Source organism: Peromyscus eremicus, chromosome 1, assembly GCF_949786415.1.
Source record: "Peromyscus eremicus chromosome 1, PerEre_H2_v1, whole genome shotgun sequence".
Classification (NCBI taxonomy): Eukaryota; Metazoa; Chordata; class Mammalia; order Rodentia; family Cricetidae; genus Peromyscus; species Peromyscus eremicus.
This window is the reverse complement of record NC_081416.1, coordinates 80,149,878-80,210,825: the sequence shown is the minus strand read 5'-3', so window position 1 is coordinate 80,210,825 and position 60,948 is coordinate 80,149,878. Positions and strand designations below refer to the sequence as shown.

At 48.2% G+C, this 60,948-nt stretch overlaps 3 protein-coding genes across 3 annotated transcripts; 2 read left to right on the top strand and 1 right to left on the bottom strand.

Annotated features, from left to right (window-relative positions):
* Positions 1-1,230: 1,230 nt before the first annotated feature.
* Positions 1,231-11,999, top strand: Plk1 (polo like kinase 1). Its single transcript, XM_059267365.1, has 10 exons — positions 1,231-1,784; positions 2,657-2,825; positions 3,634-3,778; positions 4,447-4,540; positions 5,924-6,143; positions 9,659-9,814; positions 10,606-10,683; positions 10,933-11,087; positions 11,185-11,367; positions 11,507-11,999. Exons 1-10 carry the CDS (start codon positions 1,377-1,379, stop codon positions 11,711-11,713), a joined length of 1,815 nt encoding a protein of 604 aa, XP_059123348.1. The 5' UTR covers positions 1,231-1,376; the 3' UTR covers positions 11,714-11,999.
* A 126-nt stretch (positions 12,000-12,125) lies between these two features.
* Ern2 (endoplasmic reticulum to nucleus signaling 2) lies at positions 12,126-29,842 on the bottom strand. The gene is made up of 22 exons (XM_059258786.1): positions 29,753-29,842; positions 27,496-27,601; positions 26,760-26,793; positions 26,441-26,513; positions 25,311-25,383; positions 25,055-25,162; positions 24,721-24,822; positions 23,148-23,412; positions 20,774-20,852; positions 20,532-20,679; positions 20,284-20,402; positions 19,306-19,461; positions 18,950-19,091; positions 16,179-16,263; positions 15,830-16,019; positions 15,648-15,747; positions 15,372-15,568; positions 13,763-13,910; positions 13,547-13,674; positions 12,604-12,727; positions 12,458-12,525; positions 12,126-12,374 (listed from the first exon to the last, which is right to left on the bottom strand). Exons 1-22 carry the CDS (start codon positions 29,840-29,842, stop codon positions 12,126-12,128), a joined length of 2,784 nt encoding a protein of 927 aa, XP_059114769.1.
* Positions 29,843-57,645: 27,803 nt separating this feature from the next.
* On the top strand, positions 57,646-60,548 carry Chp2 (calcineurin like EF-hand protein 2). Its single transcript, XM_059251247.1, has 7 exons — positions 57,646-57,958; positions 58,633-58,705; positions 58,811-58,900; positions 59,010-59,131; positions 59,281-59,342; positions 60,094-60,216; positions 60,395-60,548. The coding sequence occupies exons 1-7, from the start codon at positions 57,892-57,894 to the stop codon at positions 60,446-60,448; spliced, it is 591 nt and encodes a 196-aa protein (XP_059107230.1). The 5' UTR covers positions 57,646-57,891; the 3' UTR covers positions 60,449-60,548.
* Positions 60,549-60,948: the final 400 nt, after the last annotated feature.

The window sequence follows — 60,948 nt, the reverse complement described above, 5'->3', positions numbered from 1 at the left end:
AAAACATTTAATCCTTTCAACTGCCAATTAAGTAGGGATTTTCACAACCCGTTTTACAGAGGAGGAAGCTAATTATCAGAGAAGTTGAGTAAATTTGCCCAGTGCCACACACCAGAAAACTGGCTGAACAGAATGAAGGCCAGCTGTTATCTGGATGCAAAGTCCATCTTGTATGCAGTTCTTCTCATGTCCGGGGTGGCAAAAGCAGTTGGCTCAGTGCCAAGCAACTTACCGGTGTGTTCAGAGTTTCCACAGAAGCCGGAAAGGCAATTGGGCAAGGTGGGTGTCTGGGAAAAGCTGCCAGAGTTGACTTTTTTTTTTTTCTCTAAAGAAAGCCACATTCCTGCACTGTGTGGCTATTCCTTTTACATGTTGTAAATCTTTTTTTTTTTTTTTTTTTTTTTTTTTTCTCCTAATGAAGGCCAAACAATACCTCCGCTGGGCAGATTTGGCCCTGGTGATTGGCTAGCACTTTTCCAACCAGCCATCTCTCTCTCTCTCTCTCTCTGACTGTTCTCTATTTATGTGGCTCTGGGCGATGCAACTCAGAACAAGCCAGGCAAATTTCTTGCATTGCGGGTCGGGATATCTGGTGCTTCTTACATTTCACCGTGCATAGGAATCACCTGAAGGTCTTGTTTGACCTGCAGGTCGGGCCTGGGAATTTTCTTTCCCTTGGGGGTAGGGGGTTGGTCTCAGGTAGCTGAGGTTGGCCTAACTTGTAATCTTGAAGTCTTGCCCCTCCTAAGGAGTTCCCGGGTGTTGCATATACTGCTGGCCCGAGTTTTTCTGGAGAACGCTTGAGCTACATACAATTCGCTGGGGCAGCGATTGTCACAGAGAGGGCGGGTCTGCTGCGCTCTGAAGGTGTTTCTGCTTGCCAGGCGTTCTGGGTTTGTTCAAGTTTGGGTTTATTTGGTCTAGCCGGCGGGAGGGCAGTCGAGGGCGAAGGTGGTACAAGGCCAAGCTACCTTTAGGGTCCTAACAGGAGAAACCCCTAGAGGAGACGCAGGTGAACCAGATGAGCACTCTCCGGCCGAGGGGCAGAAAGCAGGACCGAATCCTGTCCCCACTGGGGATTTCCGCGTATCCCATTCGTTCCTGTTTTCCCAGGCTATCCCACGTGCATTCCATCCTCAAGTCCCTGCCCCTCAAGTTTCTCGCTTGCAAGATCGGAGGTTTAAAAGCGGCTGCGCCGTAGAGCACTCCCATGGTGCCGCGCGCTGGGCGGGTTTGTATTTTAAATCCCCGCGGCCAATCAGCAACGCGCAGGCCCTTGTAACGTTCCCAGCGCTGCGTTTGAATTCGGGGAGGAGCTGAGCAGGGCAAGATCCTCTGCACCGGCCGGGCCAGGTCCGCGGAGCAAATTTAGGAGTATGAGTGCAGCGGCCAAAGCTGGAAAGCTGGCTCGAGCACCAGCCGACCTCGGGAAAGCCGGGGTCCCGGGAGATGCAGCTCCCGGTGCCCCAGTGACCGCCCCGCTGTCGAAAGAGATTCCGGAGGTCTTAGTGGACCCGCGCAGCCGGCGCCAGTATGTACGGGGCCGCTTTCTGGGTAAAGGAGGCTTTGCCAAGTGCTTCGAGATCTCAGACGCAGACACAAAGGAGGTGTTCGCTGGCAAGATCGTGCCTAAGTCTTTGCTGCTTAAGCCCCACCAGAAGGAGAAGATGTCTATGGAGATCTCCATTCACCGCAGCCTCGCACACCAACATGTCGTAGGCTTCCATGGCTTTTTCGAGGACAGCGACTTTGTGTTTGTGGTTTTGGAGCTCTGTCGCAGGAGGGTGAGTGTTTCTGCTGCGGGGCTGGGGCGCCCACACCGGGAACTAGCTGACAGAGGGGCACCGACGCCTTGGAGTTTCAAGCAATTATGGAAAGGCTTCTATGGCACCCGGAGCTGCTGAGGCCAGGGTTCAGGGCAGGCGGAGCCCGGGACCTGTTGCTGTTAGGGACGGTGGCTCCTGTACGCAAGGCTGTGAGCAGGTGTAGAAAATGGGTGTTTAAAGTAGTTAACAAGGGTCCCAGGCTACGACTGCCGTGGACCTAGAACTTCCGAAGTGGGACAGGATTGGGCGGTCGGAAGGGGTGGGGGGAAGAGAGGCTGTTTGGAGTCAGACCTCAGAGCTTTCAGGAAAAGGAGAGGGTCTCCGCCCAGCGGGGGTGGCCCACGCCTTTAATCCCAGCACTTGGGAGGCAGGGACAGGTGGATCTCGGCGGGTTCGAGGCCAGCCTGGTCTACAAAGAGTTTCAGGACAGCTAAGACTGTTACACAGAGAAACCCTGTCTCTAAGGAGAGAGTCTCTTGCCGGGAGGAAGCCCCTAGATAGGGTATCGAGAGGGGTTGAGAGAAGACTCTGGGTAAGGGTACGAGTTAACAGGATAGGGTCCTGTGAATGATAATGACCAGTGTATGGGCAGAACTATCAGAATCCTGCCAAGACATAAGAAATATGGGTTAATTTAAGTGGAAGAGTTAGCTAGTAACTAACCTGAGCTGAGCATTTATAATTAATATAGCCTCAGAGTGACGATTTGGGCCTTGGTGGTCGGGACAGGAAACTTCTTCCCACACTTTACTCCCTAGGGCCTAGTCCCGGACACATCTAGCTGGCCACCCTTTTCCTTTGGCTTCAGTAACTTCTTCCCTCTTCCTCAGTCCCTCCTGGAGCTGCACAAGAGGAGGAAAGCACTGACCGAGCCTGAGGCTCGCTACTACCTGCGGCAGATCGTCCTGGGCTGCCAGTACCTGCACCTAAATCAGGTCATTCACAGGGACCTCAAACTGGGCAACCTCTTCCTGAACGAGGATCTGGAGGTGAAAATAGGTGAGATGCTGGGCCTGCGGGTGCCTGGTGGTAAGGAGGGGAAATCTGGGAGACTGGGAGCCAGAGAAATGGAAGTCAGTGGGAAATGAAGGTGCTTTCCTCCAGAAAGCCCTCTAGCCCAGCAATGGAAAGTGAGGGACCCACAAGCCAGCGTCTTGTTTTTGTTGTCTTGTGTACCTCAATACAGTAGTTTTGAAAATAAGTTTCCTTGGGGGTGCCTCCCCCCAAATACTCTCTCTCATAGCACTGAGCCAGGTCCTCAGTAGTCAGTTTCCTTTTGAAACTGGAGGTCTGGACGTATGCTGTGGAGCAAGGCGGCAGCATTCCCTCAGCAGTCTCCTTCTGAGCTGAAAAGCACCTGTCCCCTTGAGACTCCGATTTGCCTCCGTCCCTGTCACTCTTCTGAAACATGTCCATCGGCACTCAGGAAGAGTGTGTACTTGATTCCCTAGGGCGTCCAGTCCTGCCATCCTGTGTGTTTTAAATTTCCTTTGTGTGGGAGGTGGGGATAGAAGGTAACTTTGGGGAGTCATTTCTCTCCTTCTACTGTGTGGGTCCCAGGGTCAACTCCAGCCTTAGAGGCAAGCACCTTCACCTACTGAGCCCTCTTACCACGCTAGCCCTGCTATCTAAGGATTATAAAGGGCAGTGGGGGTGGAGGGCAGGGCCAGCACAGTGGGGAGGTTCAGGGAACAGAGCCTGCGGAGTCTCAAGGCACTGGTTCTCAGTGGTCAGGCCTGAGGCAGCTGTCTGCAACCACGGATGGCCCAGACCTAGCTGCTGAGCACCTGTCTTCCTTCTGTCCTAGGGGATTTTGGGCTGGCAACCAAAGTGGAATATGAAGGGGAACGAAAGAAGACCTTATGTGGCACTCCTAACTACATAGCTCCCGAGGTGCTCAGCAAGAAGGGACACAGTTTTGAGGTGGACGTGTGGTCTATCGGGTGCATCATGTAAGTTGGGGATGGACTCCGGAGCTATTGGGTCTCAGCGGGGCTTTCTGAGGCATTTCACCCAGTTGACCTTAACCCTCTGGATCCTTCTTCCTTAAACAAAGGCCATTTCAGAGTGTAGGCTGTCCACATGAATGCCCATTTTCTTATCAATCTGGTGTAGGCTGTAGGATTCCTGTAGCTTGGACTTATGGTCCAGGGAAGGGATGAGAAAGTCTCTACACTTCTTCAGTTCCTTGCTGCTTACTAAAAGTGTGCACAGACCCAAACCAACACCTGAGGGCTTGTTAGACTGTGGAATCTCACTTCTGAACCTAGGTTTAATTAATAAAGCTTTGGAATCACTGATGGGAGAGTTAGGTCAGCTGAAAGGCTGGTGGTAGGCAGAAGCCCCATCACGGTGGCCTGTGGTGGATAGCAGTGGCCTCTGGGGTCCTTGGGGAGTCCTCTGTTACTGCAGGCCAGAGCTGGGGAATCCAAGTGTTGTCGCCTGCATTTTACTGAGGGCTTGACCCAGCCATTGGTTCCTGTGGCACTGGGCAGACTTGGAGATCATCCCCATCTGTCCTGTCAGTGAATCCAGCAAGCCCCCTTCCTCTAGACAATGACTTCCGGGAGAATTTGAACTTTACTAGGAGTGTGAACAAAATCCTCCTTTGTGCTTCCAGGTATACCTTGCTAGTGGGCAAGCCACCTTTTGAGACCTCGTGCCTAAAAGAGACCTACCTCCGCATCAAGAAAAACGAATACAGTATTCCCAAGGTGATGACACCACAATGGTTTAATATTCTATGTCTCACCCAAAAGCTATTCACTGAGCCTAGCTATATCCTGGGGACAGATAAGTCAGCCCTGCCTCTAGAGTAGCCATGGAGAATGTATGTCTGAAGGCTGGCCTTGAACTCACTGCATGTTGAGTTTGAACGTCAGATTCTCCTGCCTTTACCTCCCAAGTGTTGAGATTATAGGCATGCAGCACCATGCTGGCTTTATGGTATACTGGGAGCTGAACATGGCTTTGTGCTTATAGGCAAGCACTCTGCCGACTGATCCCCATGCCCAGCTTCCTGAATGGATGTAAAGCACAGGGAGAAAAGGAGGGAATGGGGCAGACACACTTAAGCTTGGGGCATGGACCAGCTGAGCTGTCTTTAACAGGTGATGACTTGACACTTTTGAACCAGGCTTCCCATCTACAAAGTGGGAGTTTCCCAAGGGCTTCCAATGACAAAATGACATCTGTTTTCACAACCAATGGCATCAATCCATTTGAAGGGATATCCATCCCATTTCTAGGGACTAGGTCCACATCGGACATATGGCCACTTTGAAATCAGTGTCCTTGATTTGTGTATAGGGGAGCTATATCACAGAAAGTCAGCTCACTGCAGACAGCGTGGACTGGCTTGAGCCAGCTGGTATATGCCCTCGCTTTATCACCTATGCTGTGTGTATTCTCAGGCAGGGGCACCTCCTCCTGAGCCTGTTTCTTCATCTACAAGTGAGGTCTAATAGTGGAGTAGTCTTAACATTTGTAAGGCTGAGGCAGGAGGATCAAAAGTCCCAGCCTCAGCTACATAGTGAGATCCTGTTTCAGTTCAAATTATATAGAGAGGGAGGGGGAAAGAGAGAGTCCTTGGGTGTTTTGTGAGGCCAATTGAATTAATGTACAGGAATACATTCCTGGTACATAAGAAGCATAGAGTTAATGCTGTGACTGACAGGCCTGTGCTAGGTTTTATCCCATAAAGCAGGTATCCTACCTGGTGGTGTCCCAGATGTGGTACTCCTCCCCCATTCTACAGACACATGTTGGTAAGCCCAGAAAGCCCAGGCTATCTGTCATAGCTGGAATCCAACATAGGTCTGGGGACCTGAAGGCCTATGTTCTCCGATGCCCCTCTGGTGGTAAATAAATGTCCTTTGCAAGGTGGGGGGAAATCATCCCAAGTTAATATTGAGTGCCAAGTGGCAGGAAATGATCCTTCCCACAAAGTAGGGTGACACCGGTCCTTGCTAAAGCTGAGTGTGGAGGGCCTGGTGGAACTTACGGCCACTGAGCTGTGGCCTATTTGAGACAGGAGCAGCCGCATGTCAGGTGAGGTCCCTGCCTCATCTCACTTAGGCTCTGCCTCTCCCCTCCAGCACATCAATCCTGTGGCTGCCTCCCTCATCCAGAAGATGCTCCAGACAGACCCCACCGCCCGCCCCACCATTCACGAGTTGCTTGATGACGAGTTCTTCACTTCTGGCTATATCCCTGCCCGGCTGCCCATCACCTGCCTCACCATCCCACCAAGGTTTTCAATAGCTCCCAGCAGCCTGGACCCCAACAGCAGGAAGCCTCTCACAGTTCTCAATAAAGGTAAAGCTTGGTCTCAGTAGGTGGAGCCCAGAGAGCCCAGATTTTCAGGGTGCATGCGCCTTACTCTGCCCCCAGAGTTTGGCCCTATCCTTGAGGTCCGGTCCTTGGGCTCTTCTGCCCCTTGGCCTTGGCTGGAAAAACAGACTGAGTCAACCCATTGGGCCCAAGAAGGAGAAAATGGACTGAATGAACATGAAGCCCAGGAAATTCTCTTTGATTACCTTTAAAAACCCCTAACATCTCTGGGTGGTGGTGGTGCATGCCTTTAATCTCAGCACTCTGCAAGCTGAGGCAGGTGGATCTCTGAGTTTGAGGCCAGCCTGGTCTACAGAGTGAGTTCCAGGACAGTCAGGACTGTTACATAGAGAAACCTTGTCTCCTAAATCCAAAAAAGAAAAAGTTCCTAACGTCTCTTGCATGGTTTTTTGAGAATACTGGAAGTATTCTCATGGAGTATAACGTGGCATCCATCCTCAGTTCTCATTCTCAGCCACCCTGGTTCACTCTTTGTACATTTCATCCCTTTGAGTGCTTGTGTTTTGTCTGTCAGGAGAAGGTCTTTCACTGTCACCAGGCTGCTCTTGATTCAGTCCTTCTGCCTAGGGCTCTGGATTGCAAGTTTGTCAGGACACCTCACTTTTGAAATGTCACTACAGCCAACTCCAGCAGCCTGCCAGTTTACACTTAAAGTACGTTTGTGAGTTCGAGGCCAGCCTGGTCTACAGAGCTAGTTCCAGAGCTGTTAGAGAAACCCTGTCTGGAAAACAAATAGGTAGAAGAATGAACAGGAAGCCTCTGACCCTCCTTTCCCAGTCTGTTTACATTTCTTTTGAGGTTTGCATCATCAGTCCCCTAAATGTTTCTCTTTCTTGACTGTGTGAGAGGGAGCTTTCCTCTGCTGGTAATGCTTCAGTGTGTACTTCTTGAAAACAGACATGACAGACGGCAGCACAACCGTCAGGACTGTGAGCATTAATCTAACCCCATATTGTCTTAACAATTTCTAAGATTTACTATGTATATAGTGTTCTGCCTGCATTTAACACACTTTTTTTGTTTAACTATTCCTCCTTCCTTTTTGTTTTTTTGAAGCGGACTATGAAGCCAAGACTGGCCTCGGGTTTGAAATCTCCTGCCTCACCGCTCACCCTCACCCCCCATTGCTGGTCCTATAGGAGTATGCCACTGTATTTAGCATTACTTTTTTTTTCCTTGCAGTTTTAGTTTTCCTTAATATATTTCATTAAGGGTTATAGCTTGAAGGGCTTTGTTTCTCTGTGTGATATATCATCAATTTAATATAAAATTCTCAGTTCATCTGTTTCAATTAGATTTACATTTTTAGGCAAATGACTTGCAATGATTTCGTTTTGGTTTTGGTGCTTGGAGACAGGGCCTCATGTTGTTCAGGCTAGCACTGAACTCACAAATGTTGGGATTACAAATGTGTTCCTCACCCCTGATTCAATGACTTGGTTTATTTTGGAATAATTTTAGGGTATACAAAAATGTTACAAACCAAATAGAGCTGACTTCCCATGTACCCTCCCTCAGCTTCCTCCACTGTCAGCATCTCTACCATAGAATAATTACCAAAGCTACGACGTTAACCATAGATAATCCTGTCAACAAACTCTAGTCCTCACGTCAATCAGATTCCCCATTAACACCACCTTTTCCTTACCAGGATGCAAGTCAGTACCCCACATGACATTTAGTGACCTTGGCTTCTTAGTTTCCTCTAGCCTGGGACAGCGGGCTTTTTCCTTATGTCTCTGGGTTTTTCCTTAAGTCTTGCTAATGAGTATTTCCTGTTGGATTTGTTGCTTCCTCATGATTTAGAAAAGGTTCTACATTCTGAGTAAGAATGCTACAGGGGGGATATGCTCTTCTCTGTGTCAGGGAGACAAGGCTGTCTCTGCTGCAGATAATGTGTCTTTGGTAATTGATAAGTATCTTGCAAGAAGTTGTTTGAAAAGCTATTGCCCACCAATTTTAAAGATTTATTTATTATGTATACAGAAGAGGGTGCCAGATCTCATTACAGATGGTTGTAAGCCACCATGTGGGTGCTGGGAATTGAACTCAGGACCTCTGGAAGAACAGTCAGTGCTCTTAACCTTTGAGCCATCTCTCCAGCCCACCCACCAATTTTAGCACCCACCTATGGGTGTTGGTGTAGCAATTATTACTGTAATTTTTTTTTTTTTTTTAAATTTTTGAGACAGTGTCTCATGTGACCCAGGCTGCTTGGAATTCACAGTAGCCAAGGATGACCTTGAACTTCTGCTTTCCTGCCTCTATCTCCTGAGTGCTAGGATTACAGGTGTGGTGGGCCACCATGACAGTTTATAAAGAGCTGAGAATCTTAATTCAGGGCTTCACACTAGACAAGCACGCTATTAATGGAGTTATCACCGAGCCCCTTTTCTGTTATCCTTTCCTGTAGTGCTGGACTTGTGGAGTCCTATCTTATGGGGGGAGGTGTTAAAATACTGCTATTCTAAGGGGGTTTTGTTTGTTTGTTTGTTTTGTTTTTTTAATAAACTAGCATCAAAGAAAATATTCTATATTTTCCAAGCTTATCCAAAGGTAGAGAATTGTATAATGTGCTAGGTGTTCCTGGGGTGGTCCTCCTCCATTTCCAATAGTTATATTTGGACAGGCTTGATTTTACGTATTCTGCAAACACTCATTTTGTTTTTACTGTGTATGGGTGTTTTGAATGCATATATGTATGTGCACCACATGCATGCCTGGTGACCACAGACACCAGAAGATGGTGTTGGATCCCCTGGAAGTGGAGATACAGGTGGTTGTGAGCCTCCATGTGAGTGCTGAGAACCAAAGCCAGGTTCTTTGCAAGAGCAGCCAGTTCTCTTAATGACTGGGCCAGCTCTCCAGCCCCTTTTTGACTAGTTTTAAATTAGATCTTGGATATTTTATTTCACACTTAAATTCTTAGTATAGCATGGTGGGATTTTTGATGTTTTTTAATCGAAAATTTAAGAAATGTCCTGTTTCACAGGAGCACTAACACATGCTGGTTTGGGGAAATGGATTTTTCAAGCGTAAGGACAGCAAGAGTGACCAGCATGCCCCCAGCCACCACAGGCCAACTTGATGCTTCAGTGTGTATTTCATTAGACTCAGTTATCTGTAAGCACACAAAGCAAATGGCTACACTGTGCTTCAGCCATCCTTCCACCTTCCTGGAAGCACAAGGTGACCTTCATTTGTGACCTTTGCTTGAAATGGTAGCTTCAGGCTGCCTCCCTGGGTGACAGCCACAGCTGCTGTCCTGGAAGGCCAGGCTGTTAGAGCAGAGGCCTGAGCACCTGCAGCTTTGTGGCCTCTCAGTAAGCACCACATACCTGACACACAAACCTGGTACTGACTCAGTTCCCCACAGCAGTGATGCCTAATGGCTACCGTGGGAAGAATGCTAGCCGTGGCAGGCAGTGTGCTCCCTCCCCCAGTTTTGTGCCTGGCCAATGACGGTGTCACCTTCTTAGGTGTGGAGAACCCCCTGCCGGACCGTCCCCGGGAAAAGGAGGAACCAGTGGTTCGGGAGACAAACGAGGCCATCGAGTGCCATCTTAGTGACATGCTGCAGCAGCTGACCAGCGTCAATGCCTCCAAGCCCTCAGAGCGAGGGCTGGTGCGGCAAGGTGAGTCCCGCAGGGGCTGCACATCTGGAGAAGGCAGGGTGTCTCAATCGGCAGAGCGCCCATTTCCTATAGATCAAAGTCCTGATGAGTTAGCATGACACCCAAGGCCCTCCCTGGTGTGCCTTCCGCCTGTTTCTGCCCCATCTCATTTTGTAGGTGACTGATAAGTTACCTCTGCATAGCTGCATCTTTTGTCTCCTTTCTGCCCAGGGAATTAGTCCCTTGGTCCTCAAGAGCCTCAGGCCAGCTCCAGCCTCGGGGCTTCTGTGCCCGCTGTCACCTCCCTGACACCACTGCAGCACCTACCAACCTGACTTAATTCTCCATAGCATTTCTTCCCAACACGTTTGTGTCTTGGCAGTAGGGACTTGCGTAAACTGAGTTGGTTCTAGTGTTGCGGGAGTTGTCGGGTCTGCTCCATTTCTTCACCACTTTAATCTGGGGCACTAGGCTTTCCCGGCCCCGATACTAACTAATGACAGAGCAGCTTAGAGACTTTGATCACTCTTCATCCCTGTGGTTGGAACGTGGGTCCTTCCAGAAGCCTGTTTTTTGTTTTGTTTTTCCCTATCCTCACCTACCACGGTTCCTGGGACACAGTCATGGGGCCCACTTAATGAAGTGGGGCTTGGTGTCCTGGGCTGCAATTTTCCATTTGGGTATCTAGGTTTGTGCTGTCAGGCTCCTCCCCAGGCTTCATGGGGGTGCTCCCCACCCCCCAGCCCTGGGGGAGGCTGCCTAAGAAGACAGGAGAAAGGATTGGCCTAACCAGTGCTCTTTTTCTATCCCAGAGGAGGCTGAGGATCCTGCGTGCATCCCCATCTTCTGGGTCAGTAAATGGGTGGACTATTCGGACAAGTATGGACTTGGTAGGTGTCTCCAGAATTTGGGGTGGGCAGGAGATGGTGTGGCCATGGTAGCCTTTGAGTAACCGAGTGAGTGATGTCTGTAATTGTGTGTGTGTGTGTGTGTGTGTCTGTGTCTGTGTGTGTGTTTGTGTGTCTGTGTCACCAAGAATTGTTAGGGCCTTATGTATGCAAGCACTCTACTATTGAGCTGTACCCAGGCCTTTGCCCACCTCCTCCTGCCTTTCTGAGACAGCCCTCCCCCGCCATTAGGGTATCAGCTATGTGACAACAGCGTGGGGGTGCTCTTTAATGACTCAACACGCCTCATCCTCTACAATGACGGTGACAGCCTCCAGTACATAGAGCGGGATGGCACGGAGTCCTACCTCACCGTGAGCTCCCACCCTAACTCCTTGATGAAGAAGGTAAGAACTGGCTGCTGAGGGGTGGTGTGGCAGGGTATGGGGGCTGCCTCCGGGTCAGGCCCTCATTCCGGAACCCCTACCCCAACTTTCCATCCAGATCACTCTCCTCAAGTATTTCCGCAATTACATGAGTGAACACCTGCTGAAGGCAGGGGCCAACATCACACCCCGGGAAGGTGATGAGCTGGCGCGGCTGCCCTACCTGCGAACATGGTTCCGCACACGCAGCGCCATCATCCTGCACCTCAGCAATGGCACTGTACAGATTAACTTCTTCCAGGTGTGCAGGGACGGGGGCCTGTACTTGGGGTGGCTGGGTGGGGTAGGGGTGCTGCCCCTGTCACCAGTTGGGGTGTCTTCCTCCCCTTTACCTCAGCCTCCGGCACCAGCTGAACTCATCATGCACTCTCCTCTCCTAGGATCACACCAAACTTATCCTGTGCCCGCTGATGGCAGCGGTGACCTATATCGACGAGAAGAGGGACTTTCGCACATACCGCCTAAGCCTTCTGGAAGAATATGGCTGCTGCAAGGAACTGGCTAGCCGGCTACGCTATGCCCGCACCATGGTAGACAAGCTGCTGAGCTCTCGATCTGCTTGCAACCGCCTCAAGGCCTCCTCCTAGGCCTCTGTCCTTCGGACTGGTGCCCCTTCAATCTGCAAGCTCTGTCTGGGCCTGCACTGCCGGGCTCCTGGGGCTGCTGTCAGTGCCCCTGGCCCTGGGGCCTGGGTGGGAGCAGTGCCCCCCTTTGAAGGGGTTGCTATGTAAGTTATTTTTGTACATGTTTGGGAGTGGGTTTACAGCCTCTTCCCTTGCCTGCCCTCAGCCCATTGTATGGATTGTATGATATTTCTATTGAATTTGGGACTACCGTTTCTTAGCTTTATATACATTAAATATATATACATTTGGTTTTTTATCCTGTATTTCTTGAGGGTGCTCTGACCCCAGAGTATTTCTCTGCTCCAACAGCCTCAGGCTGCTAAACTGCTGCTCATCTTTTCTGACGCTCCTGAGACCAGATTGAGCCACAGGCTTAACTCCTTGGTCCACCTTTGGGGCCCAGGGTTGTCTCAGCTCTTTGTGGCATCTGGCAGGACCTCCTGACATCCAAAGCTGGAGGATAGTATGGCAAGAAGAGGCTCTCAGAAGCGCAGGTCCTCATGGCGTGGTGAGTGTGGAGCAGCAGCCTTGGGAAGCGGTGTGTGAAGTACTGGATGAAGCCAGCAGGCAGTTGTCCTAGTGCCTGGTGTACCTCAGTTGGGAGCTCTCTGTAGTGGTGCTTCTGGGGATGGGCAGGACAAAGACCCTGGCTCAGCTATGGCAGGTCATCCCTGATCCATGTCCCACCCAGGCTCTAGAACACACCTTATTCCTCATGGCACGGAGCAGGTCTCGTACTGATGTCCCCTTATATGATCGGAACCGTTTCAGATCTGTGGGCAGAGAAATGGGCTGCAGAGGTGTCCCTACTGGGTCCCTTCCCCTCAGGCCCACCCACATGTGGCCTCTACCTGTCTGCAGTGATGCCGAGATGTGATTGTGCCAGTTTTCCCGGACCACCTTGTGGCTTCCTGCCTCCAGTGCCATCACAAGGGGTCCCTGCTCGGGCTCCTTCTCCAACCAGTCGCTGACATCCTAGGATTCCACAGAGCTCCTAAGTCTTGTGGACAGTATCAGAGGCCCCAGGGCCAGGATTGTGTTATGTGGTTAATGTTGAAGTAGCAATAGCCCCTTGACTTGGGATGACAAGGGCTATTTCCTCCTGGAAAGTGTATGGCTTCCCTGTGTCCTGCCTCCATGCCACCACCCACCTTAAGGGAAGCACTGTTGCCTCTGTTCTATAGGCAGGCAGCCTGCAGCTCAAGTGTGGTCCCTTGCCCAAGGTCACAAACGGAAGGAAAATCTGCACTGATGTTGCAGCATAAATGACTGCAGATGAGAGTAAACTGCATTTCCATATAGGGGAAGCTAAAGCAAATGCAGATGCTGGGGTCCAAGGTGATAAGACTCTTTTCCCTTAGCCCCTCCGACTTCCCTTTTCTTGTTCATGACCTGTGATGGTTTGAATGAGAATGGCTTCCCTAGCTTCGTGTATTTGAATATTTGGTTCCCAGTTAGTGGAACAGTTTGGGAAGAATTAGGAGGTGTGGCCTTATTGGAAGAGGCGTGTCACTAGGGATGGGCTTTGAGGTTTCAAAAGCCCACACCAGGCCCAGGGTTCCTTTCTTGGCCTGTGGATTAGATGTGAGCTCTCAGCTACAGCTACAGCACCATGCTTGCCTGCCACCACAACACCAAGATAATGGACTAACCCTCTGAAACTGTAGGCAAGTCCCCAGTTAAATGCCTTCTTTATAAGTTGCCTTGATCATGGTGTCTCCTCACAGCAATACAACAATAAGAGAGGACCCAAACTTGGAGCTTGGAGGGCCCTTCCCAAGATCACCATCTGACCTGGAAGAACTGGAGTTGCTTGGCTCTGCTCCAAAAGAGGGGATGGGCCAGCACCCATCCTGCTGATGGGCGATCCTGGGGCAGCAGGCTCAGCATGGCTTTAACCAAATCCAATGCCACAACCTTGTCTGGAGGTCAGAAAAGGGATGGTTTATAGGCACTCAGCCTCATGCTTCCTTCCTCCCGTCTATGCTGGCCAGGCTCTCCCTTCCTCACCATGGGTCTCTTCCTCCAGATGAGCCAGACAGGGATCTCCTGAGAGGATGTTGGCCTGGCGGTAGAGACTCTCACCAAAGGGGTGGCTGCCACCAGAAAGCACGTAATAAAACACACAGCCTGCAGAGAAGATATCCACAGCGCTGGTCTGGGGGCCAGAAAGATGGGCGTGAGAAGGAGGAAGTGGGCCTTGCTAAAAAACCTTTCGGAACCTATAAAGCAGCATGCGTATGTGTGTCTGTGTGTCTGAGTGTTGAAAACAGGACTCACAGATGCTTCCTTTACCTCTGCCAAGCTTCTGGGCCTGATTTTCTCTTCCTATAGGGAGGTACAGGTAGTAGAACTGAGTGAGGCTGGCCACCCACAGACGAGATCAGAGTGAAAACTGGTGACCTAGCATGGGCCTGACCACTGGTTATCACCGGGAGACAGGCAAGATGGAAGAGCTGACTTTTTCCCCAAGTAAATTTGATAACTTAAGATTTTGTGTGTGTATGTGTGTGGAAGGGATTTCCCCAATGTTAAAATGCTGGCTGCTAATGTGAAAACTATACCGTATAGCCAGGTTCCTAACACCAGCACATCAAGTCCCTGGGCACTTAGGTCTCCAGTCCCCGATCACTTCTTTCTCTTGTCTTTAGGAATGGGTGTGGCTCTTCTGGTGAGCCTTCCACCCACTCACCATGAATCCAGATGTAGAGTCCTGGGGTCTGAAACTCAACACGGGTCAGGTGCTGCTTTGTCCTTTGTACTGCTGGGATGTTAGTTCAGTTTCCCGTGTTCTTAACCCCAGGTCTACACTGACACTGCATCTACCTAGCTCTAGGTCAGAACGGGTGAGAGCCAGCATCTCTGTGTAGCTTGAGCTCGGGATCCTCCTGCCTCAGCTTCCTCAGTGCTGCCATTGCAGGCCGCCATACCCAGCTACCATACTCGGTGAAGTATGGTGAAGGTTAAATGTCTAGGCCTGGCATGATGCCTGTAATCCCGGCACTCAGGAGGCTGAAGTGGGAAAGCTGAGAATTCAAGACTGGCCTAGGGCTGGAGAGATGGCTCAGCAGTTAAGAGCACTGGCTGCTCTTCCAGAGGACCCGGGTTCAATTCCCAGCACCCACATGGCAGGCCACAACTGTCTGTAATTCCAGTTCCAGGGGATCTGATACCATCACCAATGTACATAAAATAAAGTTAAAAAAAAAAAAAAAAAAAAAAAAGATGGGCCTAAACTAGGTAGTAAGACGCCATGTCAACAAAGTCATTTTCTGAGTCATGTTTTCTCAACCTGGGTGGCACTGATTCAAAAGAGAAAACTGTCAGGGTGGGTGGTGCCCTGTGTACTATGGCATGTTACACTGTGGCATGTTCAGCAGCATCCTTGGCCTCACAGGAAGACAGAGGCACTTTTTTTTTTCCCAAGGCAAGCCAGCCAAAACGCCTCCAGACATTGCCTAATGTCCTCTGAGCTGCAGAATAGTCCCTGATGGAGATTGCCTTGGGGAAGAGGGAGTGGATTATCCCCTGGGAATAGATGAGCAGGCTTGGAGGGGCCTCTTTCAGAGAAGAGCTGGGGCGTGGAGGAAGGAGCCCTGTGGCTGGTGGGCAGACTCACGGGGCTGTCTGGGGGCAGCTGCAGGAGCTCTGGGGCCATCCAACCTTCTGTGCCAGGAATGCCTGAATGGAGACTGAAGCTACAACGGCCCGCAGGTAGCTTCTTGCAGAGGCCAAAGTCGGAGATGACCACTCTGCCTTGGCCCTGGCTGTCAGGTCCAGCCATGAGAATGTTGCCTGGCTTCAAGTCACGGTGTACTGCCGGAAGGAAGTGGAGAGTGAATGATTGCCGATGGGGAGGAGCAGGGGGCTAAGGCCTGGAAACAAGACATGGTACCTATGTGTAAGGAATGTAGGTGGGCCAGGCCAGACATCATCTGCTGTAGCACCATGGTGGGCTCCAGACCCCAACGGTCTAGGTCTGGGTTCTCCACATACTAAGATGAGAGAGAGACAAAAAACGTCACTTACCAGCCCAAGGCCACCCGCCCTCCATCCCTTCCTGGGCTCCCATCTCACCTCTTGCAAGGAGGCCTGGCAGAGCTCCAAGGCAATGTAGTGGAACTGGGGGCCACGCTCGGTGCAGAAGTAGCGGAGCACATTGGGGTGCCTGTCCGACTCCTGCAGCAGCTGCACCTCACGCTGCACCAAGCTGAAGCACTCTCGGAGGAGCCTCTTCACGGCTACTGCCCGTCCCTCAAACTGTCCCCTGAGAGGTGGATCAGGGTTGGGGGTGCACAGAGCAGGTAAGGGAAAGGGTCGGGATCTCTCCCCAAGTCTGGGAGTCTGGAAAGATGCTTGCCCTTTGGTCGTTGTCAAAAGAGCTGCAAGTGATACAGCGGCAGCCTGGGCTCCCCCTGCCACTCACCGGAAAACAAAAGTGCCGCCTGCCCCACGTCCCAGCACGTCCTTGGGGTTGAAGGAGATCTTCCCCACGACAGTGGGCTGCTCTGCTACAGGGGCGAAGGTATCATTGTCCTCTTAGTGATCTGTGCTCACTGCCCACAGTCCTCCTCCCTGCCTTCCTCTGCCAGCCATAGTCCAGACCCACCCTCCACCTTGACCTTTCTCCACCCTTCTGTGCTCAGTGTGCTGCGGTAGCTGAGAGCAAGGACCCAGATGCTAGGCACATGGCTCCAGTGGCTGGTGCTGCTATTGATGTAGCTAGACAAGTGAATCAGCTGACAACGATGCCACCTGTACTGGTGAGGATCAAGTGGATATACGGGAGTGGGATAACGATGCCACCTGTACTGGTGAGGATCAAGTGGATATATGGGAGTGGGAGTGTTGGCTATGTGATTCCCTTTTGAGCACCTCCTGTCTGTCTCTTTCTCTTCTCTCTGCCTTCTTCCCACCTCTTAACACTTGTAACAGTTCTTTTCATTGAAGTTGAATTGTTTCCAACAAAAAGATGAGTTTGAGTAGACAGATGCATGATGAGAGTGAGCAGTTATAGCAAATAAGGATGATCCTGGGTATTGCAGTGCACGCCTACAGCATGGTACAGCACCCTCAGAGAGCACAGTTATAGCAAATAAAGATGGTGTTGGGTGTTGCACACCTATAGCATGGCACAGCGCCCTCAGAGCACAGTTACAGCAGATAAAGATGATGTTGGGTGTTGCAGGGCATGCCTACAGTATAGCATAGTGCCCTCACAAGTCTTGGTGTGCAGTTAAGATGGGTGAGGCTGAGACTGGGGAGATGGCTGAGTCAGTAAAGTGCCCGCCTTGCTATGGGAACCTAGGTTTGATCCCAGCACCCACTTACTGCACATAGTAGTCCATAATTGTAATTCCAGGACTGAGAGGCTGAGACAGGCTGATCCCTGAAGCTCATTGGCCAGCCAGCTTAGATGAATCAGTGAACCCCAGGTCCCTTGTCTTAAAAATCAAAGTCTAGCCAGGCATGGTGGTGTATGCTTTTAATCCCAGCACTCAGGAGGCAAAGGCAGGAGGATCTCTGTGACTTCAAGGCCAGCCTGGTTCCAGGACAGCCAGGACTACATAGAGAGATCCTATCTCAAAACACCAAAACCAACAACAATAAAGAACCCAAGGTCTATGGCTCCTGAGAAATAACACCTGAGGTTGTCCTCTGGTCTACACACACACACACACACACACACACACACACACACACACACACCTACACACATATACACACACATACAAACACACACATACACACCTACACACATACCTACACACATACACAACACACCTATACACCTATACACACACCTACACATAAACACACACACACACACACACACACACACACACACACACACACACTTCTCTATTTAAAAAAAAAAAACCCAAACCAATTATAGGGCATTGGCAAGAACAGCCCTGGGAAAATATGGAGTCTTGTCTGTAGAAAAAGAAGCAGACTCCACTCCAGAGTCAGAAGGTCCAAGGAAATGGGTTTTGGGGTGCAGTGGAATGGATATTTACTTGGATTCAGTGGAGTCAATAAATGACAAGAACTGCATCTCAGGGCTGGGGTTACCTTGCTGTGGAGCCCTTAAAAAAAAAAAAAAGTTGCCCGTGGGCTGGAGATGTAGCTCAGAGGCTATGCTTTGCTAGAACTGACTATGAAGAGGGGCTGAGGCCCAAAGAAGAGGAGGCCATGGGTGTATACCAAAGCCTCAAGTCAGGAGGCAGGCAGACACAGCTTGAGTAAGTGGACAGACAGCAGGTGGGATTTGTCACGAGGAAACAGTAGCAGTGGGGAGGTACCGGTCCCAGCTCACAAAGGTACAAAAGGTACCAGCCTGGCTCAGAGCCAAAGAGCAGAAGACTAGTGTGAGCAATAGACACACAGGCTATACCCACCAAGCACTGAATAGACACCAGTGGGCCTTTGGGAGCTTAAGCTAAGGATTAAACCAAGAAACATTGAGAAGAATGTTGAAACAAAATCAAAACCATGCCTAGGTAATTTACTGCTACCATTACCAAAAACGTTATTTTAAAACTCATTATTATTAATTATTTTATTGGTTTTTGAGACAGGGTTTCTTTGTGTAACTGCCCTAGCTGTCCTGGAACTCTTTGTAGACTCAAAGAGATCTGCCTGCCTCTGCCTCCCAAGTAAAACAATTATTAACATCACCTAAGTGTGATTTTTTTTAGATACATATTCCAGGCTGGTCCTGAACTTCTGATCCTCCTGCCTCCATTTCCTGAGCGCTGGGATTATAGGCATGCACCACCATGCCTGGTTAGTGAGTGCTGGGGATCAAACCCAAGACTTGGTGCATGCTAGGCACGCACTCTCCCAGCTGAGTTATGTCCCCAGCACGGACTTGATGATGATGGCAACTTTTCACAGTGCAGTGATGCAATGAGGTGGGTGTTAGTACCCCCCATTGGACCAGTGAGAAGATATGTGCTCAAAGGCAACTCTTCAAAAGTTAGCTGACAACAGTTTGAGCTACACACAGTTCTATCCACAACCAGAGACCCTGAAAATAACAGTAAAATTATAATAGGAGACATTTAAGGAGTCTGGGTCTTATTATCTCTCCCACAATCTGTGGTTTCTAACTATTTGACTTTGAAATTAAATTATGTTCACCTCTCTCTTTTTTCTATTTTTGACCCCTAAGTTTTGTTGACTCAAGTTCACCTTCAGGGTCATGGGATGGCCGGGCTTGCTCTGAGGGGCTTTGGAATCTCTTCTGGTTCGGCAGGGTGGCCCTTGAGGGCTGTGTCTGAGCATCTGGTGAGGCGTCATGAGGGCCTGTAGATGCTGAAGGACTCTGCTGCTGCTGTAACACATGGGTTTTAATAAGCTCAAGCCTTCCTCCTGATGGGCCCCACATCTGTGCCAGAGCTGGGTTCACAACAGAGCTTGGACTTAGTGCAGGAGCAGGAGCAGGAGCTCCTGGGAGGAAGGCAGAGGCAGCTGAAGTCAGGCAAGGGAGAAACAGAGTTCTCTCTGGAAAGACTCTAAGATGGACAAGGTCAGGATGTTGGACTTACTTGCCTCATCAGGTAGAGGACCCAGGCTCCCAGGAGGATGGCAGTGAAGCTAGCTGCCAGCAGGTCTTGGGACCCCAACCCTGGATAAGGGTTTGAAGCTTTCTCTTCAGGATGTAGTTCCGAATCCCAAGGTTCTTCCCTCCTCAGGCTCGGGAGCTAGGAATAGAGCAGCTTTCACTCTTGGTATTCCCTTCTACTGTGAAATTCCCAATTATTCTTCCTCACTGGGTTCACAGCAAGGCTTAGCTGAAGGGGTGTGTGTGTGTGGGGGGGGTCCCTGTAGGCAGGACTTGTGGCGTTGTCCACAGTTCTGAAACATCATGGTGCTCAGGAGAGGAGTTGACCAAACCTACCAGAAGACCAGCATCTCTCTGAATATCATTAAAAGTTCACATGCTCAGCTGGGGTGGTGGCACATGCCTTTAATCCCAGCACTTGGGAAGAAGAGCCATGTGGATCTCTGTGAGTTTGAGGCCAGCCTGGTCTACAAAGCAAGTTCCAGGACAGCCAGGGCAGTTACACAGAGAAACCCTGTCTCAAAAAACAAAAACAAAAAGAAAAAAAAGTCATATGCTCATGGGGATATCGCTGAAACTATGAGATTCACCTCTAGAGGTTAGGAATTTGGTGGGTCTGGAGCAAACACCCAGGGTTTGAAAACCATTGCTCCTTCTAACCTTGAGCAACTTCCTAGCACTTCTCCAATCTCTCCCAGGAGAGCATGCCTTTATGGTTTTTTTCTGTTTTCAATTTCTCACTTGATGAATATTTTACAATGTTTACACTGAAGAATAAGAAAAAAAATCTGGGAACTATGCTTTGTGATTTAGGAAGCCAATATCATTTTTAACATGCCTGGTAGTAGCCGCAACAAAATGTTTGTTTTCTGGGGACATTCATGAGATTAACTGGGGAAGAGGTACAGGGCTACAGGGCATCTCTGGGTCTACACATCGACCCTGGTATCCCAGGACTAACCTCGAAGAGAGCTGGAGCATGGAGGTCCTCTGGGGCTCTGGTCTCAGTAGACCCTTTCCCTGGGGTGGGATGAACCCTCAGCATGGTGGTGTGCAGGACTGGGGGAAGTTCATGGTATCCTAAGTGGTAGGAGTAAAAGCCAGAGATTAAGAGCCAGGGTCGAGGATACTTTCAGTGTTCCAACTCAGAAACTGGGCTTATAAGTCTTTTATCTTCATCTGCTCCAAATTAAAGTCAGGGGACCTCACCAATGAGCAGCCACTGGCTGGGGAGGGCCACACTGCCTGAGGGGTATCTGACAGCAGTGCTGGGTGAGCCCTCTCGCTCCCCTGAGACTTGAAGTGTCACCTCATCTGTTGTGGGGCCGTCCATCGGTGCCAGGGTCAGTCCACGGGGCTACGGCAGAAGATGGAGAGCCACATGTGAAAGAAACCCCTTTCCTGCTCTATCCGTCTTTGCAGATAGATCCACTCAGAGATCCCCTTCTCACCACGAGGGCCACCCCGGTGTGGACCAGTGCTTTGGAGACATAGAAACCGGCTTCTTCTTTCCCCACATATAGTGTCATCCTAAAGAGGAGGGAAACAGAGAAGGGTGCGTGATGCTGGTGGAGAGCTTCAGCATTACTCTACTTATGTCCTTTGTAGTCCCTTCCAGATTGACTCTGGGATTGACCATGTGACATTTTTTTAGCCAATGAGACAAGTGTGACATAGGCAGAGACCTGAACGGTGCTTGTGCATTGGGAGTTGCCCCTCAGTACTGTTCTCTGAAGTCCTGGGACCACCATGTAAGGAAGCCTACTCTCCCACAAGGGATGAAAGACCTTATGGTATACAAATGAACCATTCTATTCCTCAGCCAGCTGGCCCACCAACTACTAGATAGGTGAGTGACACTATCCCGGATCATTGCCTCCACCAAGTCATCAGTTGATTTTAGAGACCAGAAAAACTACCTGGATGACCCAAAAATCTTGGACAGCAGATGTCTGTTGCTTTTAAGCTCCAATTGTTGGAGTAGTTTGTTATGCAGAAAAGCTAACTGGTACAAAATCTATAGCAACATTTTCTCAATATATGTCTCATTTTTCGTTTGTTTATTTTTTGAGACAGGGTTTATCTGTGCAACAGCTCTGACTATCCTGGAACTCACTCTGTAGATCAGCCTGGTCTTGAACTCACAGGATCTGCCTGCCTCTGCCTCCTGAGTGCTGGGATTAAAGTCATGGGCTACCACCGCCTGGCTCACTTTTTTTTTAAAGATGGGGGGGCTTACTATGTAGCTCAGGCTAGCCTCAAATTCATCATGCTCCATCAGCAGCATCCTGAGTACTGGGATATTGGCATACACCACCACATCTGGCCCAGATCTCTTATAAAAACTCAGTTTTCTAAATTGGAACTTGTCAGCTCTCTTTTCACCTTTTGCTTTTTTCTCTCTTCCTCCTTTAGTGCTTTGAACTTGATAGCAGCCATGAACTTCTAGAACTTCTAGGAGCCTATAAGCCTCCTTGCTTATAAAGGCTGAACTCTACCCATCCTGATCCTCCTCATTTCCTCTCCTCCTCTCTTTTGCCCTCTACTTAGTACCTTGAGTTTTTTCTGTTCCAGCCTTCAGCATCATATTTTTTCAATGCAATACATTTTATTTTTTAAGTGTATGGGTATTTTGCCTACACGTATATCTGTACTCTACACACATGCGTAGTGCTCATAGATGCCAGAAAGAGGGCATCAGATCACCTGGAGCAGAAGTTACAGATACTTGTGAGCTGCCATGTGAGTGCTGGGAATTGAACCTGGGTTCTCTGGAAGAGCAGCCAAAGCTTTTAAGCACTGTACCATCTCTCCAGCACCCCTGTGTGGTGTGTGTGTATGTGTGTGTGTGTGTCTCTCCAAGCAGTTTTGACTGGCTTTAAACTCATAAAGATCTACCTGCTGTTACCTCCTGAGTTCTGGGATTAAAAGTATACACCACCATGCCCAGCCTCATGGTGTCATGTTTTTCCTAAACTCATTCTGAGATATTCTTCATATTGTAACCAGAATAATCTTTCTGAAATGAGAACACGAGTCAGTCACTTTCTTGCTTGGTACTCTCCAGGGACTGCTCCTTAGCCTCAGAAAAAAAAATCCCAGCCTTCTGTATGTGATCCTGGCTTTACTTACAGCCTTAGGCATGAGGCTGCTTAGACCTATGGCTCAGGCTTTGACTTTCCTTCTGTATCCCGTGTGCCATGCCTTCTCCCATTTTCTGTTGATCCTTTAGGCCTTACATGAGATGTCTCTTCCTCTAAGAAGCTTTCCATGGCTTCTTCTTGTTTCCAATCTCAGTCTGGGTTTCTTTTCATGCATTGCCATCACCACCTGTCTGTCTCTTTACCCTTATCTCACCACGTTATAGGTCCCTTCTATGTGTCTGTCCCCTCACTAGACTCTGAGCTTCCTGTAGGCAGCAACACTGACTGTTGTTTGCTGTTGGGCTCTCAGAGCCTCATAAATGACTAGTACACAATAAGTGTCCAGTTAGCATTTGTGGAGCAAATGGAATGAATGGTCAGCCCCTGACTTCTCCAGTCTGTGTCTTAGGATGGCAAAAGGGAGGGGGGACATTTGAAGTATTTAACAATCAGTTCAATACGACGTTTATGGAACAAACCAGGTGGGGACCCAGAGTCTCCTCCCAGGACAGGATTTACCCAATCACTTGTTAAATGGTGACTGTCCAGGAGTCCTGGGGACACTGTCTTGACACCTGATTCCGCTGTATTGGTGGGTCATGGCTGAATATCACTGGCTATTCAACTGGGACTGTAACACCTCCAGAAATTCCCTCCCTAGGCTCCAGATATGGACACTTACAGAAGCTGGATGTCTAAGGAAGAGAAGTGGGTAGCTGTGTCCTGGGAAGTGGAGGCAGGAAGTCGGATGTGGCCCCAGCGGAGGACAAGGAAATGTAGAGTGTCCCTAGCCAGTGTAAGGTGAGGCAGCTGGCGCAGACCATCCTGATGCCATGTGTAGATGCCCATCACGGGCACTCCCAGGTCCTGCGTCCACAGTACAGTTCCACTTCCTGGATCCACAGTGAGCAGCAGGCCCATCCCACAGGATGTCAGGTGGCTCATGTCTATCAAGAAAAGATGGCTAGGGAGATGTCAGAGAGATCTTATGGGACACACCAGAAAGCAGTTGGGGTGAGGGGTCATTCAAGTGTGCAAAGGTCATTTGAAGTCACGTGGAAGGTTACAGAGACCTAAGAAGATCAACCAGAGTTTGTTTCAAACAGGAAGGGATTGGTTGGGGCCATCTAAAGTTGACTCAGGTGTGAGTCTGGGTCATTCGATCTAAAGTGACTCAGGTATGTCTGTGAGTCTGGGTCATTTGAAAGAGTTAAGATGAGAAATCATTTGAGGGAAAGATCTTAGGATGTAGGTCATCAGGCATAGATATGGTCAGACTGATGTCTACTAAGGTCAAGTAGTGTGGCCTAGAGGCAGATAGGGCCTTTGGGAAGCACATATAGACTATGAAGGGGTCAGTTAGGAGCCTTGGTGGTGTCATTTATTTGTTAGATTTACTTGCATGGTTCCTCATGAAGAATGATGGAGTCAAGATTTGAGGAGTCACTTAGGAGTACCTGTGAGGTTCCTCAGTGTGGTGGTTTGAAATAAAATGGTCCCCAAAGGGAGTGGCACTATTAGGAGGTGTAGCCTTGTTGGGGTAAGTGTGGTCTTATTGGATGAAGTGTGTCACTGTGGAGGCAGGCTTTGAGGTCTCATATATGCTAAAGCATACCCCCACTTCCTGTTGTCTGTGAGTCAAGATATAAGCACTCTCAGCTCCCTCTCCAGCACCATATCTGCCTGCATGCCACCACACTCCCAGCCACCATGCTTCCTGCCATGACAATAATAGACTAAACCTCTGAACTGTAAGTAAGCCACTTCAATTAAATGTTTTCCTTTATATGAGTTGCCGTGGTCATGGTTTCTCTTCACAGCAACAGAAACCCTAACTAAGACACCTGGGAAGTTGGGCAGAGTGGTTATAATACCAAGGGGGTAGCAAGAGTTATATAGAGGAGTCAGTCACTCAAGGCTATATATAGAAGTCACTTACCATGTTGAGGTCAGTTAGGACTTGATGGGATTGCTCAGGGTATTGGGGAGGTTACTTGGTGTCCCTTAAGATGTAAGGCTACCTGGCTGGGGTCATTTGGGGTATGGATAAGTTCAGCTATATTGCTCAGGCTACATGATCACCAGTCTGGGTGCTGAGAGTCATCTCAGGTCATCGGTCAGGCTGTATCAATCAGCATGTGAGGGGGCATCATGTAGATGGATCAGTATGTGCTGGGACTTGGTCCTGATGTCACTCAGGGCTTCCCAGGTTGGGGACTTTGATCCAAGGTAAGGCTGAGAATGGTGACACTCACATTTCCCAGGTGAGTCATCCATGGGGGGTGCTGAGTAGCGGTGATAGGTTGTATTCCAGCGCAGGGCTGGAGCCCTTGGGTCATGCATGGAGACTGTGTACTCTGTGTGTCAGAAAAAAAGATTACCAGGAATATAGTAATACGGTGCTTCCCCAACCCGACTCCAGAGACTCTTGTAGGATTAGAGACTCGCTCCTTGATCAGTACTCAGTAGAATGTTTATTGATGATTGTCAGATTGACTGACTAGCCTGCATTCAACTTGGATAGCAACTGTCAGGCCTGGGCAAAGAAAATGAGGTGGTTTCACGGAGCGTAGGGAATGTCTGACTTACGTGTTCGGCCGATGTAGAGTCGAGGAGTAGAAAGGCCCTCTGTGGTCAGTGTCATATGAGTCTTCCCTGATTCAGGGTCTACCACAAACCAGGTATCCTGCTTCTGGCCTGTGGAGAAGGGAAGTGAGCCAACTGTCAAGACGGTGTAGGAGAGGGGGTGTGTGCCCTTTTGTTCCTGGCCTAGTTGGCCTGGCATGACCTAGGTCCCCATTCCTACTGGCTGGATATGGCCTCCACAGGCTGCAGGGATACTCACCTGTGTAGAAGACCCCATCAGAGCTGCGACAGGGAGAGGCATGAACCAGCTCCGGGATGGTGAATGGCAATTTCTGAGAGGGAAAGGGTCCAAGAAGGAGATAAGGGCAGAAACATGCCGAGCCCTTGCTGTGCCACACTCTCCAAAGGACGACCAAGAGCAACCTATTCACTGGGCACCTTCTCTTCTCCATTTCCCAGGGGAGGAAACTGGAGCTTGGAGAGGCCCAGTAACTCAGCGCATGACACTCAGGTAGGGCCAGCATCCTTAGTCACTTTGCTATAAAACCTCTTGAAGAACTGCAGACAATTCCACACTGGGTACCAAGACACCACATGAGCCACTTGATTCCACCTGGTGACATCCTCCAAAGAAATGAACATACACACATGCACATACGACACAACAGAGACACCTACACACCCACACAGACACCCGCGCCACACACACACAGCCTTTAAAACTCAGTGGCCACAAGACTCAGTGAGATTGAAGAGCTATTTGGACGCAGTGTTGGTGGTGAATGGGGGTCTGCCCTCTCACCTTCCCTGGCTCCTCGCTCTCTCTCTCTCTCTCTCTCTCTCTCTCTCTCTCTCTCTCTCTCTCTCTCTCTCTCTCATCAGGAATCAGATCCCAGTCTGTGCTATGTGAGTAAGTGCCCTGCATTCAGGTTTCTTATGGGTTTTCACAAGGGACACAGAGTGAGGTGAGCATATGTACAAACCACCAACTTGCAGAAACAGAGCCATTCAGTTGACACACATGTGTGAGCAAACTCAGGCCAGACTAGCAGAACTACCCAGCCTAATTTTGAGGTTTGGGGGGTTTTAAGTGTTTGAATTCGTGGGTGATACGTTATTTAGAAAAAGCTAACCAATACAATTTTCACCTTAATGCCCTCAGAGAACTGGAGATGCCCCCCCCCCCCAGACTCAGAGGTCTGATATTCTGCTCTGCAGACACAGCCAGCCCCTCCCCCTCACTTTAGCAGACAGCGTTCCATAGTGTTTGGAGCCCTGTCTTACAGCTTCAAAGGACATCCCACTCTGACACACTGTCCTTTCACCCATTGGCACTCTGGCTGATGGAGTCCTGCCCACACCCATCCCAGGCAGTGAGGGGAAACAGACCATCAGCCCCTGCTGTTTCTGGGTTCCCAAGATGTACAGGCTGCCATCAGCTGGGTCAGAGAGAAAGGCCGTTCTGTGGAGCAGAGAGGGACATGGGGAAGGCTAGGTGCGTAGCCCTGGTTTCATGGAGGTCTTGTCCCTCCACCTTCTCAGCTAGCAGAGCCCATCCTTGAGGGAGACACCTTGGAGCAGCAGGAATCCTTTCCACATCACGTAAGACTAATTCTCTTCCCTAAAACACTCACATGTGCCCCCAAACCCCTCACACAACTATGGTTCCCCCCGACACTCTCTCTTTCAGAGGTCCCAGTTCACTTACTCTGTGACATACATTGGTCCTTGGATGATGGGGTCTGCAGGGACAAAGACATGGAACTTGAGTCTTTTGTCACCTCTATTGAGAAGCATAGCTAAAACATACCAGCATTTACCCTGTGTCAGATGCAGAGCCCAGCAGGTGGTAAGAGCTCTATGGGTAGTCTCTGCCATGCTACTTTGCCCCAGTTTGTAGGCGAAGCCGTTGAGGCTCAGAGAGCTGAAGTGATTTTTCCCAAGTTCACACAGTTGCTAAGTGGTGAAGCTGCCTACAGACATTGGCTTGCTGGACCCTAGTGTCTGCGTGAGTATGTGCGTGTGCACATTCGTATGCAAGCGTTCGTGTGTGTGTGTGTGTGTGTGTGTGTGTGTGTGTGTGTGTGTGTGGTGTGGTATGTGTGAGGGGCAGAGGTGTCTTCTTTTCTTCGAGACAGCATCATCCCATGAACTTGAAGCTTACTAATTTGGCTAGACTGGCTGGCCAGGAAGTCCCACAGATCTTCCTGTTTGTGCCATTACAGTGCTGTGGTTGTTTTTTTGTTTTTGTTTGTTTGTCTGTCTGTTTTTTATGTGGGTGCTGGCGACCCACACTCAGGTCCTCACGCTTGTGTGGCAAGCACTTTACCAACTGAGCCGTCTCCCCAGCCCGTTAGTGCTCTGTTCTTATCTTCTACGCCAAGGTGACTGCCCACTCTGCCACTGAGAGACCTAAGGAGAGAATGGTAGTTATCCTTGCTCACCATCCTTCAGTGTCCACATCAGGTCCCCTGTCTGCTTGTTCAGTGCGTGGAGACTTCCGTCCAAGGTAGACACGAACAGAAGGCTCTCTGGCCTGAGGGTCTGGACCTGGAACGGGAAACGAAAGTCATCTCATCTGAGGGTGCCAGGACCACCTTGCCTTTGACGCAGGCAGGAGTGACTATGACTTCTCTGGCTGAGGAGACAAAGAGAAGAAAAAAGATGAACTTGACCTTATGGGGAGGTTGTGGTGACAGCGGGAGCTAGGGGAGCTGAGGGGACTTTGACTCCCATTTCCTCCCTTTCCCTTCACTTCCTTTTGTCTTCCAAAGTAGACCTAATGTGCGCATGTGTGTGTGTGTGTGTGTGTGTGTGTGTGTGTGTGTGTGTGTGTGTGTAAGGCAGAAAGAAGTCAACATCAAGTATCTTCCTTGATCACTTTCTACCTTATTTATTGAGACAGGGTCTCTCACTGAACCTGACTGGCCAGTGTGCTCCAGGGATCTGCCTGTCATCCCATCACTAATCCCAACCCCTGCCACCCAGCACTGGGGTGACACTCATGCCCATAGTCATCAGGCTTTTATATGGGTGCTGGTGACTCAAACTCAGGTCCTCGTGAGCGAGTGGCTGACAAAAGGGCTTCCCTGATCCATACAGCCTCCCTCTGGGACGGGACCTGAGTGTCCTGGCTGCACAGATCAGGGAGACCGGGGCACAGGATGGCCAGAAATGGCACAAACGGGACATAGAGTCTCCTCCAAGATGTGGATGCCTCTCCTCAGTCACAGGTGTGCCTCTTTTCAGAAGACCCTTTCTGTCTCCCCAGACTGGCTCAGCTGCTTTCGGTGCCAAGCTTTGTGGTCCCCCTTAATGGCGACAGGAGGGAGGCCTGGAGCTACCTTATATCTGGCCCCTGCTGGACTCACTTGCCAGCTCCGGGCCCTCCTTGAGCAAACAAGGTGAGGCTGAGCTCAGAGCAGGAACCCTAACATCCGGGTGGCCCAGCCGCACCCCTGCGAAGGCCACATCCTGCTTCAGGACCCTCAGGTCTGGGGTGGAGCCAGCGGTCTTTGCTGGAGAGTCAGGAGCCCACCAGCTCGACCCTCTCTTTGGGCCTCAGTCTTGCCGTCTGCAGCATGACAGAGAGAAGGGCTGTCCCAAAGAGAATTCTGTTTGCTCCTTATAGTGCTTAAAATACTGCTTTTAGTTAGCTTTCTGTCATTGTTTTGTGAGACAAGGCCCCCTCTTGTAGCTCTGGTTTTGCTGTGTAGAGCAGGCTGACTTTGAACTTTTGACAATCCTCCTTCTTCTGCCTCCAGAGTTATGGAATTAGAGGGATGTAATACCATGCCCAACATTAACAGTTTTTTTTAAACCAGAAATTAATTAATTAATTAATAAATTAATTAATTAATTGTTCTTTTGAGACAGAGTCTCTCTGTGTAGCTCTGGCTGTGCTAGAACTCATTCTGTAGACAGGCTGGCCTGGAACTCAGAAATCTGCTTGCCTTTGCCTCCTGAGTGCTGGGATTAAAAGGTGTGTACCACCACTGCCCAGCTGAAAATTTTAATTTTAAGAACCCAGATTTTTATTATCATTCTCATTTCTAGTCTTTTTTCCTAGAAATGTCAGATCTGGACATACCAGGCTCCCATTATTATTTGGCAATTGCAGACGGAGCCTGAGCTGGGAGAGGGGCCCCCAGTGTCTAATTCTACTCTGTCCCTTTAGCTGGGGGTAAGGGATGGAGAAGGGGAGAGACTGCAGGTGGGATGAACACTTGGATCCCAGGCTGGGCAGAGGGAACTGATCAGCTCCCAGCAGGAGGATTGGACCAGATCTCTCTAGACTTGAAGATAGACCATTTGTCCTGGAAGTTCTGAACCTGAGGGTAGGGAGTGGTGGTCCAGTCACACACAAAGGGAAGGGGCATCATAAAGCTCCAGAGATTGAACCATAGTTTCACATCAGAAGACCCTAAATTGATCATACTTTTCAAGAAAACTGGATTCTCTAAGGGTTTTAGAGTCTGACTTTAAAACAGTCTACTGTCTCCTCCCCACAGGTCCCTCCCCATCTCTGTTGCAGAAGAGGCTGGCTTGGCACATCTTCCCAGGCAGGTTGTAAGAGGCATCTCCAAGTTTATGAGGGGTTCACTCCCTAGTGGTCCACTTGGGCGATCTCAGCCTAAGGGAAGGAGGGAGAGGCCTCCTTACTGACCAGCTACATCCCCAGTCACCAGGCCCTACACTCACCTGTGGTCCAAGCATCCCCAGCAAAGTCACAAGCTGCAGCAGGAGCCCTGAGGGAGACCACAGTGGAGACTCCCAGGCTGGGCTTGCCATAGCCTGTGGGCAATCACAAAGTCAGCAGCTCCCTCTACTCCCTCGGTGGCTCCAGAGGACAACTGAGCTCTTTCCACAGGGAGACTCCGCCCCCGGCAGAGCCAGCTGGGGAAGCAGAGTCTTGGCTGAAACCTCACCCAGTGGTGGCCCCCGCCCTTCCCATGGCACCTACACCTCACTCAGTCCCTTCCACCTTGGCACCAAATGTTGCCAGTTTGAGCTTTCCTGGGAGGGATTTTACTGAGGCCGATGGTGGAGAATGTACCAAGGTCTGTGCTGGCTCTTTTGTATTATTATTATTATTATTATTATTATTATTATTATTATTATTATTTTGGTTTTTCAAGACAGGGTTTCTCTGTGTAGCTTTGCGCCTTTTCCTGGAACTCACTTGGTAGCCCAGGCTGGCCTCGAACTCACAGAGATCCGCCTGGCTCTGCCTCCCGAGTGCTGGGATTAAAGGCGTGCACCACCACTGCCCGGCTTTATTATTATTTTTTAAGATTTACTTATTGTATTTTATGGTTTGTTTTGCTTGCATGTGTCTCTGTGCATCATGTGCCTGGTGCCCAAGGACGTCAGAAGATGGCGTTGGATCCCCTGGAACTAGAATTATGGATGATTGTGAGGCTCTGCCTTGTAGGTGCTGGGAATCAAACCCAGGTCCTATGCAAGAACAAGTGCCCTTAACCATCTCTCCAGACACTGTGCGGATTCTTCATTCTTTCTTACCAAGGCAAGGTTCAGGCTCAGAACTGGAACTAAAATTCAGATATCTGACCTCAATGCCTGTGCTCTTTATTACTTTATTATTTCTTTATGTGGCTGGCCTCCACTGTGCAGTTACGAACTATGAATGAACTGATGGAGTCACTCATTTGTCCAACAGATCGATTAGGTTACCCCGCTGAGCAAGACAGAGAAGTTCTTTGTCTTTGTAGGGCTTATAGATTACATGGTTAAGACATCAGAGCTGGGCAAGGTCAGGAGTTCGAGGTCACCCCTGGCTACATAGTGAGTTTGAAGCCATCTTAGATGTTACACAAGACCCTAACTGAAAAACAAAGAAGGACAAACAAACAAAGACACCAGACATAAAGAGTGGAAGAGAACTGTGTATGGCTGTAACCATTTTAAAAATAAAATATTTTTGTGTTGTATGAGTATTTTGCCTCCATATGTATCAGTGGCAGAAGGATCAGGAATTCAAGGTTGCATAGTGAGTTCAAGGCCAGCCTGGGCTACAAGAGCTTCTGTTTAAAAAACAAAACAAACAAAAGGTGCCACTGGTCACCTTCTCTATTCCAGGGTGTGGAATGTCAGCCCTTTCTGCTGCTCACTTTACCACACTCCCTTGGCCAGTTCCTCCCCATCCTCCTTACCTCCTAACCCCGGAACAGTGCTACTCCAGGCCTCTATACACCATATCCCTCAAATTCCTTTGTCTCTGACCTGCAGCTAGAACCCCATACATTCTCCCCACACACTGAAATGAATGATAAATGGCGCTGGTGGCGGTGCTGGTTACCGCATTTAAAGGTCACGGTTACAACAGAACCCAGTATCAGTTTTAGAGCTTTATTAGGAGGAAGAGGGGTTGGGGAGAAGAACCAGGCCTGGGAAAGGAGCACGTGCAGTGAGAGGGAAAGATGGTGGGGGAGAGACAGAACAGAACAGAGAGAGGGAGGGTGGGGTCTGAGTCATAGCTCTTTAAGGTGCAGACTGTGTGACCATGCTGCACGAACGTGATCACCAATACACACTGATGACATAAGATGCAAGACCCTTTGCTTAACTCCTGAACTGTGCATGTGCAGTCAAGCCGCTAGAGTGAGGGCAGAATTCTAACACACACCTTTACCTTCTGTCCCCAAGTTTCAGAGAACAAGTCTCTTACTTCCAGAGGTCCCTAACACCCCCCCAACCCCCCCACCCTCCTCCACCCCCCCACCCCCCCACCCTCCACCTCCCCGCTCCCAGACAGAGTTTCTTTGTGTAACAGCTCTGGCTCCCTGGAACTCGGTCTGTAGACCAGGCTGACATTGAACTCACAGAGATTCACCTGCCTCTGCCTCCCAAATGCTGGGATTAAAGGTGTGTGCCACCATAACCAGCATCCCCTGGAACAACTTTATAAATATACACATATATGTTTTTATATAATATTTATATGTGTGATACACATATATCAATAAAAATGTAATTTTCAGGGATATGGAGATGGGTCCATTGGTAAAAGACTGCCATGCAAGCATTAGGATTTGAGTTCAGATCTCCAGCACCCATGTAGAAAATCCAGACACAGCCCAGTGCTGGGGATCCAAAGACAATGGATCCCTGGAGTACACTGTGTTTCTCCCTCTGGACCAATCACTGAGGTTGGTTGACAAGAGCATTCTTATTGGTCAGGCCTGGATCATGTGTCCAGATGCCTGTGGACGGTGTTAAGGAGAGACAAAACAATGTATTTTTCCTTTTTTCTTTCTTTCTTTTTATCCCCCCTAGTTTTTTTAGACAAGGTTTCTCATATAGCCCTGGCTGTCCTGGAACTGGCCTCAAACTCAGAGATCTGCCAGCCTGCAACTACTGAGTGCTGGGATTAAAGATGTGTGTCATTATGCCTAGCTTAGTCTCAGTGTATTTCTTCTCATGTAGCTACTTTTAGTTCCTTATGGCTAATGTCCATGGATTCTTTTTTTTTTCTTTTTTTTAAAAAAAATTTATTTGTTTTTACATTCTGACCAAAGTCCCCCCCCCCCCAGTCCCCCTTGTTAGGATTCTGCCACTCCTCCAGCTGAATGACTGCACATGCACAGTTCAGTAGCTAAGTAAGGGGTCTTACATCATCAGTGTGCTGCGTGATAGCGCAAATGCGTGCAGTGTGGTCACGCATCAGTGCATGCATAGAGTAGCTCCGTAAGCCCACCTGAGCATGTGTATGGGAATCCTTAAAAAGCCAGACATAGACTCCTCTCTTTTCTCTGTTTTCTCCTCCCCCTACTCTCTCTCTCTCTCTCTCTCTCTCTCTCTCTCTCTCTCTCTCTCTCCTCTCTGCAGGCCTAATTCTTTTGTCTCCCCCACCCCAATAAAGCTCTGATACTGGGTTTTGTCATGGCTCATGCCTCATGACCTTTCAGCACAGTAACCAGCGCCGATTATCATTTTTTAAAAGAACACCCCTCCCCACAGCCCTTACCTCCCCTCTTCCCACACCCCACCCCTATCCACTGCTCCTGCCTCTGTTTCTCCCCTGAAAAGGGCTGGCCTCCTATGGACACCAATCAGTCTTAGCATATCAAGCTGCAGTGAAACTAGGCTCCTCCTATTAAGGATGGATGAGGGAAGGGTCCCCAAAGCAGGCGACAGAGTCAGAGACAGCCCCCACAAGAAGACCAAGCTACAGATCAGTCCCACGCTTGAGCCCAGTTTAGTTGGTTCTGTGGGTTTTCTTGTGGTGCCTTTGACCCTTTAAAGCTTTTTTGTTTGTTTGTTTGTTTGTTTTGTTTTGCTTTTTCCGAGACAGAGCTTCTCTATTTAACGGCTCTGGCTGCCCTGGAGCTCGTCTTGTAGACCAGGCTGGCCTCAAATTCACAGAAATCTGCCTCCCCGAGTGCTGGGATTAAAGGCTGTGCGTCACCACCTCTGGTGTCAGTGGATTCTTCGTTCTGTGTGAGAACACAGCATCACGTGTAAGGACTACCACAGCTTCAGAGGCCTGAGGTGGAGGGAAAACCGCACCTAGGTCAAACAGATGTAAAATCACCGGTGTTCCTGCCATTCTTCTTCGTTCACTCCGTTTTAACCCTCGAGTTCACCTTTACCCTACTCTTACATACCGCTCAGATTAGAGTTACTATTGCGGTGATCAAACACCATGACCAAAAGCAGCTTGGGGAGGAAAGGGTTTATTTGATTCGCCTTCTAGCTAACAGTCCATCACTGAAGGAGTCAGGGCAGAAACTTAAGCAGGGTAGGGGCCTGGAGGAAGGAGCTGATGCAGAAGCCATGGAGGAGTGCTGCTTACTGGCTTGCTCATCATGGCTTGCTCAGCCTGCTTTCTTATAGCACCCAGGACCACCATCCCAGGGTGTCACTACCCACAATGGGCTGAGCCCTCCCCCATCAATCACTAATTAAGAAAACGCCTTACAGCTGGATCTTATGGAGGCATGTTCTCAATCGAGGTTCCTTCCTCTCAGATGACTCTAGCTTGCTTGTATGGAGTTGATGTAAAGCAGCCCGCACACCACTTGACTGACATCTGCTTGGCCTGAATTCTTGCTACAATCAGCTCATATTGCCCAGGCTCATCAGAGCCCTGGCTGGCTGGTGTCCTGCCCCAGGTCCTCCTAGGTGGACTAAGGGCTCATGGGAGTCCACTTCTTCAGAGAATTACTTGCCTTGGGTCAGTCAGGGCTGTGTTGCACAGCCCTGCACGTACGTGAATAGCACAAGAGGACGGAAGGTGTGTCCCTAGTTACAGAGTGAACCTACTCACACAGAGGTCCTCAGCTGGGATGGTGTCTCTAGGTCTTCCTCACGACCTTCTAGAGAGTTCTTCCCTGTTTGTCACTAGAACAGGAATCCCTGCCTCAGGCTCTGCTTTCTCAGGTTGAATCAAGATGCCATGTAATCACAGATAACCAGATTGCCCCACAACATAAGATCTCTTGAGAAAATGTGCACATTGAGGTTCCAGAGCCTGATAAGGTAGACTACAGATTATGACAACCTGCTACATATTTTATGAAGAACTATGAGCGGGGAGCTCCAAGTGGTGAACATGGAGAAATGAGGAAACAGATACTATGTTGGTTTAGACATACACTGCACATGTGTGTGGAAATCCTTGGCTGTGGGGCTGGAGAGAAGGCTCAGAGGTTAAGAGCTCTTGCAGAGGATCTAAGCTCCATTCCCAGCACTCATATGCTGGCTCACCATGGCCTGCAAAATCAGTTCCAGGATCCTGCACCCTCTTCTGGCCTCTGCTGGCACAGCATGCTAGTGGTGCAGGCAAAGACTCAACCTTGTTGAAAGAAAAAAACATAAAACAAACAAACAAAAAGAACTACCTTGGGTGTCGTTTGCTGCCTTGTGCTGAGCAGTGCCCATCCCCTCAATCCTCCCAGGAGTTGTAACTTCATCACAAAAGCAATCTGTCACTTTAGAAACTAAGCCAAGCTATGTGCAGCTGGACTCCGGCTTTCTATTCTCTATATTGAGAATTTGTGTTGTTCTGCTAAATGTGCTCAGATTAAAAGTATTTCTCTCCAGGTGTGGTAGTGCACACCTTTCATCCAAATACTTGGGAGGCAGAGGGCAGGTGGATCACAGTGAGTTTGAGGCCAGCCTGGTCTACGCAGTGAGACCCTGTCTCAAACAGACAAATATTGCTCATGTAGTGGATTTGATTGGCATAAAATGGGGATTACAAATGAACTGGAATAAATGATTTGCATATATATGATGATAAAGTCAAATGTATTCTAAAAATATCTTAAAATTTAGAATAAAATTAAAAACAAAACAAACAAAACCCAAATCCTCTCTTGGGTTCATGTCTTGGACACACAGTGCCTGCTTTTCCCTCGCTAGTTTTTCTCCATGCCTGTGATCTTGGCGAGACCAAAGTTGAAAGAGTAACACACTTTCAACCCCTGGGGCTTCTTTTCTTCTGTAGAGGGAAAGCCTTTCTCAAATTCAAGAGAGGCTGCTTACAGGGAAGGGATGAAAAAGTTGAAAAAGAAAATACCTGGCTTTGGAGTTATCAAAGAACTCAGTATATAAATCTAGGTTTGAGAAAAATGACTGATGAGACAAGAATTTGCTGAATACATCTACTCCCCCACCCACCCCATCTTATGGTCCTGGAGATTTATTTAACTCATGGCCTTCAGGAGCATGCTAGGCAGGAATTCTACCACTGAACTTCACTCCCAGCCTCCAAATAGACTCCTACTGTTTTGCCATTTACCGAGTGCAGTGCGGTGGTTTACATGAGAATGGCCTCCATAAGCTCACATATTTGAATGTGTGGTTCTCAGTTAACAGAACTATTTGGGAAGGGTTTAGTGTGTGCCCTTATTGAAGGAGGTATGTCAGTGGGGTTAGGCTTTGGGGTTTTAAAAGCCCACACCAGGCACTGTCCCTCTCACTCTCTGCCTGCTGCCTGTGGATCAGGATATAAAGCTCTCAGCTACTGCTCCAGCACCATGCCTGAATGCTTTCTGCCGTGATGATCATGGACTAACCCTCTAAAACTGTAAGCAAGCCCCTAAAGGCTTTCTTTTATAAGAGGGTGCTTTGGTGATTGTGCTGGATAGTTTTATGTCAACTTGACACAAGCTAAAGTCATCTGAGAAGAGGGAACCTCAATTTAGAAAATGCCTCCATAAGATCAGGCTGTGGGCCATTTTCTTTTCTTTTTTTTTTTTTTTTTTTTTGGTTTTTTCGAGACAGGGTTTCTCTGTGTAGCTTTGCGCCTTTCCTGGAACTCGCTTTGGAGACCAGGCTGGCCTCGAACTCACAGAGATCCGCCTGGCTCTGCCTCCCGAGTGCTGGGATTAAAGGCGTGCGCCACCACCGCCCGGCATGGGGCCATTTTCTTAATTAGTGATTAATGGGGGAGGACTCAGCCCATGGTGGGTGGTTCCATCACTGTGCTAGTGGTCCTCGGTTCTATAACAAAGCAATCTGAACAAGCCATGGGGAACAAGCCAGTGAGCAGCACCCCTCCATGGCCTCTGCATCAGCTCCTGACTCCAGGTTCCTGCCCTGCTTGAGTTCCTGTCCTGACTTCCTCTGATGATGAACAGCAATGTGGAAGTCTAGGCCTAATAAACCCTTTCCTCCCCAACTTACTCTTTGGGTCACAGTGTTTCATTACAGCAATAGAAACCCTAACTAAGACAGTCATGGTGTTTCTTCACAGCAATAGAGCAATAACTAAGACACCTAGTTGGTGACATTCTGTTAGAGCAGTAGTTCTCATCCTTCCTAATGCTGTGACCCTTTAATACAGTTCCTCATGTTGTCGTGGCTCTCTAACCATTATTTTTGTTGCTACTTCATAAGTAATTTAGCTACTTTTATGAATCATAGTCTAAATATTTTTTGGAGTAAGACGTTTGGCAAAGGGGTCATGACTCACAGGTTGAGAACCACTGTGTTAGAGCAACATTAAACAGATTAAGACAGAGATAGGCAGATGATAAACAATAGATAGATAACTAGAGGGACACAGAGAGGGACATGGACAGAAAAGGAGAAAGACAGAATTAGGAACAATGCAGCAGAGACATTGAGGACAAGAGATGGGACTCAATGACACCATGGTCATCTCAGGGGATTCCAGCTAGGACACACAATGTTCCTGGCACTATGTGAACTCCTGGCACTATGTGGAGCTTAAACACACCCTAGAGAAAGCCTGCAGCAAGCCAGATGGTACTGAATTTCTTCAACTTGACATAAAGGGAGCTTAAAATGAAAGTTAAACTTGTATAAAGTCTATACAAAGAAATGAGTTTAAGGGCTGGGGTGGTGCTCAGTGGTTCTTGTCTAGCGTGTATGGATGCTGGCCTGTTCTCCATCCCATCACTGCAACAAACAAGCAAACCAAAACAAATAATGTTATGCCCCTGCCCCCACCCCACACACACCTGAGTATGAGCCCTGAAGTGTTCCTAATATACACACGGCCAAATGTCTGCAGCCATAGACCCAACCAGCTGTGGAAAAGAGGGTGGTCAGATCCCCAGGAGCTGAAGACACAGGAGGTGTTAACTGCCTGACATCAGTGCTAGATACTGAACCCAGGTCCTCTAGAAGAGGAGCAAGTGCTCTTAACCACTGAGCCATTTCTCCAGATCCCTGAAAATACATCTCCACTGAGCATGCTCAGACGTTTTTTCCTGTCATTATTCCTTAAACAATACACTAAACAGGTATTCACAAAGAACTTACATTGTATTTGTATTATAAATTAGAGGTGATTTTAAGGTGTATATGTGTAGGTTATATGCAAATACTAAGTCATTTAATATTATTAACTTGAGTTCCTGTGGATGTCATTATCCCTGGCGATCTTGGAGTCAGTCTTGTGGATTCTGAGGGATGACTGAACATACATCAATAGCTTTTAAAATGGAAATAGAAATTGGAATAGTATTATAAGTGTAATAAAGAGAACATGCTTAGGAATGGATTGAGCTAGGAAGGCACAGGATTATGTAAAGAAAATTGTAAACATTTATGAAGGACTTTAACTAGGAACAAGTGGAAAGATAATTTCTCTGTGGGGAGACTTAACCTAGCTAAAACATCGATTGTCCCCAAAGTGAAGTATCAGTATAGTGAAATTAAGGTTTTAAAGGCTAAAGATGACCGGAAATAGTAATGATTAGTAATCAGTAATGATTTCTGGTTGTGGTTGTGCACATCTTTAGTCCCAGCACTTGGGAAGGAGAGGCAGGTGAGTTCCAGGCCAGACTGGTCTACATAGTGAGTTCTAGACCAGCCAGAGCTACATAGAGAGACCCTGTCTTTAAAAAAAAGGAAATGATTAAAAATAGTTAAGGAAGTGAAAATGAAGACTAGGGAGGGGGCTTGGGGGCTTGTCTTTATTAGGTATCAGAACATATGGTGAAGTCGTAATATTAACATAATTTTAGCACACACACTGTGCTGGGGAAACGTACGCTTGGGTAGAAAGTGTCCTAAAATGAGGCTCATGTGTTGAAGGATTGCCCCCCCCACTAGAGATTGGGTACTAAGGACTCTAGCCAGGCTATTATCCCATTGGTGTGTTTGTATTGTATGGTGTTACTGGAAATAGTGGAGACTGGGAGTTGGAAGGAGTTGAAAGAAGTCACTTCTGTCTTGCCTTACGGGAGGCCTCTAGTGGTAACATCTCAAACTGCAGGCTTTTCATTCTTTTTGAAGGAAAAACTTCAGGCTGCTGTAATCAAGATGACTAGTCCATCCTGGGCATGGGATGGGAAAGGAGGGAGGGACAGGGGCAGGGGGTAGAGACCCCGAGACACCAGGGAGGCTGTGGCAGGCCTTATTATGTTGTATTTCTTGATGCTGATGCATGGGAATTTTTTCTGTGTGTATTTCTATGGTGTGGTAGATCCTGTACCTGAGAGCCAGTTACCACATATTTAGACATTTTATGAGTGGTTGGTTAATCACGGCTATTGGGGCATGGAGGCACATGCCTACAGTCCCAGTGCTTGGGTTCAGGCTCAGGCATTGGAGCTGGAAGCCAGCCTGGGTTCCTTAATAAGACCTTGCTCCAAAACAAACAAACAAACAAACAAATAAATAAATAATAAATAAACAAAGAAAGAAAGAAAGAAAGAAAGAAAGAAAGAAAGAAAGAATAAATAAATAAAATAAATGATGACCAGCTGGACGTGATGGTCCAGGCTCAGCACTGGGGAGATAGAAGCAGGCAGATCTCTGAGTTCTAGGCCAGCCAAGTCTGGCTAGATGACAAAACTGAGTTCCAGAGATACTAATAAGTTCACACATTATTTGGAAGCAAAACTATAGAGCCAGGCTGGGACCTTAGTGTACCCCATTCCAAACCCCTTCTCCCCTCTTTTTTTTTTTTTTTTTGAAACAAGGTTTCACTATGTAGGTCAGGCTGTCTTCAAACTTGTACCTTCTGTCTCAGTCCCTGAGTGCTGGGGTTAACTGTGAGCTTCCATACCTTGCTCTGAAGTTCTTCTCTATGAGAAGACTCTATGGATATGTTCTATTCTCTCTCTCTCTCTCTCTCTCTCTCTCTCTCTCTCTCTCTCTCTGACTAAATAACATTGCAATGAGTTTTATATGTGGAAGCAGGAAATGGATTATGGTGGGGGTATGGTTTATAAAGTGTTGGCTTATTTATGGTCATTATGGGCTTGTTCTTACTTGTAGATGAATTTCTAAACGGTCTTATATAAGAAACACAGAGCCAAATACAGAGTTAAAAGCCCAAGAGATCAGAGCACTAGCGAAGAGCCAAGACTACCTTTAGCTTACCATTAGCTGCCATCACTTCCCCCTCAGAGAGAGTTTCTTCCTGTCTGACTTGTCTTTTTATTGCCTTTTTGTTCTGCCTTCTCATTGGATCTAAACCCAACCACATGACTTCCTCGTCACTGCCTGTCTATACAGACCTCCAGGTCTCTATGATTGGTACTGGGATTAAAGGTTCGTGTCATCACGCTTGGCTGTGTCCTTGACCACACAGAGACTCTGCCTGCCATGTGATCGGATTAAGGGCGTGTGCTACCAACACCTGACTTCTGTTTATGGCTCGCTATGACCTCTGATCTCCAGGCAAACTTTATTTATTAACATACAAATAAAAATCACATTTCAGCACAAATAAAATATCACCATACTTACTTAGGCTCTGGGGTTGTTCTGGGCCTATCCCTGTAGGCTGTGTCCCTGTCTCTGACTGGTCACCATCACAGAGCAGTATTTGACGTGTGTGACTTCTCAGCTGTGTGTCCTAGAGTACCCTAAACAGAACTAATGAGCTGACTCATCAGTGTGTGGACACTACAGCCAACAGACAAGGTCTAAAAGTCTGCCTGTGGGCATCTTAGACCCGGTGCTTCAGGGCCCTTCGGCCTGCAGCATGGGTAGTTCTCACAGCAAACTCTCCTTACAAAGCTGGCTGACACAGGCTGCACTTCAAGTTCTGGGTTGCCAGGAAGAAGGTGGTGGCATGTTGGGTTCCAGGAAACCACTTTCTATTTGTGAACTCTTGGGCCAGACCTTCCTGGTGCCTGGGGTTCAAGTTCACAGTTGGGCCTATTGGTTTCACTTTTTCCCCCCCTTAAAGGTTTGTTTTATTTTATGTGTATGAAAATCTTGCCTGCACAGAGGCATCAGATACCTTGGCACTGTACGAGTTATAGATGGTTGTGAGCCTCTATGTGAGTCCTGGGGATTGAACAAAGGTCCTCTGCAGGAGCAATAACAGCTGCACCATCTCCTTAGTGCCTCATTTTTGTTTTTTATTTCACAGCTTTGAATGGTTTTGTCTCCCTTGAAGCTGGTGTGCTAGAAAGATCTAGAGCTACCCTTTTACCCTTGGATCATGGGATCTGCCACCTCCCCCCTCCCTGTCCCCCGCAGAGAGGTTCTAAGTAGTTCCTTAGGCCTTGGGATTCATCTTTTCTGATTTACAACTTTGTGTGTACTCTGGAGGTCAAGGGTGTAACATCATTTACTTACAGCAGAGGGCAGTACAGTGTAGTAGATAAATGTCTGTGGCTGTAACTGGGTTTGAAATGGATTTTAACCCTTGATTCCTATGTGATTACAGGCCCTTTTCAGTGAGAAATTTTTTGACTACGCATCCTCCAATGCATATGTAACTATTTTTATATTTACACATGATTTCTGTTCCAATATTATATATGAATATGTTATAAAAGATAGTAAAATGAAATTAAAGATAACATTCACATCAACATATTTTATTGACAATCAATTGCACATATTAAAAATACACAATTCTAGACTGGAGAAATGGCTGGGTGGTTAGAGCACTTACTGCTCTAAACAGAGGGTCTCAGTTTGTCTTCCAGCCCCGGCATGGTGGCTCACAACCTCCTGTAACCCCAGTTACTGGGGATCCAACACCCTTTGCTGGTCTCTGAGGACTCCTTCACACATGGTATACACATACTCATACAGGCTCACAACAATACACATTAAAATTTAATCCTTTAAAAATAGATTTATTGCCTTAGGTATTTTTCTCTTGCTGTGACAAAACACCATGACCAAGGTAAGAAAGCATTTAATTGGGCTTACAGTTTCAGAGGGTTGGAGTCCATGACGTCGTGAGAGCTGAGAGCTCACAGCTTGATCTGTAAGTGGGAGTCAGAGGCAGAGCACACTGGGAAGGGCTGGAATCTTTCAGAGCTCTCAAAGCCCACCCCACAGTGACACACATTCTTCAACAAGGCCGTATTTTCCAGTTCTTCTCAAGCAGTTTCACCAACTGGGGACTAGGAATTCAAACCTGTGGGAGCCATTCTCATTCAAACTGCACAGTTTATATATGGGTGCCTAAATAAGTTGTATGTATTCGCAGCTGCCCACAGAGGCCGGAGGACATCCAGAGCCCGTGGAGCTGAAGTTCTAGGCAACGATGAGCCTCCTGCTGTGGGTGCTGGGAACCAAACCTAGGTCCTTTACTAGAGCAGTTAGCACTCAGAATCACTGAGCCATCTCTCCAGCTCCCTAAAACCAGATCTAAAACAAACCAAGCAACCAAACCCAAAACAAACAACAACAACAATGCACGCACACAAACACATGTGTGTGAGAGAGAGAGAGAGAGAGAGAGAGCGCCTGGTATGTTTGGGCATCATGAATACATTATACCATCAAGATCCATCAGACACAAAGGTTTTTCATACCCCTTGCCGTTTGCCCGCTCACCCACCCATAAGCAGCCACTGATCAGCTAGTCTTTTTCCTTTTGCTGTGGATTAATTTGTATTGTGTGCATGTGGGTATGGGTGCCCGCTGCTGTGCATGCGTGTTGGTCAGAGGACAACTTGCAGGAGTTGGCTCTCTCCTTCCACTGTGTGGGTTAAGGTGATGAATTCAGATTTATGGATCCTCAGGCCTGGTGGTGAGCGTACTTATCTGTTGAGCTGTCTCACTGATCCCATATTTTGTCAAGTTTTTATATGTAACATAATTATCTAAAATATTTTATTGCGGGGCTGGAGAGATGGCTCAGAGGTTAAGAGCACTGGCTGCTCTTCCAAAGGTCCTGAGTTCAATTCTCAGCAACCACGTGGTGGCTCACAACCATCTGTAATGAGATCTGGTGCCCTCTTCTGGCCTGCAGGGATACATGCAGGCAGAGCACTGTATGCATAATAAATAAACAAATCTTAAAAAAAATATTTTATTGCATTTATTTATTTACTTTCATGTGTTTGGGAATGTGTGGATGTGGTTGCATGGATGTGTACATGCTACAGCATGTATGGGGAGGCCAGAGGACAACATCTGTAGTCAGTTCCCCTGACTGAACTGTGTGATTGAACTCAAACCACCAGGCTTGGCAGCAAGGGCCTTTTTACCTGCTGGGCTGTCTCACAGGCCAGCAGAGATTCTGTTTCTGTTCTTGTTCTGACTTCTTTTTATTCAGCACAACTAAGTTGAGTTTCATTATATTTATAGATGAAATATTGATGAAGTTACCTTAAAAATAACATTTTGTTTGTAATGGTACGAAATATCTTTATTTTGCAACTGAATTTTTAAAAAAATGGCTTATTTTTTTTTTATAATGTAGGTGCATGTGAGCATGTTCCTGTGTGGATGGATGCCCTTGTATATGTGGATACATGTGTATGGAGGTCAGAGGACATTCGAGTGTCATTTCTCAGGCACTTTCCATTTTTTGTTTAAAACAGGATCCCCCTGCTGGGTGTGGCAGCCCACACCTTTAATCTGGGCACTTGGGAGGCAGAGGCAGGTGAATCTCTGTGAGTTTGAAGCCAGTCTGGTCCACACAGCAAATTCCAGGTTGGACAGGGCTGTTCAGTGAGACCCTGTCTCAATAAATAATAAATAAATAAGAAGGAAAGGGAAGGAAGGAAGGAAGGAAGGAAGGAAGGAAGGAAGGAAGGAAGGAAGGAAGAGAAAAGGGGAGTGGGAGCTGAGACTTCACTAACTAGGGGGAACTAGCTGGCCAGCAAGCTCCCAGGGGCCTGCCTGTCTCTGCCCTCCCATCTCAACCTGAGTTATATTGCAGCACATGCCCTGTGCTCTGTGTGGGTTCAGTTAGGTCCTTGGTCCTCACACTTGCTTTCTTGACTCAGCCATCTCCTCTACAGTCATTCATTTTTTAAGGCAGGGCCTTGCTATGTAACCTAGGCAACCTTGAATTCTACACAGTCTCTTTCCCTGCCTCCTGAGTGATGGGATTCCAGGCCCGTGCCACCATGCCTAGCTTAGAGTTTATTTTGAGTTGGTAGTGTGTTCAGGCTTAGCCACATGAAAAAGTGGAAAGTCTCCTGCTAATGGCTATCCCACATCCATCTAAGTCGTATTGTCCTTTCTCATTGTCCAGGTCCCCACTTTATCAGAAGCATCTTTCAGATTCAGTCCTTCATGTATGAAAACATAAATATTTTTGAGTGCTCTCCCAGCATTTAAGGGAAATATCAATTCTTAAGAATACACACTGGCCCAAAGCTAGCTTTTCTCACTTGGTATATCTTAGAGGTATTTCCATAAAAAATTTGTAGAAAGCACTTCACACCCCCACACCCAGCATCATCATATTTGATTAACCTAATGGACATTTGGGTAGTTTCCAGGTTTTTTGCTGGAAAGGACAATGCTGCATCAGACAGCCTTGCACATGTGTTGTCTTACAAGTGAGTAAGGGTTTCCTTAGGGCAAATTCTTAGAATTCTAGTACAAGATCCAGGAGAGCACACATCTGTCATTTTGTGCCCCTGTAACTTCACAAGAGTGAGGCAGAGTCCCCCCATCCACCCCCCCCCCAAACCCCCGCAGCGGGTGAACGAGACTGCCTGTTTCCCCAGAATCTCACAAATGTGTTTATCCAACACCTGGAGTCCTTCCAATTCTGAAAAGGAAAAAGTCATCCTGGTGTAGCTTAAATTTGCATTTCCCTTAATAAGACGGAAGTTGAACTGTGTGTTTTGTTTTTAAATGTCTTGCTAGGGCTAGTGAGATGGCTCAGCAAGCACAGGAGCTCCCGAGGGGCTGATGACCGAATTCAGTCTCTGGGCCTCACATGGTGGAAGGAGAGAATTAACCTGCATTAACCTACACATACACACTGTGTCACATAAGCACATAAGCAAGCACATGGGACTAAATTATTCTTCAAAAAGGTCTTGCTAATTGTGATAACTTCATAAATTATCTAAACACTTAAGGTGTGAAACATGTCCAGTGTTGCAGATGGAGTTTTTTAGACTTTTCCATGAGAATGGAGATGTTGTCACTGTCTAAATTTTGTCTCTTGGAGTTATATGTACAGCCTCTCTCTCTCTCTCTCTCTCTCTCTCTCTCTCTCTCTCTCTCTCTCTCTCTCTCTCTCTCTCTCTCTCACACACACACACACACACACACACACACACACACACACCGATAGAGTCTACATTGGTTTATGTACACAGGATTCATTAGTCTCTGCTCAGGTGTGTTGTGTGACCCTGAGTGACTTTGATTGCACTTAGTTGTTTTAATTACATATTGACTTAGAAACCTAATTTCCAGAGTGACTGCATTGTCCTGGAATGAAGGCCACTTCCCTTGGAAAAATCTAAGTTTTGTTGGAATATCCATTTTATTACCTATTGTCTATGGCTTCTCATGATGCCAGGGCAGAGCTGGGTAAGCACGGTGCAGAATGTGAGGCTTGTAAAGCTGAGGGTGTTTACAGAGAAAGCATGCTGACTCCTGACTTACGTCAGCAAATTCGCACAACGTGGTCCTCGCTGAAAAAGAACTTTCTTTTTCCTTCCTTCCTTTCTCCCTCCTCTCCCCTCCCCTTCTTTTCTCCATCCCTTTCCTTCCTCTCTCTTTCTCCGCTTTTCCCTCATCTCTCTTCTTTCTCTCTGCCCTTCCTTTTCCTCCTTTTCTTTCTGTTCCCCTCCCTTTCCCTCTTCTCCCCTTTCCTTTTGTCAGATTCTCATTATATAGTTCAGGCTAGCTTCAAACTTGTGATCCTCCTGCCTCAGCCTTCTTCTTCTTCTTCTTCTTCTCCTTTTTTTTTTTTGTTTTTTCAAGACAGGGTTTCTCTGTGTAGTTTTGGTGCCTGTCCTGGATCTTGCTCTGCAGACCAGGCTGGCCTCGAACTCACAGAGATCCGCCTAGCTCTTCTTCCGAGTGCTAGAATTAAAGGCAAGCACCACTGCTGCCCGACTGCCTCAGCCTTCTTAATGCTGGGATTATAGATGTGCTTGTGAAAAAAAATCAAGTTTATTTGTAGAAGCACACACTCATACACATTTTGAAATAACTGACATTAGATTTATGTTAGAGATTTTTTTTTTGAATGGATTCCTGGGTGAGCCCCTTATCCCCTACAGATAGAGCAAATGCCCACCCATGAAAATTATATAGTTACTCTAATCTCAAGGCATGTGGATAGGCTGCCTAGTCTCCTAATGCAGGCTAGTACTTTTATCAGGATTGAGAGAACTGGAGAAAGGTCATCCTAAAATTTTATTCTAGGATGAGTGTTTGGCTGGAATCTTCAGCTCCACCCCACTTGTCTCTCTCCAAACCCTGCCCTCTCAGAAAGTGGTGATGGCTCCTCCCCTGGAACTACCAGCTCCCCAGTCCCTGCCCAAAGCATTATAATTGGGTACAAACCCAGCTTGTGGAGGACGAGTCTTCATCCTGTGCCTAGAGGGTATTTAAGCTCCCTCCTTTAGAACGGCCATGTGATTTCTCTCCTGCACCCTTCTCCCACCTCATCTGGGGGTGGAGGGTGGCTGGAGGATTCACCCGAGAGTGCTTTGCCCAAATAAACCTGGTCTTTTACTTTTTAATTAAGCTGATCTGGCTTACTGCATCAGCGAAGAAACCTACTATCTGGGTACAGGATACCTATTAATGAGTACTGTGATTGGCCAAGTGCCCTTTGAGTGACTTTACCGTGACTTGGTACTAGCTTCTCGGGAGGCTCTGTGGCTTGGATCAAGCTTCCCACCCAGTCTCGGGGTCTGTGGGTCACATACAGAAATCAATTCTATGGCATAATAAGAACATCTGTAACCTTGGGGCCAACTGTGGAAGGATGGTGACAGGCACCTGAAGGAGGCAAGCCTCCTTGCAGCAGACAGGGTAGGCACACTCGGTACTCCTCATCTGTATCTGCAGGAGGAGCTGTGCTCAAGGCCCCCAGTCTGGCTCTCAGATGGCTAAGGCTGGCCATGCTCCCTTTGTCCTAGAGTAGATGGGTGTGGGTTGAGAGTGTCAGAGAGAGTCCAAAGGCACCAGGACCCAGCTGGCCATCACCCAGGCCATTGAAGGTGACTTGGCTTGGAAAGGGATGATCCCTTTCTTGGGGATGCAGTTATGGTTTTTCAGTTTCTTCTTGTTTGTTTGTTTGTTTGTTTTGGCTTTTAGAGACAGAGTTTCTCTGTGTAGTTTTGGTGCCTGTCCTGGATCTCACTCTGTAGCCCAGGCTGGCCTCCAACTCACAGAGAGCCACCTGCCTCTGCCTCCTGAGTGCTGGGATTAAAGGCGTGCACCACCACAATTGGACTGTTTTTTTTCCAGTGTTTGAGACAGGATCTTTTTGTGTGGCTCAGACTGGCCTCAATGTCACGGTCCTGCCTCCTGCCTTCAGATATGTGCCACAGTACTTGGCTTGGGGACACATTCCTGGACCGCTCCCCTTTGTCTTCCCCTTCCCCAGACACGCTCTCATCCCCTGGCAGGTGAGATCTCCCACATTCATTCTCTCCTAGCATTATCTTCTCATTTGTGTTGTAACTATGTAATGGATGAGACATGCTCCCCCAAAGGTGTTCTAGTCCCAGAAACCTGAAGATAGGGCACCTCACATGGCCAAAGGGATAATACTGCAGATGTCAAGGGGGTTAGGTTTTTAGGACCTGGAGATTAGCATTCTCTCTGTGAGTCCAACAGAACCTGTGGATTCTTGTGGAGCGGGGCAGGTCCATTATAGCTGGACATGGGAGGATGGAGGAATGGGCCAGAGCAATGAAGGTGCTGGCTTTGAAGGTGGAAGAAGGGCGACAGGCCGAGGAATGTGGGCAACCTCTAGAAAGTGAAGGCAACGTGGAAGCAGGTTCTCCTCTGGATCCAGAAGGGACTCAGGCTTGCCAGCTCCTTGACTCCAGCCCAGTGAGCCCCAATTACAAGGTGATAAATTTGTACTGTGAAGAACAGCCACCAACTCTGTAGTGACTGTCTTTTTACAAAGGATTTTGTTTTGATTTCTGTATATGTTTGCATGCCTATGTGAGCGACTGCCTTATGTGTGCAGGTGCCTGTGGATGTCAGATGAGGCATTGATCCCCTGCATGTGACTGGAGTTCCAAGCAGATGTGAGCCACCTGATATAGGTGGGCTCTTGAAACCAATCTCCAGGCCTCTGCAAGAGCAGCATGTGCTCTTTGAGCCATCTCTGAGGCATCTCTCCAACCCCCAAATCTGTGAAGATTTGTTAAGGAGACTGTAAGAGATGAATTCCCTCCACAAAATGATTACTTGTATATTTCATTTCTCTTTTTTCCTCAAACCATCCATGACTTCCTGTTTCACTCTGAGTAGAAGTGAAAGCCTCAGAGGGGCTTACTAGCTCATTTCCTCTTGGGGGCTCTCTGATCTCATCTCACTCCAGGCCCTTCTTCATCCATTCCTTCCAGTGTCTCTATTTAGACAGCCCATGGAGGTTTTTGCACATGTGCCTCAGGACCACTGCACACCAAGTGTGTGTATTTTTTTTCTGCCTGAAATGCTTTTGGAAAATTGCATATCTAGATTCCTCACATCTTAGTCTTTGCTCATATATTACCTAGTTGAAGCCTGTCCTAACTTCTCTGTTAACACTGCACATCTTCCCCAACCTTTCTAGTTGCATTATTTTTCTCTCCTTCATATCTGCTATCACAATCTAGCCTCCTGTATAATTGTGTGTGTGTGTGTGTGTGTGTGTGTGTGTGTGTGTGTTGTCTGTGTACCCCCTTCAGACTATAAGCATCATAAAGGGGAGACTGCTGTGTATTTGTTAATAGCTGCATTCCCAACTTCTAACACAGTATCTGGTAGATGGTCAGTAAATCTTTGTTGGATGAATGAATGAATGAACAGGTTTAATGTCCGGCTCTTGCTCACGACTCTAGGCTCATTTGTGTCAGCTCTCTTCTCTAATCTCACTGTCCAGAGATGCCTGCTCAATGCTTGGCTCTCAAACAAATCGTTGTGAGAACCTAGTTGGGACACTGCCATTCGAATCCACCAGAGGACAGTATATAATTGCTGCTTACACCCCCCCTCCACCCCAGTCCTCCTCCTCTCTCTCTCTCCCCATTTTTGTTTTCTTTCCCCTTCATTTTCTTTCCCTCCCTTTCTTCTTTAACTATAGAAGGTGACCCTATGTTGGATTTTAGACTTTCTCTCAATTGTCACTGTCTCTGGACCCCTTTCAATTGAGCACCTCGCATCTAGTATTTTTAAATTTTTATTCCATAGGGGTGCATACATGTACGTATATATGTATGTGTGTGTATTGCATGTGTTTATATGCATGTAGGTATGAGGATGCATGTGCGAGGCCAGAGACTGTCTTTCTCAATTGCTTCTTCACCTTATTTTTTTTCCGGGAGGGGGGTGCAGGATTTCTCCCTAAGCTTGGGTCTTACCATTTCAGCTAGGCTGGCTGGCCGCGAGCTCCAGGGATCTGCTTGTCTCTACCTCCCTTGTGCTGGGATTACAGATGTGGGCTGCCACGTGTGACTTACGCAGGTGCTGGGGATTCAAAGCTCAGGTCCTCATATTTGTGCATCATGCACTTTACCCATCAGCCTTCTCCCCAACATCTCACAGCTGGTAAGTACCAGGAGACTCTCACGCCGTGCATTTCTCCGCTCTTGATGGTTTTGTGCATGAGTGTGTGAGGCAACCTCCGCCCTTGATCTTAGCCAAGAGGCCAAGAAGCATCGGCAGTCTCTGCAAAGGTGCTCTCGAAGGAGGTCTGTTGGGAGAAGCTTCTAGAAAGGACCCATTTTGCTATGAAGGTAGCCCTATTATGTTCTTCCATTTTCATGAGCAATTCTGTGAGAGCCGCAAGGAGGGGTGTAAAGTGGCTGTTCTTGGAATGAAGATTTGAAAATAGGATTGAGGGGCACTTTTTACTACAGACCTTTTATTGTTCGCATTACTTTAAACCACAAACGTGTGTCACTCGCCCAACCACACACATACACTTCAGATAGTGTCTTGCTATGTTACCCAAACTGGCCTTGAACTTGGGGGTCTTCCTGCCTCAGTCTCTTTGAGAGCTAGCATTGCAGGTATGTGCCATTATGCCTGCCTGTACTATGTTCTTTATTGTGGTGTGTGTGTGTGTGTGTGTGTGTGTGTGTGTGTGTGGTGGTGGTGGTGGTGGTGGTGTGTGCATGTGTGTGTGCAGAAGCCAGAGGAAGGTATCAACAATCTTCCTTTCTCATCCCACCCCCTGGCCCCAAAACGCTGCAAAGGTTACAGGTGCGTGGGAGATCATGCCTGACTAGTTACGTGAGTGCTGGCATCTAAACAGGTCCTTTTAGTTGCTTAGCAAGCACCCTTCATCACTGAGCCCTCTCCCCAGCTCCTATCACATTCCTTTAACAATCTTTCACAGTTCCCCCATCCCCCTCTAACCCTCCCTGCAGCTTACTGGGGCTCTAAACACAGTGTGACCTGGTGGATGGTAAAGGCAGGGCAAGAGGCATCTTTGAGGCAAATTGGGCCTCTTGTTTCTTGCACAACCCAATTCACAGTTCCTGCCCGGTCTCGTGTTCCTCTCCTTGGAAACTAGGGAGCAGTGAGTGTAAACATTGTGTTATTACTGGGTCACTCTGCTGACATCTGTTGTTTAGTCTGCTCAGCATCCTTTCCTCTTAGGCTAAAAAATGTTGCTTTCAGGAACTGCCTCTCCCTGTCATGGTGGCCTGTGGGCCGCGAGGTCCATGTCACCTCCACTGCAAGGTGAGTGAGGCCACAGCTCCACCTCAGTGACTCCTGCAGAAGTCGGTGGGGGGTTCTTTTTCAGGGTGTATTTGGATGTCAGGAACTGTGATTTGAATGTTCTCTCGAGCTTGTGAGTTGGGCGTTTAATTTCCAGGGCAACAGTGTTGGGGTGGGGCCTAAAGAGGGGTGGTTTACCTTATAAGGGTTCTGTTCTCATGAATGGGTTAGCTGTTGTTGGGAGTCTGAGAGTGTACTTGTTATAAAAGCAGAGTACTCTCTCTCTCTCTCTCTCTCTCTCTCTCTCTCTCTCTCTCTCTCTCCCTCTCCCTCTCCCTCTCCCTCTCCCTCTCCCTCTCTCTCTCCTTCTCCCTCTTATTCACATATTACCCCCACCCCCAACTTGTCACTTGTCCTTCTGCCATGGGATGACACAGCAAGAGAGCAAGAGGGCCCTGACCGCAGGCCAGTGCCACACTGCGGGCATCCCCACCTCTAGAACTGCAAGTTGAATGCATTTCTAGTGTTTATAGATTACCCAGCCGGTGCTAGCCTGTTATAACAACACAAAGGAGACTCGGAGACCAATAGAATTCCTACTTGATGAGTTGAGGTGCAGTTTCATGTGGAGCCCGCCTGACAGTGAGGATATTCAAGGGAGAAAGTGGCAGCATCCAGTAACGTGGCTGGTATGCCGGGTGGAGTTGCATCTAAAGCTTGTTCCCTTGGACTTCCCTCAGGCCTCAGTGAACTGGCTCTTTTCTTCTTAATATAGGTTCAGGTTGGTTCCTGACACTGAAAACCAGAAATTTCCTAACGGGGAGCCATGGTTATGATTCATTGGTTTCCAAGAGCCATTGGGCTGTGATATTAAGGTGTGCTGGGGAGGTTAGGGGACAAGGCGGAGAGAGGGGTGTAGAAATGTTAGGTGATAAGCCCAATGTGGATGGCTTATAGGCTTTCTGTGTGTGAATATGCATTCACCGTGCTCTAAATGTTTGCATCCCCTCAAAAATCTAAAGCCTAATCTGTGAAATATTCCTTTACATTGTGTGAATATATGTCACTGTGATAGGTTTAATAAAAAAGCTAAACATCCAATAGCTAGGTAGGATTTTGGGGGCAGAGAGAATGCTGGGAAGAAGAAGGGGGGAGAGACGGAGGGGTAGCCAGCCAGACTCAGAATAAGCAATATGGAAAGTATCTAGATTTGGTAAAAGAGCCCTGAGTCAGCACACAGATGAATAGAAATGGGTTAATTTAAGTTATGAGAGCTAGCTAAAAACAAGCCTAAGCTATTGGCTGAGCTTTCATAATGAATAAGCCTCCTCGTGTTTTTTGGGAGCGGCAGTCCTGATGAAAAACTCCGCTTACTCTAATGCCTGGTGTGAATGTTAGCCGGAGGTCCGGCCCTTGTGAACTCATTAGCTGTTCAAACCATCTGTGTCTGTGATTGGCATTAAACTTCCATCACTGTGACAAAACAACTGAGAAGGATCACGTTAAAGCAGGAAAAGTCCATTCTGGCTCATGGTCTCTGAGGTCTCAGTCCATGGGTTTGTGACAAGGCGTTACCACAGGGTTGGGAACACGCAGCAGATCAAAACTGTTCATCTCATTGTGGTGGAGAACTGAAAGACAGTCAGGCTTGGTGTCTCAATACCCCTCCCAGGGCACACCTAGGAGGGTGTAGTATATCCCTAGGCCCCACCTTCTAAAGGCCCTGTGTCCTCTCGGTAGCACTAAGCCTCCATCAGACGACCTTTGGTGGCCACTATAACATGTGTCCTTATACAAGAGCCTCCTTTCATTTCAGTGGTGCACGCCTTCAATCATGGCACTCAGGAGGCAGACATAGGCGGATCTCTGTGAGTTCCAGGCCAGCCTGGTCTACATAGCAAGTTTCAGGACAGCTGGGCTACATATATATAATATATAGTGAGACCCTGCACTCCCATTGGGTGGGTTTCAACTGCCTCTAACTCCAGTTCCAGGGAATCTAATATCTTCTTATGACCTCTCGTAGGCACTGGCACACATGTGCCACACATACATGCACATAAATAAAAATAAATTTAAGCTGGGTGGCACATGACTTTAATCCCAGTACTCAGAGACAGAGGCAGGTGGATCTCTGTGAGTTTTAGGCCAGCTTGGTCTAATGCTGTTTGGAACACATGGGTTAAAGACTTTGTCCCCAACCCGTGGTGCTGATGGGAGGTGGCAGAACTGTTAAGGCTCCATGGAAGCAGAGACCATGGAGAAACACTGCTTACTGGCTTGATCCTTATGGCTTCCTCCAAGTCATCCTCTGACCTTCAAATACATGCAATGGCATGTGCACACACAAAATCCCCACACTAGGTAAATAAATAACACATGTAGTAAACATGCAGTATTTGTCTGTCCAAGCTTGGTTTATCTTATTGAACATAATGATTTCCAATTCCACCCACTTTTCTGCAAATGTCGTGACAACATTTTTCTTACGGCTGAATAAAATTCCATTGTACACAAATACACTACCTTTTCTTCATCCTCGTGTGCTGATGGACACCTAAGCTGGCTCCCTTATTGGCTTTTGTGAAGAGTGCACCAATAAATATGGATGCGTAAGCATCTTGGAGATGAACCAATTCCAGAATGCCCCAGGCAAAAATACCCAGGAGGCCCAGAGCTGGGCCACATGGCAGTTCTGTTTGCTCTTGTGCCTGCTGATTAGTGAACTCCCATTCTTCAGTTTTTTTGGGTATATACCTAGGAGAGGATTGTTTATCACATGATAGTTTTTATTCACTGAAAAATCTCGAACTTGTTGTCCATGATGACTGCACCATTTTTCCTTCTACGAGCAAAGCACAGGGTCTGATTTCTCCATCTCCTCACTGAGACGTGCAAGTTTCTTTTGGTTTTGTTGGTCTTAATTCTAGTCATTCCAGTGAGTGTGAAGTGGTTTGATTCTTAATCTTCTGATGGCCAGTGATGTTGAGAATCTTTTTCTGCATTTATCTGGACATTTATACATCTTCTTTGAAGAAATTTCCATTCCAAAGAGACTTGAAAATATTGATCTAAAAAGTGGTTGCTTCTCCTTCAGACTAAACAGCTGACAGAAGAGATGCTTGATTCCCTTTCAGATGTCCCTGAAGGACTAAAGAATGTGGGAAGCCACCCTCCTCCCCCACAGAGCCAACAACTCTCCAGGCCAGCACTGGAAATCAGCTAAACCCAGGAAGCAGTGAGTCCCTGAGCATGTGCAGAAGTCACCTCCAGCCAGGGTAAGAAAGGGGTCTTCCAGTCTCTGTCCATTTCGCTACTATTATTAACCATTTATTATTATTATTGTTATTATTATTTTGGATTTTTTGAGACAGGGTTTCTCTGTGTAGCCCTGGCTGTCCTGGAACTCTCTCTGTAGACCAGACTAGCCTTAAACTCCCAGAGATCAGCCTGCCTCTGCCTCCTGAGTGCTGGGATTAAAGGTGTGCACCACCCCTGCCCAGTTTGTATTTTGTATTTTAGGAGCCTCAGGGTCAGGATCTCATAGGGAGATACCTCACCCCTGGCATTGAAATTTTCTTTCTTTCTTTCTATAGCTTTGGCTGTCCTGGAACTTGCTTTGTAGACTGAAGTGGCCTCAAACTCATGGAGATCTGTCTGCCTCTACCTCCTAAGTGCTGGGATTAAAGACATGTGTGTGCCACCACTGCCCATTTGTCCATTTTTTTAGTTGGCATGTTTATTGATAGGTAAGAGTTTTATGTTTCCCTGAGTATTCTTTTTTTTTTTTTTTGTTTTTTTTTGTTTTTCGAGACAGGGTTTCTCTGTGTAGCTTTGTGCCTTTCCTAGAACTCACTTGGTAGCCCAGGCTGGCCGAACTCACAGAGATCCGCCTGCCTCTGCCTCCCGAGTGCTGGGATTAAAGGCGTGTGCCACCACCGCCCGGCTCCCCTGAGTATTCTTGAACGTTTGTGTTTCTAACTTGACCATCATCAAACATGGCAGGCGACTTAAAAAAAATTAAAATAGTGTGTGTGTGTGTGTGTGTGTGTGTGTGTGTGTGTGTGTGTGTGTGTGCAGGCACTGCATACATGCAAATGTCAGAGGAATACTTCCAGGAGCCAGTTTTCTCCTTCTGCCACATGGCTCCTGGTGATCAGATGAATGTCTTTAGGTTTGGCAGTTAGTGCCTTTACCTGCTGAGCAGGCTCACCTGCCAACATCAGCAACTTTCATGGAGGTTAAAGTAAAAAAAAAAAAAAAAAAAAATCAGCTGAGGATGTAGCTCAGTGGTACAGCATTTGCACATGCAAAATGCTCTGGGTTCCAGCTGCAGTAACACACACACACACACACACACACACACACACACACACACACACTGAAGTGAGTTTAATGGGTTCTTCAGCAGAAGCATCCCCTAAATAACCAAACAAAAGTTGGCATGTGCGTTGTGGAATTGGTATGAACCCCACATGTATGCATGAAGCAGGACTGTCTCCTGGCCCAGGGCTCCCTGCTTGGCAGATGGCTGTGGTGTGGGCTGATCATTGCACTAGAATGACTTCTGTGAGTACAGGGCTGACTCAGAGAGCAAGACCCCTTTGTCACCCTGGCTGGAGGTGACTTCTGCACATGCTCAGGGACTCACTGCTTCCTGGGTTTAGCTGACTCCCAGTGCTGGCCTGGAGAGTTGTTGGCTCTGTGGGGGAGGAGGGTGGCTTCCCACATTCTTTAGTCCTTCGGGGACATCTGAAAGGGAATCAAGCATCTCTTTTGTCAGCTGTTTAGTCTGAAGGAGAAGCAACCACTTTTTAGATCAATATTTTCAAGTCTCTCTGGAGTTAAGCCTCTGTCTCAGTTTGGAGACTAATAGACTGTTTCTCCCAAATGGATATGAACTTGAACCCTTGTAATGAAGTTCCTGCACCCCCTCCCCGTGAAAATGTGCATATATACAAATATGGTGATGGTGGGGTTGTTTCAGAACTAGACACCTATTTTTTGCAGCACTGAGGATTGAACTTAAGGCCACATACTCGCTGGTAAGCATACTTCTAGCCTAGCCCAGAGCTCCACCCTCCACTCGGCTTTTATTTTACAAAAGAAAGTTAAATAAAGTGTGTGTGTGTGTGTGTGTGTGTGTGTGTGTGTGTGTGTGGTTATTACATGCCCCTATGGCCATGCTCAGCAGTTCTTTGTGAAGGTTGGAGATTTGAACTCAGGTCCTCACTCTTGCACAGCAAGTATTCTTACCCACTGAGGCACCTCTCCAGCCACCTATGTTTAAATCTTGGAACAGTGTTTAAGTTGCCCAGCTTGGCCTTGAACCCACTCTGTAGCACAGGCAGACCTTGAACTTGTGATCCTGAGTGGCTGGGATGATAGGCCTGCCGCGCTACTCTAGGTTGGGTCTGTGGCTTTATCAGAAGAACAGGGGAGCACTGAGCTGGGGTGTTCTGTTGGTCTTGTCATGCGATACCGTGAACTGTGTAGGACTCTGCAGAGACCTCACTGTCAAGGACACTCTAGGTGAAGCTGCCTGATCTTGACCTTCCCAGGCCAGAGCTGAACAGCCTCTTTGTCTTTCTTTTTCTTCTTTCTTTCTTATTTTATTTTTTGAGTCAGGAGCTCACTCTGTTGCCCAGGCTAGCCCAGAATTCATTATAGGTATGCACCACTTCACATTAATTAATTAATTTGTCTTTGTGAAGGTTCTCACTGTGTGTACATGGTTGGCTTGGAACTTGATGTATAGAACAGGCTGGCGTTGAACTCACAGAGATCTACCTGTCTCTGCCTCCTGCTTCTAGAATTAAAGGTGTGCCACACCACACCACACCTCAGTTTTTGTCCTTTTTTCTTCTTTAATTTATTTTTATGTGTATGGGTGTTTAGCCTGCATGTATGTCTGTCACAAGCATGCCTGGGTCCCCCAAGGCCAGAAGAAGGCATTGCGTCCTGGTGACTAAAGCTACAGACGGTTGTGAACCATCATGTGGGTGCTGGGAATTCAGAGAACATAGATCCTCTGAAAGAGCAGGTATTATAAACCTCTGAGCCAACTCTTCAGCCCTAAAAGTTTTCCTTTATAAATGGCTTAGCTGTGGTGTTCCCTTGGAGCTATAGAAAACAGGGCAGTATATTCCAGTAGATCACAAAACACATCGGAGTGAGAAGTCCAGCAAGGGTACATAAGTGCACAGCCAAGTCCTGGGGGCATCCTGATAAACCAGGGGCCTTGTTACTATCTTTAGTACTTTAAGCCAAGTCACAGTCTTCAGCTTGCTGGTGCTGGGCCCTGGTCAGAAGCCCAGGTCGTTATGCACCTGTTCTATTGGGGCCCACCGGGCACATTGGGAGAGAACATGGGCCACATGGGCATTGTGGCAAATAGCCTCCAGTTAGAGATCCCAAACTTCCGGAAATTTCCCCAGCCCACTGCAGTAGGTCAAACCCAGGGCCTTGGGCTTGTATGTCATGCAATTGTTGTCCCACTGAGCTACACAACTAGCCCCAGAACTTCTGATTTCTGAGAGAAACCAGGACATCGGGATTTGGGATAAATCTTAAACATTTGTTTGTTTTAAGACAAGGCCAAACAATGAAGCCCAGGCTGGCTTAGAACTCACCTAGTTCAGAGCGGCCATGCACTCATACCTTGTTTCCTGCCTCAACCTCCAGAGTGCTGGTGTCACATGGCTTCGTGGATCTTAAGGATTGGCTCAGCCACACAATAACCCTATGTAAACAAATGAAAACACCATAGACCCAAGATACACGGGCTTGTATAAAGAGGGAGTAGTTAGGATTCGTGTCTAAGCTGTCCCACTTAGTGGAGCCTGGACTTCCCCATCAGCACCCCTCCTGCCCAGGGAGCCGTCCCCTCTCCCTGCCCCCTCTTCCGATCCCAGAAGAATGTCTTCATCCCCTCCAGCGGGACAAGAACTGAGCACCGCTGGCTGAGAGGATCTGGGAGGTCCCGTCGAGGAGGTGGGTTTGTGTCTAGGGAGGGTTGGGAGAAAGCTGGCTGGCACAGGCGTGAGGAAGGCGGGGCCCTGGCGTCGCCCAGCCTCTGGCGACCTCAATCTCCGGGCTGAAACGACCGGTTGTTCTCAGTTTTCCCCTCTGACCTGCTACCCCGGGCATTGTTTTCTGTTCTCCAGGGTCGTAGGTGGCAGGCGAAGAACGCCTGGGTTCTGGCTGCTCGCCAGGCCCGCGACCTTCGGCCCTGAGGCCACTTGGGAGGCCGCGCCTCCTGGACGGGAGGAGAGGACGCCTGGTTCCCCTGGCTGCTAGCCTCCGCCGGTGGTGGCTCCGCTATGGGCTCGCGCAGTTCCCACGTTGCGCTCATTCCCGACGTGGACCACATCCTTAGAGAGACCGGCTGTGAGTCTGCGGGGGTGGGGGCAGCCCAGTAGTCCGTGGGCGGGCACAGGAGGAGGCTGAGTGTAGTGTAGGGGGTTCCCAGAATGGAGCTTGACTCTCCCAGATCGCAGAGACTTAGAGGGCTTGGAGTCTGAGTCCGGGAATCCGCGCCACTGGAGCTGCGAAACTGAGACCCTGGCATCCGGGATGGCTGTGATTTAAGGTCTTTGAGAGCCAAGTTTGAGGCGGCCTGGGTTGATGGATCAGATTCATTCAGGCATCCTGAAGCTCCGATGGAGGCTGAAGGCAGGGTGCTGACTTCGAAGGGAACCTGGGATCTGGGAACCTCTTGGGTCTCTAACATAGTGTTTTCTTGAGTCAAGCTCCCTCCAGCTGGGTCGACACGGCACCTGGGCCTACGGGGGGTGGGGGTGGGGGTAAAGACTCTCCCTCCCTGGATCCCCATCGGTCTGCCTCTTCCTTATAGTTGAAGCCTCGCTGAGGGTGGGGAGGTGGAAGACCCTGTTATGTTGGTAGGTGGAAGGGAGGTTACAGATGAGAATAAGCCCTCCTGGTTCCCTGCCCATGTCCCCTGAGCCGGGGTGTCTGCAGTGCACCCCAATGCACACAGGATCTGGCGACAAGAGTCTCTGTGAGTCTTCTGCTGGCTCACCCCACCTCCTTCTCTCCCGCAGTCTCGCAAGCCAGCCTGCTCCGCCTCTACCACCGCTTCCAAGCCCTGGACAGGGAGGAAAAGGGCTTCTTGAGGTGAGCAGAGCAGATCTAAGGACCTTTCGCCTCTGTTTTTCTGGCCCCATCCCGCTCTCTGACACCTCCATCTGCCTTCTTTGCCTCATTGCTTTGTCTTTACAGCCGCCTAGACCTCCAGCAGATCGGGGCGCTGGCTGTGAACCCCTTGGGGGACCGCATTATAGACAGCTTCTTCCCAAACGGTGAATCTCGGCCGGGGGCCGGCGGAGGGGAGATGGACGTGGGTGGGAGGGAGGCTACAGATGGTGGCAATCTAGGTGACCACTGTCCTTCTCCATCCCTGCACCTATAGGAGCCAGAGAGTGGATTTCGCAGGCTTTGCCAGGGTCCTGGCTCACTTTCGACCTGTAGATGAAGAAGATGCAACAATCCGAGACCCCAAGCAACCTGAACCCCTAAACAGCAGAATGAACAAACTTCGCTGTGAGTGTGTGAGACTTGCTCAAGGGAGACCCCCAAGATTTACCCACACCAGGGAGAGGCCCAGGAACTCCTCACTCCCCTCGTAACCCTGATGACGACTTAATGTTAATTCAGGGAGCCTCACCTTCCTCTTCCCACTCCTTTCCCAGTTGCATTTCAGCTCTATGATCTGGATCGGGATGGGAAGATCTCCAGGAATGAAATGCTACAGGTCAGAAAGATCACAGGGTGCATCAGATGTGGGCTGGGCAGGATGGCTAAATGGAGTGGTGTGTGTGTGTGTGTGTGTGTGTGTGTGTGTGTGTGTGTGTGTGTGTATGTGTGTGTGTGTGTGTGTGATGAGTGGGGTTGCAGATGATTGTGTGTTAGGTTAGACATGGGAATGGATGAGGTTGGGTGTGGTTAGTTAGAAGAAAGGGTAGGAAGTAAGTAGGTATGAGATTGGGCATAGAGTGCCTATTCTCAGCTCAGGGGTAATTTGGCCTCTTGAATGAACATTTGCCAATGCCTAGAGATGCTTGGTTGTCATTATTGGGAAGAGATCACACAATTGATGTTTATTGGGAATGGGCTAGGAATACTGCTATACACACCAAAATACTTAGTACAGCCTTCCACACCAAGGAGTTACCTAGGTCCAAATGTCAATAGTGCCAAGACTCTGGGGTAGATGATGAAGTTAGGATGGAGGGTGAGGTGGGGTGGAGTGGAGGATGGATGTCGATTGGGCTATAAAGTTTAGGTTTCAGGACACATTAGTTGTTCAAGTGTGAGATGGAGTCATATAGACAGCGAAGCAGTGTGGGGGTGTTTTCTAGAGGCTACAGGGGAAATTGAGTTTGATAGTGAAAAGTGAGTAAGAAAAGTTTGGTCATAACTTGGGGTGAGGTGGGCAAGGGCTGGGGCTGGAGGAGCAATCTCTGAAGCTCTTCTCTGTGGCTACTTCTTCTCTCACCTCCCAGGTTCTCCGGCTGATGGTTGGGGTTCAGGTGACAGATGAGCAGTTGGAGAGCATCACAGACCGCACAGTGCAGGAAGCTGATGAAGATGGTGATGGGGCAGTGTCCTTCATGGAGTTCACTAAGGTTAGGAGAAGTGGAGATCAGGAGCCCCTAGGACAGGAGGAGGATGGGAGATAAAGTTCACTGGAGGATGGGAGAGACCTGGGACATCCTGGGAGATGCCAGGACTCCAGGAGAGAAGGTGAGATGCACAGGGTTGAGATTCAAGCCTCTTGACTTGACCACACCCATCTCTCTCCAGTCCTTAGAGAAGATGAACATCGAACAAAAAATGAGCATCCGGATCCTGAAGTGACCCCTGTGCCTTTGGCCCATGCAAACCTCTATGGGCTTGGAATTTATCCTCAGGCCACCCTCCACCCCCCGGAGGCAGGATCACCATAAGCCATATTCTTCTTCTTTTCTTTTTTTCTTTTCTTTCTTTTTCTTTTTTCTTTTTTTCTTTCTTTTTTTTTTTTTTTTTTTTTTTTGAGACAGGGTTTCTCTGTGTAGCTTTGGTGCCTGTCGTGGATCTCACTCTGTAGACCAGGCTGGCCTTAAATTCACAGAGATCCACCTGGCTCTGCCTCCTGAGTGCTGGGATTAAAGGCGCATAAGCTATATTCTTACTTTGAAACTCTATTTAAGGCTGGGAAAGGGAGTTGGAGGGGTGGCGCTGAAGTCTCATTTGGTCGCAGATTTGTGTATCAGTCATTGATCATTTGATTGCAAGTGACTGGAAATCCAATCCAAAGTGACAGGAGTAAAAGGGTGAAAAAATTACATGGGCTCCTGTGATTAGACAGCCCAGGAGTA

Excerpts from the sequence above, each read along its gene's own strand:
- Ern2 (XM_059258786.1), bottom strand. The coding sequence starts at position 29,842 with ATGGCAAGCCCAGCCTGGGAGTCTCCACTGTGGTCTCCCTCAGGGCTC. Across the intron at positions 20,403-20,531 it reads CAGCCAGTGGCTGCTCATTG|GATACCATGAACTTCCCCCA; the intron begins GTGAGGTCCCCT and ends CCTACCACTTAG. Across the intron at positions 12,375-12,457 it reads TCCGTGCCATGAGGAATAAG|AAGCACCACTACAGAGAGCT; the intron begins GTGTGTTCTAGA and ends GCCCATCCCCAG.
- Chp2 (XM_059251247.1), top strand. The coding sequence starts at position 57,892 with ATGGGCTCGCGCAGTTCCCACGTTGCGCTCATTCCCGACGTGGACCAC. Across the intron at positions 59,132-59,280 it reads CAGAATGAACAAACTTCGCT|TTGCATTTCAGCTCTATGAT; the intron begins GTGAGTGTGTGA and ends CTCCTTTCCCAG. Across the intron at positions 59,343-60,093 it reads CCAGGAATGAAATGCTACAG|GTTCTCCGGCTGATGGTTGG; the intron begins GTCAGAAAGATC and ends CTCACCTCCCAG.
- Plk1 (XM_059267365.1), top strand. The coding sequence starts at position 1,377 with ATGAGTGCAGCGGCCAAAGCTGGAAAGCTGGCTCGAGCACCAGCCGAC. Across the intron at positions 9,815-10,605 it reads GCGAGGGCTGGTGCGGCAAG|AGGAGGCTGAGGATCCTGCG; the intron begins GTGAGTCCCGCA and ends TTTCTATCCCAG. Across the intron at positions 11,088-11,184 it reads CTAACTCCTTGATGAAGAAG|ATCACTCTCCTCAAGTATTT; the intron begins GTAAGAACTGGC and ends CTTTCCATCCAG.